The 72,089-nt window shown below is 42.1% G+C and overlaps 1 long non-coding RNA gene across 1 annotated transcript; it reads left to right on the forward strand.

The window, feature by feature from the left end:
- Positions 1-4,135: 4,135 nt before the first annotated feature.
- Positions 4,136-8,021, forward strand: LOC120397076. Its single transcript, XR_005593663.1, has 3 exons — positions 4,136-4,206; positions 5,838-6,013; positions 7,946-8,021. It is a non-coding gene; the product is annotated as an uncharacterized LOC120397076 (long non-coding RNA).
- The last annotated feature ends 64,068 nt before the right edge of the window (positions 8,022-72,089 follow it).

Consider the following 72,089-nt stretch of genomic DNA (forward strand, 5'->3'; position numbering starts at 1 on the left):
CTGCCAGTGAAGGGCATACGCTGCATCACACACCCTGCCACTTAAGACCTACCACCTGGTGGGGGGGGAGTATTTCCTTTCCTGCTTCCCATGCAGCTGAGCCCTCACTGTAGCCCTCTCTTGCCTCAGTTTCTCCATCAGAGGAGCCATCTGCCTCCCTCCTCCAGGGTCGGAGTCCCTATCATGGCATGTTCTGCTCCTGTGTGGGTTCTCTTGTCCATCAGGGCCTTCTTATCCACCAGTTTCCTTCTAGGTGTCAGAGATGGCTTCCCCACCAGGTCCATAGTCATCACTGTCCCATCCCTCTGGGCAGTTTCTGATCCAGGCTGGTTCTTGGGCATCCCTTTTTTATCCCACCTTTTCCAAAAGGGGTATATGGCCCTTTTCATGGCACCGAAAACAAGCCCTTTGCCTCCCATTTGCCATGGGCCTCCCATTCTCCTTTCCTTGCTCAGCCCCTTCCCATGGGCTAGCTTCAGCCCTGCAACTAAGAGGGCACTCCTTCCTCAGGTGCCCCTGTTGCCCAGAGGTCCAACATGCCCATATCCTCCCTATTCTCCTCACAGGAGGGACTCCCTTGGGTTCTCACCCCTTCCCAATCTCTGGGAGACGCTTTTGTCCCCCACCCTGGTAGGGGCACTCTCTCTTCCAGTGTCCATGTTGCTCACAGACATAACATTCACTTGGCCCAGCCACCAGCCCTGGTGCCTGGCTTTCTCTCTCACTCTCCACACCCTCTATGGACCTCCTCTCGCAGCGACTTGAATAGGTACAGCTTCTGCTCTGCTAGTTGGGTCATACAGGCCTGCAAGTACTCCTGGGCCTCCTGTTCTCTCTTTTCGTTTGCGAGCACCTGCAGCAGCAGGGCCTGAAACCACCTTTGCTGCTTGTCAGCCCTTTTTCGCAGGGGCACTGACTTTGGAGTTCTGTCTTGGAAGGCACAAGAACCCTCTGCAAAGAGGGCCTCTGCATACCCCAACTCCATTGTCTCCCTCTTCTGTGTTCCTCAGTCTCTCAGCTCTGGGACAGGCAATGGTTCCCATAGTCCTCTATCCTTCCCTTATATCAGGAGAGACCGTGTACCTGTGTTCTCCACCACATGTGATGGGGTGCGACCTGCTGGCTGTCTGGGGAATTAGTGCTGCACCTTCTTCTCATGGTGTCTCGCCCGCTGTCACTTCTGGGACCACAACATTTTCTTCTGTGACACTGCCCTCCAGCTGTGCCATACTCTATGCTCCTCTCCTTCCAGGGGGATCCACAGTCTACTGTCCAGCCACTCCCATCAGTGGAAAACTGCAGTTCACTCTCTAGCCACTTCCTTCAGTGGTTCCAGCACCTTCTTTGCCCTTGTATCAGTGCCTCAGACTGCAAATCCCTGCAGCCTGTCAGGAGCTGCTTTTAGCTCTCTGCCTGCAGCACTGCTCTGTTCAGGGTGCTTGCTGCCCTCTGCCTGCAAGGCAGCCAGTCTGCCTCCCTTTTTAAGCTCCAGTGAGTGACTAACCCTGCTCTGTTCTGCAGCCCTTCTTATATGGGCTAGCCCAGCCCAGATTTGCTGCTCCTATAAGCCCTTCTGTGATTGGCCACCTCCTGCACAGCCTCCCTAGGGCTGCTTTTAATCTCCTTTCTGCCAGTGTGGGGCAAATGCCCCATCACAGAGTGGCTGAGTTGTGTTTAGTGGCCTGTGATTACAGGAGGTCAGACTAGATGGTCTTGTGATAATTCTTGCCTTCAGCTTTATGACTCCACGATTTACATAAATATGGAGAATAGAATTAGAATCAATGTGCATACACTGTACTACTTGAGAAGTTATGATTAAACAGGCATTCCATGGATAGTGGTGTACCTTCAAAGACTTGCTGCCTGAGAAATATATCAAAGTTTGTCACAGCACTTTGTATATTATAGAAAGTCCTACCCATTAAAATCTAGCTGTTCAGCTTGCTAAAAGACATCTTGAACTAAAGTCCACAGAAATGGAAGATAAAATTAAATCAGCTTTGACCAACTATCTCTCAAAAACCCTAAACATTAAATGGAAGAAATCAAATGAGATAATATATTTCAGACAGTTATTCTTGCTACATCCCATTGTTGAATATGGCAAAGAAGAATTGTAGAGAATCATGTCAATATTACGTTTTTCCAAAGCTTATTAAAACCACTTTGCTGCTGCTATCACCACTGGAGCTAACTGAAACTTCAAACATGAAGTCAATATGTTGTTTGAAATCATGCTAATGGCATTCAAACAGCAACAAGAGTGTCCCAGAAAAGAACATACAATATTTTAGTCTGGTGGTTTTAAGTATACAAGACAGCCAGGCATGATCTATACAATGAAGTGTTTATATATAATACTTAACAGTTCAATTAAGTAACAATGTTCAGTCTCTATTACCTAGGACTAAATCCTGGCCATAATGCATACCTAGTACAGAATTTGCTTAGTGTGGAGAGACACAGTTATCATGATAACTTCTGCATATGAGGGAAGGAGAACCCTTCCCACGGCAGCTTTTTAGTGCCTACATGGACACCAACATACTTACTACAACATCTGTAATGCCACCCTCCCAGTTGTCATTATCCCTTATAGAAACATTCACTAGAGGTTTTCATGGAAACCTCCTGATAGATTTTTTCTTCCAAACAATCTAATTGAATTGAATAGAAAATTTCACAGGATGGTTCAGAAACATACAGAAAGCTAAATGCTGTCTAACTTCAGGAGAGACAGAGCTTCCCCTTGTTGTGTGTTTGTATTTAATAAAACATTATGTCAAATAACTAACTCAGTGGAAGTTTTATTTGAGTAAGAATTAAGCAATACTGAATATAGTGCTTTAAAGAATACAGAGAGGAAACATACATACTAGCTCTCTGTAACTGGAGAAGTGATGGCAGCTTTACTTCAGTTCACTTCTATCATCCCAAAATCCACACTTTGTATTCCAGTTTAGAACAGAGAAAATCCTCTCCCATGTTTTTTTCCAGGGTTGATTTTACTGACATTTTGCTTGCTTTGAATATTCTCAATGTAACCTAATCAATATGATAATCACATCTGTAACAATATTCAGCTCTTAATGACTTAAACATTGATCAACACATCACTTAATGGTCTGCTGTTACATTGATTACAGAACACAGATGCTATACTATGCTATTCCTTGTCCATTTTCTCAGTTACTAATTTTATCAGTTTTAATGTGTTTGTCAATTACATCATTTTGTCCATTACAACACACATTTATAGTAATAGACATCTCTTTATATATTATGGGGTGTTAACACAAGAGAAACCAAGAAAAAGATGACCTATTGACCATGAAGTTCTTTTCACATTATCTGGTTTACATAACTGATAAATTAAAGCATCTTTTGATCTTATTAATCACGAAAAACACCTGCTCCGGATGAGTTACATTTGGGAATTTGGGCTATGTCCGAGTAAAAGCACAATGGTTAAGTACAGTTCTATTGATTGATTACAGACATTTTCCTGATAATTGGTTTCACACGAAGCACTGGGGTCAGCTACATTTCAGCTTAGGTTCCATTTAAAAACAAAGGATTATAAACATAAGAACTTTGGTTCATCTGCAAAGAGTCAAAAGGATTATGGGTAGTTTATTTCATTTACTAACATCCTCCATCCTTAACAAACTTTGACCCACCTGGGAGAGATGAAGTGGAAGAGAATTGGGTGCCAGTTAGAAAATACAAAACAAAACAACAACAAAAAAAGAAAGAAAGAATAAAGTCAGTTTTATCTGAACATGTTATCCTTTGTCTATATAAATTATTAAAATTGTTATTGGGAAAACCACATTGGTGGCCATTAATCAGTTAAAGCAATTCAAATGTAGTCAGGAGCTGATGAAAGACCTATAACAATAATTCTCTGTTCTGCTTATTCTGAATATGAAACCGTATAATGTGCTATTTTTATTTCAATTTAATGTATATCTCCCTCTGTCATAAGTTGAATAAAATTTGTTTTGAATACAAAACTCTGAAGTAGACTCCGACACTTTTGACAATAAAGGTTGATTTTTTATAATTTTCACATTTATGCCAGAAGAATTAAGAGATGCTCTTTTACTGTTTTCTCGCCAGGAACAGCTGTCTCAGGAATAAGAAAAGGGGGCTGGGGGAATAGCCCAGCAGTTTGAGCATTGGCCTGCTAAATCCAGCATTGTGAGTTCAACCCTTGAAGGGGCCACCTAGGGATGTGGGGCAAAATCAGTACTTGGTCCTGCTAGTGAAGGCAGGGAGCTGGACTCAATGACCTTTCAGGGTCCTTTCCAGTTCCATGAGATAGGTATATCTCCATATATTTTTGTCCATAGTCAGGCAGAACTCCCATTGGGCTCAGTTCTGAGCTCAGACCATTTTAGTATCAGTAATTCCATTGATTTTAGTGGAGTCACATTAGATTTGCACAGGTGTGAATGATAGAACAATCAAACCTTCTGTATTTTCTTTGTAATGATGGATGTTTCAATGAAAAACACAATCTTGAAATTGGGACGGGAGGGGAGGTGTTAACAAATCTGAACCACTTCCAACATGAAAATGCAGATTCTAGAGGAAATGAGTCTGTTCCAATACCCTGAATCAGAATATCCCTGGACTTTAGTGAAATTCAGAATGGGTTTCAAACTTTGTTAACACAAATAGTGGGCAAAACCAGCATCCCAGAATAAAACATAAGACTGGATTCAAATCCAGCTCTGAACTTTATGGCTAAGGTCCATCTTTATCTTTAGAATGTGGACACACTACCTGAACCCCTCAGCTTTATACCTTGCACTATCCAGCTCCAAGCTACTTTTGTTTAAACCTAAGTGCTTACCATTTGAGAGAAAAAATGGCCACAATCATTATTCATGAATTGATAATTCAATTTCTGTGAAGGAATTTAAATAGTGAGCAAGGATAGTTATCGTTCTGATATTTGATAAATGGAAAAAAGATTTAGTTATCCTGAGGTAAGATTACTTTTCAGAGAGGATGACATTTATTACCCCAAGGACATATTTCAACATATCTCTATCCTTTATTTAGAAGTGAGAGTTCTGTTCATCTGAGAAGAAGGCAATTGCATTATATTCTTGTCTGCTCGGATGGGGGTGGGCAATTGATGTATTTCTGGAGGGAACATTTGTGGAATATGAGAGAGTGTATTCTATGGAGGGTAAGCAGTTTATCCAATGATCCTTTCCCCTTACATCTTTTCAATTCTACAGTAAACAATTCAAGCTATAATGTGCGTCTTCTGAGCCCTAAACACACAAACATTGCATCTAACAGAAAAAAAAAGTTGAGTGATATCAATACCCCTCCACCCCTCAAAACAAAAAGCAAGCCACTAAAAATTGACCATTGTAATCAATAGTGGAATTCCTCAATTTGTATGATGGATGAAACCAAAATGACACATTTTCAGGGTGCTAGGTGAGTACAATGTGGTTAACCCACTATCATTTCACTACTCTATTATTTTCTTAGATTCCCATATTTGTGTAGTGTGTTTTACACATAAATTCTTCAGGGGTGAGGATCTAATGAACTCATTGTGCCTTAAGGAAGGGGGAGCCAGCTTTAAACGTCCATCATGGAACCCCAGGAACCCTGTCAGCAGTTGCTGCAGTTCAATGTACTGATTTGGCACATCTTTTCCAAAACTGTACTGCTGTTTCTTCCTCCAGTGCTGCTCAGTTTTCAGGCTGTGTTGACTCCTATTTGTCTACTACTAACAGCTCTCACAACTTCCCCTGCTGGTTGACTTTCTGCTATCAGAATCCTAGTGCCTTTATTTCTGTTAGTGATAGGCAGTGGTGAGGCCATACCAGAAAGTAGGGCTGAATAGAAGCAGAAACAAAACCATCTCAGAGAAGAGTAATAGGCACATGCTGAGTGGACAGTTGCCTGTGAATGGAGAAGCTGAGCCAGGACACCTTTGAAAACACTGGAATAGGTCAGAAATTCTAGGGAAGCTGAGGTAAGTGAAGCAATCAAGTAGACTTAAGTGGGAATTTTCTGATGAACTTTTTTTTTGGTTTGTTTTTGTTTTTTTTTAACCTCCCAAAAGCCAATTAGCCAAAAACTGAAGCTGTTTGTGAAACTGGGTTGGATTCAACAAATCTCCTGACTCAAACACTTCTTGGATTTTTTTTAATTGTCAAAATGTCTTGTTACGACATTTTTGAACAAGGAAAATTGGGTTTTATGAGTTGAAACAAGTTTTTGTTTTGAAATTTTAGTAAATTTAGACTAAAAAAGGTTTTAAAAGGTCAAAATCAAAATAGTTTCAATTGACCCACATGGAATGTTGTCCCCCACCCTTCCCCAGTTTGGTGGGTCTCAAAATATTTTAGGATTTTGACTTTGTGTCCCAATCTGGGACATGAAAAGTTTTGAAATTTTCCTGTGGGATGGGAAAATCGTTTCCCACCCCACCCCAGTATCAAGGCTGGCACATATTTAAGCCAGGGCCTTTGTTTTCTCAATCAGCAGAGCCTTTTGGAATGGCCAGGACCCAAAACCTTCTCCTTCATGACAACATAATCCTGCAGTTAGTGAGGGGGAAATAAACTATTTCTTTTCACCTGTCTCATTTATGAAATTATTTTAAAGGGGTTATTAAAGCTATCATCTGTTTTTCCAAGTATATTTATAAATTATTTAGGAGTTTGAGATTGTTCTAGTATTTCATATTACCAAAGGCTATTTTTTTCTATGCAACCATTTCACCATTATACATTTTAGACAAGTTGGTTTTTACCACTTTTTAATTCCAAACTTTTGCCTAGTGAGCTTTTAATATTATGTAGGTTAATTGGGTGCTGCATATGTCTGTCTTATTCCAATATAAGTTTTAAATATATTTATTCAAGACTATTCCCACATTTTGGACAGTGATTAATTTAATAAAACATTATTATAGAACTGACTTCAATATTTTAATAAGCAAATTACAGTTCCAGTAAAATGATATTACTTTAAATTCAGTTGGCATTTCTGAATGTATTTTAAGAGCAAACATACCAACCCCTGTAATTTCTATAAAAAGAGAGGGAGGAGGACAACCTTACATTATTTTGGAGAGAGATCTCTCTTCTCCACTAAAACTGTAACTTACATGTATTATAAATCATATTTTGACCCCTTCCCTACAATTCCACAAACTAAATCTAATCTTAATGAAAATTTCTCACTTGAAGTTCCCTTGTGATGGGAATTTTTTTCCTTTTGCCAAAGTGAAGCACATCAGATAAGATGTTTTAGTTCTGTGAAAATTAACAAATGGAAGATTCTCTCTTTTCAAAAAAAAGTCTTGGGGTGAAATCCTGGCCCTATTGAAGTCCATGGGATTTTTGTCATTGAAATCAATAGGATCAAGGATTAGGTGGGTGGTGGGGAAGGCACCGGGCATAAGAATATTCCAAATTTTATTATACTCATCTGCAAAGGGTATAATTATTTCAAAACTCACAAGATTTTTGCTAGACTAATTTAACATTAATGTTTATATGTAATATGTGTTAAGGTTCTGAGAAGGAAGGCTCTATACACAGTGGGACAGCTTCATTCTTGCTGTTACCTCATGAAGTCAAAGTAACATCAGGCATGAGAACATCCTCAAAAGTGCAAATGAATTATTATAAATAATGCATTCCAACTTTTGAACCTATTATAAAAGGTAACATATACATCCTTTCCTCGTTCTTATCTATGGATGATAAATATAAATCCTAATAAATATTGTTTTTGAGTCTTGAATATTTGCCTTCTTTATTGATTTAACCTGAATTGTAAGCATTCATGAGATAATTACATCATACTGTGAAATATTTTACAGTTAAAGTGGGCTACCCAGTGACGAATGAATACTATATTTAATTAGTAGTATTATGTCTTCTTTGTAAATCAGTTTTCTTTCCCCTGGATCTTGCATGGGACTGCTACAGAAGAGAGTATCAGCAACTCAGATCAATATCAAACTGAATTAATGGAATTTATCAAGTTGTGTCCCCATGAAGGGAGTTTTGGAGCTACCATTGTCTCACAGGCAGCCATAGCAGCTCCATCACAAGGTTGGTTTGATATCCAGATCAGGGCAACTGTGCACAGTGATTCTGAGTGATAGCCCAGACATACAGTGATAAAGGAATGAATATGTTCAAGGACGATCCAAATCATACAGAGGCACAGATCAGAGTATTTATGTGGGGAAATAAACCAGCATTTTACACTGCAGTGGAGAAAGAGAAGTCTGCTGGATTTCTGAAAATGGACATTGGTGACATGGGCCAAGTTTAAAAAAGCAACTAGTGATTTTGAATACCCAACTTAAGAAGCTTTGAAGAGACCTGTTTTTCAGAAAGTGCTGATCACCAGCATGCTAAAATTTAAGAGGTCTTGAGTTGAGCTCTCAGAAAGTTGAAGAACCCTAAATCACGTGGCAATGAATCTTAAAAAGGCTAACTAATTTACAATAAATGAAGGAGGTACCATAATAGATCTGCCTACTTTGGCTTTCATTAAAGGATGTAGAAAAAAGGAAAACAATCAAATCTATGTAACTGAAGTAGAAAGGGGGTGGAGGTTGGTCTGAGCAAAATTGGTCAGAGCCAGTGTCAAATCCAGAATTTGAACCCTCCCCACAAATTTGTGGAAGGAAGTTTGATACAGGTCTGGATTTCTGGCTTATCTCTAATATCTGTCTCTCTCTGTGTGTGTATATATATATATACACACACACACACACACACACACACACACACAGAGATTAGATAGAAAGCTTTATGAAGACTAGTGAAACATGTCCCTAATCAAGGACGGGATAATTTTGAATAACAGTATCACTACTGATTAATCCTAGTTTATCTTGTGCCCTGAAAAATTATTGGATTGTTCTATGAGTGACAGTATTGCTGGAAATGAGTTTTCAAGATCAGACAGAAATAAAATGATCATCTGCTTAGAATTCTAATTTTTTGTTTAAAGTCTGCAACCAGCAGACTTATGACTTTGATGCCCCTTCAAGATTCAGCAAAGATGTAAAGGGCACATAAGGGCTAATGATAATACAAATTTAGAACTGTATTTTCATGGAAAGGACATAACTGCAGTTAACATTATTGCTACTGATCTAGCGGCTGATCTTAATTATCACAAAGTGCACTAAATTTCACTGGGATTTGAGGACATTCATTACCTCCCAGGGGGCATTCAGAACCTTGCAGAATCAACCCTTAAAAAGATCCAAAGGGACTGTCAGTCTAACCTTGATCACAGGTTACATGGCATTCTGGGGCACATAAGCTATAAAAAGCTGCCAAAAGCCAGTTGCCCATCAAATCAACCTTTTTAGGAAATGTTAGCCTGGTTTATGCGGTTTGGTGTGAAGGGGGAAATGCACTATGGACTCCATGCAGTAAGCATGTTTTTTGAAAGGGATAGCCTTGCAGAGCCACTTGAGGGTGAGAAACTCACGTTAAATGAATGGTCTGGCTCTGCACAGCCCCTACTTATATCCCGAAACCTCTGCTCCCCTGATCAGGATAGGCCTCCTTTTCATTACGGTGGGGCACTAAGGTTGTATCCGGGTTTTCTGTTGTCCAGGGCAATGATTTGTTACTATGTTCTAAAATCATTTGAAAATAACAACACAAATTGTATTCAAGTTAAAAAATAAGATCTACAGGGTATGATGAGCCAGGAAGTTGCAGGGCTTTTCCTTCTTTTCTTTAATACTGATTGCCCTGTTATTTCCCTGTTGTGTCTCCCTAGGTGAGTTCCAGAGCTCCATAAGTCCTTCATATGACAACTGAGCTGGGCTCTGGACTTCACCTCTGAGAAGAAGGAGATGAACAACACCATATAGTGTAGACTGTCTCCTCAGAAGAGAATGTTCACTCTTAGGTGTAAAGTGATTCTACAGCTACGGAGCCCATGAAGACTGCTAAGCAGCCAGCGCTAATGAAACATGGAAACTCTAGGGTGCAGTACTGAGCCTTGTAATCACTTCCAAAAGACTTAGCTCACTCTAAATACAAATGGTTCTGTCTATCCTTGTACCTCATCAGTGGAATACCTGGATATCATTTCAGATAGCTACTCTTGATGACCCTGTGTAATTTTTGTTATCATGGGTGTCCTTCAAATCCTTATTATTATCTTTCTGTGTATACACTATTCACTAAGTAATCTAATTATATTAATAAGGCAGGCAGCCTTGATGGGGGGATGGGGGGGGAGGAATAGTAGTGTCTGTATTAATGACAGATTCGTCTTAATAATCAAAAGTCTTCTTCTGGGTATACTTAGACGGAAAAAAACAAAAGCTATCCTTTTCCTATTTCATTTTCCAGTTCTTTAGCACATAGCATTTCAGATGGAAGGCTCTCAGTGAAGAGTCAAGAATGATTTAATGTCCTCAATAAACTCTATGGGAGAATTAAACTTGATGTGAGAATTTTTGCATGTCTTGTCTAATCCACTGGATTTAAGCAAGCATATCATACCAAAGTGACAAAAATTATATGGAATTTTTCATAGCATTGTGATCCCCAGTAAGAGTTATGAGCTATTAAAATTGAAGTTTGAAGTGCTTTGCAGCAGCAGTTCTGATGCAGCTCTGAACTCCTATATGGTCATTTTTAGTACATTTATACTCTTACAGAAATTCCTTCAACAAATTCTCCATCTCTTCATTGAGAAGCAGGGAGATATGTGCATACACATTTTATAAGTGAAAGAAAATCAGACGATTTGGTGAGCAGATGTTTGCAGATGGAGCAGGAGGAAGGGAGAACAGCTTCTAATCTCAGTGGTGATATCTTTTCATATCGCTACTGTTATTTTAATCCATGTTTTCTAGACTTTTAGATGCAAAAAAAAAAAAAAAAAGACTCACAGCCATCGTGGCCAGATGGTACCAATTCAGAGTCTTTTTCAGAAGTGTCTTAAATAAATCTCTTATATAGCAACAAATGTTTCTAAGGTTGGATATCTCAAACAACTCAAAATAAATTCAATAATTGAAGATTACTATGGCTATCTCCTAGATTTCTGCTGTCTTTATTGTGGTCTAGTCTAAGGCTGAAAACCAGAATTCTTAGGTTCTGTGCCTGGACCTGCCACTTGCATTTTGTGTACTGATGAAAACACAGTCTTCTCTATAGTAGTTAGTACTCTGCAGTCTCCTTTCATTTCCCTGTAGACATCTTTGCCACCTCTCACAGCTTGACCCTGTATGCTTCCTGTAGCCATACACTGTAAAGTGTCATTGAGGCACCAGGAATATGACTTGCACTATAGGAGAGGAGAAGTACTTTCAAAATGAAAGCATGAAGATTAAGAAATGGGATATTGGAATGAAAGTGTGGATAGAAGAAAACACAGGCACAGTTATTTGCTGTGAGCAATGCTGCCTCCAAAATAGGAGGCTGGTTTGGAACCTGGCTGAAACTGAGGCTTAATATATTGATATTTTCAGAGCATTAAGCAGGAAAATTATTTCATCTTGGGTTACAGTAGCTGGTGAGATACAGTAAGTTGTAACTGCAGTAGGTTGCAGGAGAATATTCTCAGAGCCTAGTGTATTACAGACACAGTATATACATTTAGAAAAAACGAGGCAGTGACATGCATTAACAACAGATGATTATGAACAAATGTATTCCCTGAAGCCACTAAAAAAATCAAGAATGAACACGAGCAATAATTCTCTCATTTGTTCCGGCTGGTTAAGAAAGAATCCCAAAAGCATTCTCTCTCTCTCTCTGTAACTTGTACAATAGTAACTGATATGATTTTGGCATAGCAGGGTTCTTTTTTATCTTTTAAATATCACAACATTCACATGATGAAGAGGGTCAAATTCATGGAAATATAGGGTTTTTTTGTTTTTATTTCCAAAAAAGCTACTCAGAAATCATGGGTATTGCACTGTGTGTCATTCCTAGTATAAACAACAAGAAGGTATTGTGATAACAGCCATTTTGAATGTAGGAGTTCTGCTATAGCATCCGTCGTATGTAAACTTCACCTAACTAACAAATTCCATGAATGGAACACTGTCCGTTTCTTTTGCATAATGTTTGAAGCTCAGGTTTTCAAAGGGGTCTAAGTGAGTTACACCAAAATCACACTGCTAGTCAATGGGAATTGAACACCTATCTACTTTTGGCCCCTTCGAAAATCCCATCCTGAACAAATGCAAGGAATGAGAGCTAGTGAGATATTCTCTTTTGAAGAATTAACGTTTGGAGTAGCAGGGATTGAGGATATGAAAAACAATGAGAATTACATTTTTCAAAGATCAACACAATCTTTGCCATTATAATTAGATAATGTATTCTCAATCTAATTAAAGTGTATGAGTAATAATAGGACTCATTATGAAGTTTGCATTTCCTCCATAAGTAAATATGTTATTTACTTATTACAAAAGCTGGTTATGTTATACTTAGGGCATTATGATTAAACAATTAGTTGGCATGCTGTGTTAGCTCTTCCCTATTTCATTTTTACTTATTACAATTCTTTTTTTTTTAAATGTACTGTTGTCAAAGGCTTACTGTAGTCTGTTTAAGGCACCTATCAGTGATATCCATGTGCCAGACAGTATTTTACAAAATGATTATTTCAGTGAGTTAATGTTATATAGCATTACAGCAATATAATAGGAAAGTGGCTAAGTTTGCAGCCATCCCCTTGGGCTTTCAAGTGAGTCTTGTCCTCTTTTTGGAGGCTTAGGCCACTTTTCCTGTGGCCATTGGTGGACACACAGGTCCACCCATTACTTTGGGTCCCAACCCATGGAACCTGTAAACAGCAGCCATGTACCACTGCATTTAGTTTGCTGCTGCTATTCCTTGGCTGTTTGCCCACGTAGCCCCTTTCCCTTCACCCCTTACCTCAGGGCTGCTGTTTTCAGGTCCTCTTCTTCCTCTCAATCTCCTGTAACCAACTAGGAGCACCCTTCCTTGCACCCCGGGTCCCTGCCAGGAACTGACCTGCTTAGGCTCAGCAGCAACTTTTATCTGATCCAGCTGGGCTCTGATTGGCTGCTTCTACGCATCATTTCTAGGCAGGCCTGGAGGACCCACTTTCACTGCTTTTTTCCTGGGGTGTTTTGGGGTAGGGTGGCAGGACTGCCACTAAAGGGCCTTCAAGGGCCAGGTATATCCCATCACAAAATTGGCATACGCTTACATAACCCATACATCATGCATGTGCCATCCTTGCTCTTGTAAGTGTTAACTAACTGATCACCCATCACCCTTAGCCATATTTGGTATATTCTGTGCTATATACATATTGCATTTCACACCACACACTCTTTTCCTGACTGGTTACATTTTTTTAAAGCAAGTTTTGGTCATGCAACCCTCCATTCATATTGTTATCTATACAGCTTAATGGTTCGGCCTAGCCATTTTCCTGTGTTTCCTAAATTTTATCTGTCTGCATGGCCTTATTCATTTGCTCCATCACCCTTACTCACTTGTTTTACCATACAGTTATCTATATGTAGCAGATTACTCACACAGCTCCTGTTTACCCAGTTTCTTTTATGTCCCTCCAATACTTTGATTCTTCAACATTGTGAACAAAATAATGAGACGACCAGCTATTCTGCCATCACTGCCATTTGGTGTCCTTTAAAAAAAGAGACTTTTGAGGGAAAAATTAGCAGAGACAGAGCTCGAGTGCAAAAATTGTTGATGGAAAGAAGAGGAAGGAATGAGTTTCACCATACTGGCTGCCATCCCCACCATCTCCTGGGATCAGCCATGACATGATTGAGTAGTCCTGATTCTAAGAGATGTCCTGACCAGACCGGGCCAAGAGAGGGATCCAGATGACATTGTCACCTCCACTGGCTTTGGTTTAATCCCAACCACCACCTAGAATATAAGACTTTGTCATCCTTCATCCTTGTGTGTCCTTTCTCTTCCCCACCTTATTTCTTTTCTTTCTTCCCTTGCTCTTCTGTTGCCTTCTGTTGAATAAGAGTCTGGCTATTATGGCCAGAACTGTACAGTAGAACCTCAGAGTTACGGACACCTTGGGAATGGAGGTTACCCATAACTCTGAAATGTTTGTAACTCTGAACAAAGCACAGTTCGGTCTCCAGATCCAGCAGCTGGCACTCAAAACCAGGCTTCAGCAGCAGCTGAGCTCCCTCCTCAGCTCTGACAGGGCAGCTTCTTTCCCTGGATTGGACTGAGTTTCAAGCTTGCCCCCCCCTTCTGGCCACGTGTGTGTGTGCGTGAAAACAGCATGTCCCCCTCCCGGTGGGGCACAGGGGAGGGGTGAAAGCAGCGCAGACCCCAGTGCTGCTCCTGCTGTGCTCTGCTGGCTTCAGCTGTCTTGGGCTGGCAGGCCCAACATTCACCTCTTAGCTGTAAGAAGCTGCCCCACGGGTGGGGGTCAGGGTGGGGATGGGGACAGGCAGCCCAGATATGTCTACCTTTAAGATGCAATGCAGGCACAGTACAGTATTTGGTTTTTTCTTTTCGTGTTTTTTGTCTCTGTTGCTGCCTGATTGGTTACTTCCGGTTTCACATGGTGTCCCATTGACTGGTCAGTCCGTAACTCTGGTGTTTGTATATTTGAGGTTCTACTGTATATTTTGCAACTCTGGTCTAAGCCTGTGATCAGAAAGGCAGTTAAAAGTAATGCCCTAAACAGCCCAATGCTGGTACAACTTTGCCAGGTCTTGCCAGGTGCTGGGCCTGTGTTTTTCCAGCAGTGAGGTTGCAGGTGAGAGTCAATACCAGAAACAGAAGCTGCATTTTCTATCTTGCTGTTCCGCCCCCCCCCCCCGCCATATGTTTGTCTTGTTTGGTCTTCTAGGAAAAGGGATCAGATTTTAACGACAGCAGCAACAAAAACAGCTTCAGCCCATTTCAAATAACTTCTTCTCTTTTCCCCAAAAAGGACAGTTAATACCATCTTTGATACCATCTAAAAGACTGTCAGACAAGGATTTTTCATTCTAAAGACTCTCTCCAGCTAAAGGGAACAAGACACACTGTTAAAATGAAAACCTTATTTAATACTGTATAGAAAAAGAAGGAAAAAATGGTTATAGAATTTGAAACTTATCTTTATAGCCCGTGTCAAAAGGGCTCACACATAAGCTTCTCTCTGCCTTCAGGTGCCAGGAGAGGATTTCCCATGTCAAAAGGGTTCAACCATTTTTTTTTATATTGTGTTTGCTGTAATGATAATTATACATGTTAGCTGCTTTGTTCCTTCTACCTCCTGTTTCAGTGGTACAGAACCATGGTCAGCTTTCAAATAATGGTAATTATTTTACTATTGGGTTCTTGAACTGGTGCACCTTCTTCCCCCAAGATACCAGAGCATCCACTGCAAGTCAAAAATTTACCAATCTTCAGCATTGCAAGTAGATTTTAATTCTTACTGGTACACATAGGCAAGTCATGGGAAGAACAAATGGGGGGGCACCAGCTAAAGGAGGGAGCACCAGCACGGGGCCTCTGTGCGCTCACCGTCCCTCCCCATCCCACATTACCTGGGGTGCGGGGGGAAAAAAGGAGGTCTGTCCTCCTGCTGCATTGGATACCGATTTCTGAACTGCAGGGCTCTCCCAAGAACCGCAGCGGTGAAAGGAGCGGAACATGGAGTGGCCCCACGCCAGCAGCTCCTCTGGCATGGCTGTACCACCCCAGCCCTTCTACACAGCTGCGTCTCCTCTCTGGGGTCTGTATCCGCTGGGGTGTGTATCCAAATTCAGTATCCACTGAACTGAACCACAGGGCTCTCCTGTGAACCACAGTGGCGAAAGGAGTAGAATGTTGGGCTGCAGGGTGGCCCTAAACCAGCAGCTCCTCTGGCGCAGCTGTACCGCCCCCAGTCCTGTCCTCCAGCAGGGCTGTACAGACCCCAACAGGAGTTGCAGCTGCATGGAAGGGTTTAGGGCGGGGGCTGGGGGCCATATGTTTTGTTCCTTTTTCCACTGCGGTTCCCAGGAGAGCCCTGCGGTTCTGAAAATATGTCTTTCCGGTATGATGTACCGGCAATAAATATCTTAATGGTACAGCATATCTGACCATACCTGCTTACTTGCGCCACTGCCAATCTTCCAAATGCTGCAGTGTTGTAATTTTACTAGCCCACCTTTTGTATCTTACCACTTAATTAGTCTATCGAATATTCTGCTATCTTTTAATGCAGAATTTAGTTTACAAATGTTTTCTGTGTTAATAGTCTTAGCACTACTAAACTGAAGATTAAAATACAGATGAGCTGAACTGCTTGAAGACAACATCTTCATTTAATGAACTGGCTTATCATTATTGTACCTTTATTGCATAATTTTTAAAATGTCCTTTCTGTGCTGCAAATATCCTGTAGCAATGCTAACTCTGGCTTTAAAATATTTTGGAAGATTATTCTGACTAAGCAGCAATGTCGTTTCAAGGTAAAGGTGATCTGGAGTCAGAAGTCCTTGGTTTTATGCCTACCTGCAATCACTACAGATTCCTTCATTGCATTTATCCTACTTGTGGATCTCATCATCATTAAATTGTTTTTGAATTCTACAGACTCTTGGACTGAGTGGTATCTTGTGGCAGTTAGTTTCTCTAACTATACCCTTTGGAAAAAAAAATTCCTTTAGTCAGTTTTAAATGCATTTGCCTCTTGATTTCCTTGATTATCTCCTTGTTCTTCCATTATTAGAAAGGATAAATACACCACCAAATCTATTTTTTTTAATAATTCATTATGTTATATAACTTGATCATATTTTATATTTTTCGACTCTCAGTGTAGCAATCCTAATATTGTCTGTATATCCTCATTTGGATTTGCATTCAAGCAGGGAATGCTCCACTCCCTTCTTCCAAAGGATGGCAACACCCTCATGGTGTTGTCCATCATCCCATCCAGAAAACAGCAAAGTTTCTCCTGAGGCTGTTGTTAATCTTCCTGATCCCGTCCATCTGTTCTCGCTGACACCCAGGATGTGTAAACTATAGTGTCTCATCTCTGCTGTGACCTGAGATAGTGTCCCTGTTTCGTACATTGTCCGTATGTTCCAAAAAACAAGTTTGGTTTTTGTCTTGGTGTTGAGCACTTCAGTCTTCATGCCAGTGGTTTCCTTTTGGCTTTCACCACTGGCAGTCATACGGGTCATTGACTCCTGAAAGCCATCCCACACAGTAATGGTCGATTTCTCTGCCACTGTTTCCGTAACATATTTTGTTTTTTATGGGACAGGGTGGTTATGAGAGCCAGACTGAAAGGGAAACACAGGAAACTGATTCCAACACCAGAGTAGCAATAAGATGACACCTGAAGGCAAGCAAAAATGAGGCCACCTGAAAACAACATGCCAAATTGCTGTGGAAGCTGAGCGGAAAATCCTGGGGCACAGCTGGGGAACTATTGAAAGACTTGCCAGGACAGGAGTGGAGGAGCTTCATCACTGCCCTAAACGCCAGAGCTGTAAAGGGAACATGATGATGATGATGATCCTCATTTGGAAAAAAAATAATTCCTCTAGTCTTTTTTTTTGGTTGTCATCCACATGTGGATTACATCTATTTCTGTTATATATTTTTGATATGGAGTGACAAGAAGTAAACACGATCACTCCAATTGAGCGTATAGCATTGTTTTACACAGTGTAATTAGAATATTTTTACTATTATTTTTATATCATTCATTTTACATATGTATTCCAGCAGCACTCAGTATGCTAGGCCCTGTGAAAAACACAAATTAAGATATGGTCCTACCAGGGCTTACAATGTAAGAGGGCAAGCAATGTATGAATGAGGTGGTAGATGAGGACACATTATACATATCTTCTTTTAAGCAATCCCCCTGTAGCTGCTCTGCTATGTCCTTTTTGTTGGCTAATTTCTCATATTGTATTTAGTTTATATAAAGACATCAGCATCCAAAAATTCAAAACAAAACTCCAAGTGAAACTTTGTACATTTTTTTGTCAAGAGAAAAAAATCCCTGGATCAGATCTTCTAAGTCCCTGACTTCCATTCTTCTAACTTGGGTGAGAGAAATGGAGTTTCAGCTGCTTTCCAGACCCATCATCTCCTGATGGCTTTGGAGGCAGTCAGCTTGAGCTTCCTCCTCCTAGATTTTCAGGCATGGTTAGATCATCCATTTTCCATATGGAGTCTGTAGGAATAGCAAAGACATAGTATGTGAACTTCACCATCCCTTTCTGCAGCGGCAGGATCCCAAAGGCTTAACTGGGTTCAATTCTTGCTTTTGTCATTCTGTGTTGCTGAGACAATGCTGAGCACAGTAGGTGGTAAAAGGGAATTGTGTAAGTTGTGCCCTGGTTGTGCTTTTTGGGGGAAGGACATTGTTAGGCAAATTTCACATAACAGTGGTCACATTATATGAATGTGTGTGTTTCAGAGGAACACTCTGGTGCTGGAGGGACAGGGTTCCTCTGTGGAGTTCAGATGACTGCATTCTCCATAATGATGGCATTACCTGGCTGTGACACTCTCTTTCACTGTTTTTTACGATATGCATCCAGTGAAATCAGTGCCACTTTTACTGGATGAGAAGGTTATGTTTTGCATATTACAGGTGTCTTTAGATCTTATAAAGACAAGCCCTAGAGACAGAAAGATTGCAAAAGTAAAAAGAACAGGAGTACTTGTGGCACCTTAGAGACTAACAAATTTATTTGAACATAAGCTTTCGTGAGCTTATGCTCCAATAAATTTGTTAGTCTCTAAGGTGCCACAAGTACTCCTGTTCTTTTTGCAGATACAGACTAACATGGCTGCTACTCTGAAAATAAATAAGTAAAATTCCCGACTGGGTATCCTATTGGTCAATAAATTCATTAAGAGGAATAGTTCACAACTCCAGGAAAATAACAGTCAGACAAGTTATATAATTAGAAACCTAGGACCAAATCTTGCCTTTAGATTTAGCACTTTTTCCCTTCAAAGGACTATACAAACATTAAATAGATCCTCACAACACTCTGTGAGATTGTAAATTGGGCTTGTATTTCATTACTAATGGGGAAAATGAGAAGGTATGTAACTTGCCCAAGGGCATACATAGAACTAGTATTGGAACAAGGATTGGAACTCAGGAGGTTTTAATTCCTAGTGCTACACTAATACCACTCATCAATAAAAGGCAGAATCTAGACCTTAACTGAAAATGTAACTGATCATGTAAGCACTTGTTTACTGTGTTGGGAATTTGAACGTGATCATCATGAGCAATATGATTTTTAAAAATGCTTGGTAACATTGTGAACTGTATATTTTTCTAACCATATTTTTTTGATGAAGTAGAAATAAATGGAGCGGTCATGTGAACACCACCTTGTTTTAAAAGTTCTATCTTGCAAAGGCATGTTTGCAAAAAAGGAAAACAGACAAGAAGATACTGTATATACTCATTCATAAGCTGAATTTTTTTAGTAAAAAAGGGAAGCACCAGAGACGGGGGGTCAGCTTATGAATGGGTATAGAGAGGGAGAGGTGGGAGACAGCCCCTTCCCGCAACAGAGGGAGCAAGGAGAGGCAGCAGAGCCAGAAGGGAAGAGGCTGGGCAAAACTCTCTCCACTTCTGGCCATGCTGCTCTCCCCCCAGCCTCCGAAGCAGCTGCAGCTCCAGGGGTGGTAGGCTGCAGCCCTGCCGCTTGGCCCCACCCCCCAGAGCAGGCTGTGGCCACTCGGCCCTGCCCCCCAGAGCAGGCTTTGGCCATGCCGCCAGGGCACTGGAGCATGCTGCGGCCACGCCGCCCAGCCCAGCCCGCTGGAACATGATGCGGCCGCGCCGGCCGGTCTGGCCCACCGGAGCAGGCTGCGGCCACACTGCCCAGCCTGCCGGAGCAGCTCCAGCCAGGCCAGAGACATCCTCCCCTGGTCTTCCCCAGATAAAGTGGGAAGGGATGGGATGGGGAGAGTGTGGGGGTCCCGGGTTAGGGGTGGGGTCATGTGGGGGGTGGTCACAGGGGTTACTCCCCTGACCCCCAGCTTCTCTCCCCCCCAAAAATTCTCCATCAGTTGCTGTCCCAGCCCATCAGGGTAAGCAGCTGGCACGCTGGGACCCTTTGTTTACTTAGGTTTACCTCCGTGCCTGCGGACGCTCGAGGTAAACAAACCATCTCAGACCACCAGCGGCCTATCCTGATGGCCCGGGAACTAAAGTTTGCTGACCCCTGAATTATACAGGCGGCTTATGAACAGGTTCTAAAAATTTTCCCTTTTTACTTATCCATCTTGCGGGGGGTCGGCTTATAAACGAACCGGCTTATGACGGTTCTATAGTTATGAATAGAGGTGGTTGGGAATTTTTTAATATTTTTTTTAATTTGATTTGTCAACATCAAAACCGTGAAACTGGGTCAGTTTTGATGAATGAAAAAATGTTTTGAATTTTTTTTTGAAATTTTCAAAATGTTTTGGTTTTGAAATTTTGTAGATGAAATGTTCCCATTTGAAAAGACTTTTCAGTTAGAATTTTAAGCTCATTAGAAAGAAAAAAGTGTTGAAATCTAAACATTTTTTTCAAAAATTATCAAAATGAAAAGTTTCACTTGACCCAAATCAAAAAAAAATTCAGTTTTTCAATTTATGATTTTTTTTGTGAGTTCAACTTTTTATCCCCATGGTAAAATTTGTTGAACTCTCAAAAACATTTGTAGGAGAGGCATTTCCCAACCCTAGTTATTACTCCTACCCATCTGAGCTGATAACATTTATATAAAACAAGGCTGTCAAATGTATGGTTTGTGGAAATCTGTATATTTAGTTGATGTTTTCTCCAGATGTATCTAACTGTGTGTTCCGTCATAAGCTGGTATTCTTATGATTGGAGCTAAAGAGATCAGTGGCCAACATAGAATATTAGTTTTGAGTTCTAGAGTAGATTTTTGGCATCAGAGATAGCAATAGGGATAGAATTTAAGTGGAGATTAAAGGACTGTATAAAGAATAGACAAAGGCCTAGTAGGGGAGGGTAGTGTCATCTACTTCACCTGTCATATCATTCCCAGGGGAACTCTGTCAAGCTTGGTGGAAGTATTTAGCACCAAGAGAATGACAGAAAAGAAAATGAGTTAAACTGCTTTTCATTATCAGAGGACTCAGTGACAAGTCCAGCTGAAGTATTTATCACTCACACGTGGATAGAAAAAAGTGAATTAAATAGCTTTTCATTATCCAAAGATGAATGAAAGGTGGGATGAGTGTAAAAAACATGTCAAATTGTTTTAAGAATTATCTCACTTATTTTCCATAATATCTTCTTTCCTTTGAACCAACCCCATCTCCTTATCCCGTACTCTCCCCAGCTGACTAGCTAATGGGCTGAAGTTCTTAAGAGACATAAAAATATAGAGTAGATATTCAGAGTTTTTAAAGATATTTCCAACTCAAGTAGCCTGAGACTTTGGCCCAGAATAGGACAATTCCCATTATATAGGCTGAGCCCCTTTACCCACAGCAGTTACACACAAGTAGTCCCATTGAGGTCAGTAGGATTACTCATGAATAATTGTTCAACAATGTGAATATTGAGTTCACAATTGGGTCCTGTCTGTTTGTATGGTATCTAGAGCCCTCATCTTCCTTGTGGCATGCAGATGCTACAAATAAATGAGATTATAGATGCCAGTAGAGAGAAGAAATTATACTGTATTACAGCAAATAGTGAAGGTGGGACTGACTTGTTCTCAGTTGCTCCAATTATGTCCAGTTTTTTCAAAGTGCACACAATCTTTTGCATGTGCTTTAGGGGTTATGTCTACATCACAGTTGGAAGATGTAATTTCCAGCTCAGCAAACAGACCTATGATAGCTTTGATTGACCTCGTGTGCTAAAGCCAGAAGTGCAACCTCCAAGTGGCAGGAGGAGCTAGCTACCATCTGAATATGTAGAGATGTACAGAGGCAGCTAGCCCCTCCTACAGTTGGTGTTGCACTTCTGTTTTTAGTGCATTACAGGTAACTTGAGTTGGAAATTATACTTTTCAGCTCCAGTGGAGATAGGCCCTAAACTGCATGAGGAATTTTTTTGGTTCATGCATGTATTTTGGGCTTGACTGTGTGCAAATCCTTGACTTTCATGCACACGTTGTGCAGCTGCAAATATAACACAGGGACACACATAAACAGGGCCAGCTCTAGGCACCAGCGCTCCAAGCATGTTGTTGGGGTGGCACTTTCTAAGAGGTAGCACTCCAGCCCTCCTCCTCCTTTTTTTTTTTTTTTTGCTTGGGGCACAAAAAGCTGGGAGCCCTCCCTGAACCAAGGTGTTCCCTGTCAGCTGAGGCTTTCAGGCTGAGCTGGAAATGACACTGCAGTTCTGGCTTCAGTGGCTAGATGGCGCTCATGGCAGCCTGAGTTGCACAGGCTGGACCGCAGTTCAGGCTGCCCTGCTGCTGGAGAGCTGAGCCCGGGCTGCGGTGGCGAGAGGGGCTCAGCTCCGGGGGTTGATGCTCTGGCTCTCCAGAGGCAAGGCAGCCTGAACTGCAGTCCAGCCTGCGTGTGAGGAGCCGGGGAGGGAGGGAAGTGGGGCCTGGGATGCAGGGAGGGGGGAGGGGTCCTGCTGCCACTGCTCCTTTGCTCTGAGTCTCCCCAGGGCGGCGCGGCATTTCCCCACTCAAGTTGGCTGTGCAGGGCACCACCAGGCTGGGCAGGGGGTGCGGATCCTGGCTCCTGCGCTGACAGGGCGAGTGGCTGGGCAGCCAGACTTGCTGCTGCCCCCACTTGCCCCCGGACCCAGCCCACCACGCACCTCCCCCGCCTCAACCCCGTGCTGCCTGCCCTGGGCGGGGAGAGGCAGAGCCCGGCTCCGAGCGGGGCAGTGGATACTGCCCCGCCAGGGGACCCCTGTGGCTCGGGCACCTGGGGGGTCAGAGTCTGTCCTCTCGGCTCTGCCTGCACGGGGCTGGGGAAGCAGCTGTCAGCGCCTGCTCCTCTCAGCCCTTGCACCCACCATCCCGCTCGCAGCCCCTCCACTTGTACTTCCCCCCCCATCGCTCCTTCGCCACACTCCTGCCCCTTGTACCCTCCCTTCACCTGCATCTCTCCCCTTGTACTCTCCCTTCACCTGCATCTCTCCCCTTGTACTCTCCCCCAGCCCTCTCCTCCCACACCTCCCCCCTTCCCCTACACCTTTTCTCCCACAACCCTCCTGATACCCTCCTCTCTTCCTCCATGAATACATCACAGCCCACTTCTCTGCCAGTGTAGAGCCCCCAAGCACCCCTACACCTGCTCCTCTGCCTGAACCCTCTTTACTAGATCCCCATCCCTTTCCAGGTACAAGGTTTGAGGGTTAGTCCCTATGCCTTCCATGTGCATTTGGAGCACTAAATATGGGGTTGCGGGGGATGTGTGTGTGTGTGTGAGATTTATACTAAAGTGAAATAAAAATAGGAGAAACGGTTTGATCCCCACTGCAAGTGTAAACGGGGATTGCTGTGGTGAACGAGGAGGTCACATTGGAGTGGGGGAAAGCCCAGGCTGGGGTGGCAGGAGGTGCAGGTGGGGTGGGGGGAAGAGAGAGACCAGGGCTGCGGTGGTAGGGGGTGGGGAAGGGCACTGGTGGGGATGGGGGGAGAGCCCAGGACTGGGGGCAGCAAAAAACCTAGAGACGGCCCTGCACATAAAAATGTGATTTTGCCCTAACTTTAATGGGAGCAGGATTGGACCCACAGTGGGGCAATTAGTAGGTTTCACTGTGATCATCCTGACTTTTTTGGCGGGGGGGGGCACTGCAAGTTCAGGAACTTTTGAGGGATAATTATTTAATTCATGTCACCACTATAACTGAGTGCTGCTAGTGCCCCAAAGCAAAAATGATTCGTCATACAAAGACATGACAATAACGTCTGGTTTATCCTGAAATGGATGGTGAGATGGTGCTAAATTCCATTTATAACTGGACTTTATTTACAGACCTAAGACACAGCTGAGGTACAGCCAACCTATAATTACATCAAGTGGAACAGAAACATTAACTTATTTACGCTTTGGTTCCTTGCTGTCCCTTACATATTTTTGCAGAAGATCAGAAATAGAAGTAGGGCTGGGGCTCAAGAAAAATGATTTTATTATCACAATACATCTTTTTGACACACACAAAGTAAAATGGTCAGCAGGCCATTACATTTCCTTTATTTTAGGAAACTACGTATAAATGACACGATGAAAAATGCTTGTAGGCAAACCCTGTAGGAGAGCACTAAAGGATGTTGGCTGATACTTTCAGGTCCATGTTAGCATGTCATTAACTAAAGACAGACATTTTAACGTCATTATATATAAAAAAACCAAATTCCATTAAATTCCAGTTGATTTGCAATTTTTCTCCCCCATTCAATGACAGAAAAGGGGTCAGGTAGGCAGGGTAAAGCTGGGTTGAACTGCCAGATAGATTACTATAGTAATCAACAATCCAAATTATTCTTTACTTTAGCAAATGTTTATTGAACCTTAGCAAAATTAGTGATATTACTCTAATCCTTGTGCAAAATGACTATTTTAATCAAAGAGCTAGCTTTAGCAATGTCCATGATCTTCTTGACTTACCCTCATACAGATTGGTAAAACAAAGACAAGTGCATATATAATTGTACTTTCCCGTGCTACCTGCATATAACAGTGGTGTACCCAAAATCTGTATGTATAATATTGATGTGGATATCATCCTTCCTATGTCTAGTTTACCCAGAGCATTCTTTGAATATTAATACAGGAGTTTTGACAATCCCAAGTGTTCAAGGATCATGAGATTTGCTTTAACAATAAATTAATTTTGTTTTTTTAATTTTCTGTCTGGTTACTAAGCCTTATGAGTCTAGGAGTTGGGGCTTTAAGGAAAATATCAGACTATAGACTCATGTGAGAATTATGAAACCTGGTAAGACTGATACAGGCATTTGCAAAGGCGCTCACATAGTATCATTTACATAACTTACATAGACACTTCACATTAGCAATAGGATACCTAGTCTTTGATTGCAGGGGCCTAAACCGGTCCCATTCTACCACTGCTTCCATTTTGCATGAATAAGGATCCCTGAAAAGTGTCTCCTTCAGTCCTGGCAACATGCACTGGGAAACTGCCCCAATGGAATCCTCTTTCACCCACAAGGTTTCATTTCTTAGTTCCCTGCTCATTCCCATAAGATCTCCCACTCCCTTGTTACCCCAGCTTCCAGGGGTTGAGTAGTAGCAGATGGCTGGGGCCTTACAGGTCAGCTTCCCAGGAGAGGAGAAATCAGTGTCAGGTGTCTAGGCATATTTTAAACCTCACTTGTTTTATTTACACTATAGCCAATAGTCACGGAACAGAGGTGGTCACAAAGAGCATGCAGACAAACTCTTCCTTCAGAAATGTGTGCCTTTTATGTTCATGGCAGACACACACAGTTGTTAAAATGAATAAAGGAAGGTTGTGACATAACACTACTTTGTTTCTTAGAATCCAGAACCCTAATACAAGAACCAAAAAACAAAGAGAGACATAGGAGAGAGGAACAGCTCAATCCACCTTGATCCAGGCTGACTGACTCTTTGCAGCCTCTACACAGAGGGCTCAAATACACAGCTTCCCTCCGAGATCCAGAGCTTGCAAGCAGCACCAAGGAACCCTTACAGTTAAAAGTGATAGTGTGTAATCTGAGTACAGTTTCCAGTGCACCTCACAGTCTTGCTTATTTCTACAGAGTAACTTTTCCTCAGGAATTTATTCTAATCAGAGACCAAGACAAAGATTAAATGCTCTTGCTGCTTGCACAGATCCCTCTCCAAGAACCACTGCCACTGCCTCTTGCATAACTAAAAGCAAACAGCAGTCTTCCCAAGAGTGAATATTTGTTTGCATGCTAAGAAAAGAACTTGGAAGATTTTATAACAGCCCAACTTGGTGACACCTGCCACAATAGTAAAAATATATTTTACAAAATTAAAGAACAAGCCTCATTCTGGGTATGAATGTAACCAACATCATGATAATAAATTGACACAGGCAAGTATTCAGCAGCATGTTGCTATTTAGCAAGACCTTTTACAGAGGGACAGAAAGGGAGTCACCTGCAGAACCTACACTGAGATGCTTGGTACCATCAAGCAGACCTACAGGCTTGGATCAGCCATATATTTAGCTATTTAAGTTTGCCTGAGTAACCTCCTGTAAATTTCTTTTAGCACAGAAATTAAGTCACAGAAATCTGCTACAGGTCCACTCAACACTAGGGGCAGCTACTCCTGGCCACTCTGAGAATTAGCTCCTTCCAGGTGCTGCACCCTCCTCTGGAGAACTCCCTACCTATACTCCTCTTTCACCCTGCAGCCCCTCTCACTCCAAGAGAGGAAGCTTCCTTTTTGTGACTTGGACTTCTGGCCAGGACAGCCATGATAGTTCTCCCCTTCTGGGGTATCAAAGTCCTTGGGGACAAACTGTCCCAGGCTCTCCCCTGGCTGGTCTGTACCATTTCTCTAGTGGCTGGTAGGAAAACCTGGCCCTACCCTGCACTCTGAGTTCAATCACAGGGGCCCTCTCTTCAGCAGTCAAGGTCCATGCTATCCAATCCTTGCTGCTTTCCCCCCTAAACCTTTCCTACCTCTCTACCCACTGCTTTGCCAGCTCAAGCTTCCTCCTCCCAGGAAGGAAGACTATATGCCATGGTCCCCAACCTACTTCCTTTGCCAAGGGAGTAGCTACACACTGCTTTCCTAGAGCTCTCAGCTATTGGGCTTTATAAACCCAGCCCAGCTCTGTCCCCAGCTGGACTTCATCAGCAGATTATGCCATAACACTCCTTAGCTTTCCTTCAGGTGCAGTCTATAGGTGAATTGGCCTAATTCACCCCTTCAAGACCAGTGTGGGGTGAACAACTCAGCACTAACCCTAAATAAAAGCTGGTTTTCATTACAAAGATGACCTTAACAATGTTGATTCCATTTTGGGCATATTCTATATGTTCTCATCTGCCCCCATTGTAGAGAATAAAGTGCACCAAAATAGGTCATAGTTCTCTTCTACATAAATGGGTTTTACATCAGATTAAGTATATTGATTTTGCCAGATTTACTTCTGAGTTATACCTATTATAAATAAGAATGCGGGTCAGAGAGGAAATAGACACTTGATTCATACGACACACATAAATGTTCACAGATGCTTTTTTCACTGCATGTACACAGAATTAACTCTAGAGCATAGCTTGTTGTACAATACCCATCTGTTTATAACTCTCACACATGATGTTGAAAACATTCAACCTTTTTTACTAGTCATAAGCAGGTTATGACCTAGGAATCTATTCCCTATTCATAATTGTTTGATACAGTTTGTGCCAACAAATTTTCATTGTATTTGGATCCTTTCTGCCAGGTGTTAGCAGCAACAAAATATACCACATTCAGTTTTCCAGGGGTTCCTTCTGAAACTTAAACATCAGAAACTTGGGAAACTATATATATATCACCCTGGGCCCCCTTGATAAGCAATACCTTCCCCCTCACAAGCACTGAGAGTAAGGGTTTAAAACAAAGAACTTTGGGGAATGGGGTGGCTAAGGAGACAACAGAGTAAATTTGTGAAAAATCAGTAATTAAAAAGTTAACAATATAAGGTAAGCCTCCCACCCCACCAGGGTTTCTGAATACCAGTCCCAACTCAGACTTCCTCATGCTGTTGTAAGTGGCTAATACATCCTCACCTCTTCCTCACAGTTTGCTGTCCAGGGTTAGCAGAGTCCATGAATTCTGGCAGGTCAGTCTCCAGAATCTAAAGGATGTTTTGCCTGAGGTGCTCCAGGAACTCTGTCACCTGACCCAGCTGAGCTTATTTCAGCTTTGATTGCTAGATAAGGAGACCCCCACACTGGAGTCCCTCTGTTAAGCTGCTGCTCTGGATGGCTTCAGCCTAACCTATTAATAGCACTTCTGTGCTGTCTCACAGCCTCTTCAGCTCACTACCACTGTGCCAAGTCTCTTAAGAGCAATACTGGTACCTGGGACCCTTAACAGAACGCTTATCATCAGAGAAGCATGACTAAATAGGATTAACAAAATATTTTGTACATATATGACTACTGTTCTCGTATGCCAAAAGGGCTTTCATGTAAATAGGTATTGTTCAAACATGTATGTTCATGAAAAGGGAATATAAAGGGGTATGACCATGGTTGAAGCAGGCAGTCATTTGGAATTTAGAAGACTTCTGTGGAATTGAAATTTCAGTTAAAAAAAGAAAACTTTTTTGCAAATATTTCTTTCTTAAACTTGCCTTCTTCCCCGCCAATTTTCTATCCTGCGCCTGTATCTGTAAGAACTGCAGGGGAGGAGGTTGCTTTTTTTGTTTTTGTATTTGGTCTCATGTCCCTATAACTAGATATTTTTATTCAGCTTTCCTCAGTTTATATGTTTAAAAATAGGATCTCTGTCTCATACCAATGTACTGAGGATGACAGCTGCCAGCCAACAGGATGCAGTTTAGAAGAAGAGGTGGAGGTGGGAAGCCTATAGTTAAGCAGTTTCTCTTTCCTTTTTCTTTTTTTGTTCTAATGATTGTTGCTTATAGAGGTAGATAGATATAGAGATATATAAAGTTTAGATTGCTGTAAATGAGCTGAGGATTGTTTCTTCTTGGAATCATCATCTCCGGTTTGTCATCTGAACTATATCATTTGCCAAACATTTACTCTGCCTTGCTACAAGTATTTCATTTTTACTGCATAAGGAGCGACTACAGTTATGGCTCAAAATGTTTTTCTGGTAAAGCTCCTTTCCATACCTCTAAAACCCTTCTGGGAAAATAATCAAAAGGGAACTTGAGTACGGTAGGGGGTACCCACCAAATAAACAAAAAACTGACCCAGAAACACTTTCTGTTGTAACAATCTGGTCCCTATTGACCCTCCTCAATGAATGCTAGTCCTATTATACGAACTTTTCCCCAACATGCTTGTGGAGGTTGGGAGGAGCGGCCCTTTAAATTTGGCATACACAGGCAGTTGCAGCCATGGATGTGTATTTACAATTATATAATAAAATAAAGGGAAAGAATGAATCATCCTGTATGACAGAAAAAGTTTATGAGTTTATATATACTAAATGGAGTCACCATAGCTGAATACGTACTGACAAATCTAAAAATAATTAGGTAGACTGGGAGTAACCTTTTGCATCCTTGAGAGTGCAGTTAAGAAATACAAAAGGATAGCTAATGTTATAGCCATTATGAATTAGTGGGAATAATCTTAGCATTAAACTGGACAAGGGACATACAGCGTACCACAGCTGTTATCTTTTCAGATAAATTATCAGGTATAGTGGCAATTAAGAGGGGTACCTGAGAAAGCAGGAGTGATATAATAAATGAAATATTTTTCACAGCAGAGTTAGTATTTGTGGATATGATCATAGCACTAGCATGGATTCCAGCACATGCTGGGAAACCGGGTAATGAATTGGCAGATAAAAAAGCAAACAATGCTTTAAAAATGCAGAAACCGATATAAAGATTCCTTTGGGTAATCAGGATTTTAAAAGTTTAGTTAAAAAGGGATTAAAAAGGAATGGCATGAATTATGGACCAAGGACAAAAGAGGAAGAAGATTCTATGAAGTATGCCCCAAAATAGAGGATAATGCACTAATCCAAAGTTTATGAAAGGATCAGTGAAATACTCATATTTAGACTGTTAATTGGTCACTGGAGTTTAAATAATAATTTATATTTATTGAAGAGACACAAAGCTGGATTATGTAACACACATAAGGTTAAAGAAACAGTTGATTACCTGATATGGGAATGCAGGGAGTGTTCCCAGGAAAGATAGATTCTTTAATGAAGACTATAGATGCTTTAAGGCACCAGAATATACTATGAGGGGTTTAGTGAAAGTATTGGAAAAGTGGAGTAATATTAAAAAAAACCTCTTCTATGCTTATTTAAGGATGCGGGGTAAGAGTGTAGTGGCATGATGTACTAGGAATATAGAGGGTGGCAGTTATAGACTCAGCAGATGAGCCTGCTTTGACATAGAGCACCAGAAGAAGACGCTGAAGCCCTATAACGGCTGTGTGTAGTAGATTTTTTGCTCAAAGCTTCTCTTTCAAATGGTGAGTATTCTTAGTTTCTATCATGATTTCTTTTCTTCATGGCTGAGGGGATGATGCACTCTCACAATGTGGTTGTACATTCATAATCTTTCAATGATCCAGATCAAGTGTAAACTCAGCTGAGAGGTAATTTTCATCTTAGCTTTGCCAAGATAATCAGGGCTCAGAGAATCAAGATGGATTCCTCCATCTTGCTCATAATCACCAGTAATGAAGAGTGTGATCCACGCAGGTACTTAGGTGCCTAAGTCTAGTTTTTAGGCACCACAAAACTCCCACGTGGCTGCTGCTTAACCCTGTAGGTACCTAAACGCACTCAACACCTACATTTTTCCCATGGGCCTGTGGAATGCTTCCTCAGGATAGGAGTCCAGGCCCCTGTCTCCTGCCTAAGCCCCAGAGCCATTCACAAGCTGGAGAAGGTAGGTGTTCAGCTGCCTAAGTTGTGTGTGTGGCTCATCTGGTAAATGTGCTCAAAGACCACCTACTGGATCAGACTTCTCAGGTGAGCTCACATAAAACAGCTGAGGGAGGGGGGAGAAAGGAGGAGTCTTCCTAACAGCCTTGACTACTCAGGTGTGTACCCTACTAGTCTGTGGAATAGTCAGATCCCTCAATCTCTCCTACTTAAATTGTTCCACTTTAATAAAATAATTGAATAATTAAATATTAGTTGGATCCGAGAGACTCTGTTGTCTAGTGGCTGGGGCACTCACCTCAGAGGTGAGAGATCCCTGTTCAAATCACTTCTCCCCCACAGATGGAGGATGGATTTGAACTGGGTCTCCCACATCCCAAGTGAGTACCCTAACTACTGGACTAAAGATTATTAGGAAATACCGCCTGTTTCCTGCTCCCCCATTTTGTTTTGGGCCCTGCATGTGACTTAGGTTGTCACTTATCTTTCCCTCTTTTGTGGATGGCAAACAGAGGTAGATAGGGTTGCCAGGTGTTGATTTTCAAACAGAACACCCCCGTTAAAAGTCTGGTCAGTGGCACACCCAGGCTAAGACAGGCTCCCTGCCTGCCATGGCGCCACACAGCTCCCAGAAGCAGCAATATGTGCCCCCTCTGGCTCCTACACCTAGAGGAAGTCAAGGGGCTCTGTGCACTACCCCACCCCAAGTGCCAGCTCTGCTGCTCCCACTGGCTGGGAACCATAGCCAATGGGAGCTGTGAGGGCAGCGCGCAGAGCTGCCTGGCCATGCCTCCACATAGGAGCTGTAGAGAGAAGAAGCCACTGCTTCCGGAAGCTGCTTAAGGTAAGCGCCGGCCAGAGCCTGCACCCCTGACCCCCTCCCATGCCCCAATCCTCTGCCCCAGCACTGATCCCCCTCCCAGCTTCCAAACCCCTTGGTCCCATCCTGGAGCACCCTCCTGCACCCCAAACCCCTCATCCCCAATCCCACTCCAGAGCCTGCTGTACAACCCAGGTGCCTTGTCGTTTTTCAGCTTCTGCAATACTTTTTTATATCTTTGATTTTTACCTCAGATACATCTATATCTAGGTATAATGGTTTATCATTGTTAAATTCCAGTCTTGTAATTGGTTCTGGTTGGTTTAGCACTTCTATGAAGTGTTCGACCCATCTATTTTCTTATGTTTTTCTAGGTGCCTAAAAGTAGGGCACTGCAATGCTCAGCCTTGCAATGCCTAAGCCTCTTTGTGGATCTGGGCTGAAGAAACTGAAGGCCAAATTAGGACCTCAGTGATATCTGTGCAATAACCTTTGTCTTCAAAGTAGTAGCACAGGTATAGCTGTTCAAAACTTAGTAAACTTTCTATTTTCTTTTTTTTAAAGAATGGACTCTAGCTCAGTCTTTCCTTGCTGTGTTGGCTCAAAAATAATAGGAGTTAAAAACAAGAAAGGGCACTGAAGGCAGCAGGTGAGACTAAATACATCCAGAGAGATCTGCAGGGGAAAAAAAGAAGCCATTTTTAGATATTCATTTTCAGGCTACAACTGTACTTTACCAGCTTTACTGGAGTTCTGTGAGAACCCCTTTAAACTATTCTTGCCTGTTCAGAGACCATTCTAGGTCTTTAGCATGCTCCTCTAGTTAAATTAATCGTAAGTTTTTTCCCTCGCTTGTTTTTGTAGTCTTTATTACATTCATCTACAAATTACAGAACTCAACATTGCATAAGAATACAAGAACGGCCATACTGGGTCAGACCAAAGATCCATCTAGCCCAGTAACCTGTCTTCCAACAGTGGCCAATGCCAGGTGCCCCAGAGGGAATGAACAGAGCAGGTAATCATCAAGTGATCCATTCCCTGTCGCCCATTCCCTGCTTCTGGAAAACAGAGGCGACGGACACCATCCCTGTTCATCCTGGCTAATAGCCATTGATGAACCTATCCTCCATGAATTTATATACGTCTTTTTTGAATCCTGTTATAGTCTTGGCCTTCACAACAGGCTCTGGCGAGGAGTTCCACAGGTTGACTGTGCATTGTGTGAAAAAATATTTCGTTTGTCTTAAACCTGCTGCCTATTAATTTCATTGGGTGGCCCCCAGTTCTTGTGTTATGAGAAGGAGTAAATAACACTTCCTTTTTTACTTTCGCCACACCAGTCATTTTATAAACTTCTATCATATCCCCCCTTAGTTGTCTCTTTTCCAAGATGAAAAGTCCAGGTCTTATTAATTTCTTCTCATATAACAGCCATTTCATAACCCTAATCATTTTTGTTGCCCTTTTCTGAACTTTTTAAAGTCCAATATATCTTTTTTGAGATGGAGTGACCACATCTGAACACAGTATTCAAGATGTGGGCGTACCATGGATTTATATAGAGGAAATATGATATTTTCTATCTTTTTATCTATCCCTTTCTTAATGATTCCCAATGTTCTGTTTGCTTTTTTGAGTGCCACTGCACATTGAGTGGATTTTTCTGAGAACTATCCACAATGACTCCAAGATCTTTCTTGAGTGGTAACAGCTAATTTAGAACCCATCATTTTATATGTATAGCTGGGATTATGTTTTCCAATGTGCACTATTTTGCATTTATCAGCATTGAATTTCATCTGCCATTTTGTTGCCCAGTCATCCAGTTTTGAGAAATCCTTTTGTAGCTCTTCACAGTCTGCCTGGGACTTAACATTAACTAAACACTTCAGAAAATCAAAAAGAGTTAGTTTATCTCAGTGCTGGGTATAGAAGAAGGTTCAGAGGGTTCTTATTCTGAACTTGATCTTCCATCCCTTGTGGAAATAACTGGAATGATTAACTGTGAAGTCCCCTTTGGGCTAACAATTCAGTTCCTTAAATTTTAATTGATAAGAGAAAATATTTTTATAGAGCTTGTTCAGTCTGATCAAATCTCTTTTTTTCTGGGAAGCTTATTTGATATATAAAAAATCATATCAATTTCACAACCTAAATTAGAGCATAACTGTTCCTGAGCTTTCTGTAGAAATAGTTAGATTAGGGCAACTTCATTCTTTTCAAGAAATAATATTTCCCTTTTACCCCACTAAACAAAGAGGAAAAGAGAATTTGCTTTAAACAGAAATGAGCTGTGAATCTCTGCAAATCGGGATTCGTTGCTTGAATAAAGCATGAATGGAAAGATTTGTAATTTCTGAAAGCAATCAGTTTATTCCATAACTGAGAACAACACATTTTCATGGCAGTACACATCCTCTTAAACAGGGATTGTTGCTTTTCTATTTTTAAAGATAATTGACTGTGCTGCTTTGTGACAGAAAATTAAAACTAGGCACTTTTTAAGAAAACCCTGGACCAAAAAACAGAAATTTGAGGTCAGCTCTTCCCTGCGAAATATTTGCTTATATCCTACATCGGAAGTATAGATGTAAACAACACCTCTTTGTGTGACCCAAGTTTTTTTACAGGGTGCACTTCAGGTTTTTTTTTTTAGACTCGTTTTCCTATTCTTCATGCAATCGCTCCATCTTCTCCACATATCCGTTCTCTTCTCTTTTCTCTGTCCTCGCCACCCTACCTCCCTTGCTGAATGGTTTCCCCTCTGCTTCTGAATTGAATGATTCACTTCCTCTCAGTGGTTTTTCAAAAGTTTCTGAGTTTCAATATTTCTGATAATTGAATGCCCTGTTACTTTTGGAATCTTCTTTTAAAAAATAAATAACTCTTTCCCCCTAATAGTATTTGATCTCAGCAAGTAACAAAACAGCACAAGGTTTGGTTAATTTGTCCTGTGCACATTTTTGTACTAGAGTCGGGGTGTGAGCTGTGGGGAAACTCTCATAAATGAGAAAAGCAACAAAGGTTTAAACCAGTGGTTCTCAAACTTTTGTACTGGTGACCTCTTTCACATAGCAAACCTCTGAGTGCAACCCTCCCCCCCTTATAAATTAAAAACATGTTTTTATATATTTAACACCATTATAAATGCTGGAGGTAAAGCAGGGTTTGGGGTGGAGGCTGACAGCTTGTGACCCGCCATGTAATAACCTCCCACCCCCCAGTTTGAGAACCCCTGGTTTAAACTGATAAAATAAATTAAGCATTTACATGTGTGAACCAATGGGCTAGGGGCCATTGTGAGGCAGATTTTTCTCAGTCTTTCTTGTTGAAGCTGTTCCACTGTGTATAAATAAATATATATTGGATCAGAGAGACAGTTAGAAAGGGCACTCACCAGGGAGGCTGGATACCCAAGTTCAAAACTGTTCCACATCAGGCAGACTGGGGACTTGAATCTGGATCTCCCACATTCTGAGTGAATGTCTTAACCACTGGGCTAAAAGTTATAAAAGGGTGGGGTAAGGGGTACTAGAATAGGGAGGAGCCATGGCCCTATCACTTTTTACTGGCCCTAAGGGCAAGTGATGGAGGGGGACAAAGAGGAGTGAGCAGGTGGCAGGGCCTTGGGAGAAGAGGTGGCATGGGGTGGGGACTTGGGGGGAGGGGTGGCATGGGGGGTGGGGACATTGTTCGGGCACTGATGCCCCCCACACTTTTAGAGAATTTCTGCCACCATTGGCTGGGGTAGCAGCATTGCCATCTCCTCTTTCTCTGGACATTTTGTGTGGGTTTAGATGAACTCTGAGCCCACTTTCCAGTTGTGATCCCAAATGCAAAATGGATCGAGAATGCCTGGTTTGTGATTCCCACTGGGGCTTAGGTGTGCTGCTGGGTGGTGTCAGGATGGTGGTTGCTGTGTACATGTCCAGCTGCTGAAATTTAGGCAAAATAGGGACTTTAATGAGAGATACTTAGGCACCGAGGGACTTTAAGCACTACAGCAATGGTCTCCAACCTTTTCGTCTGCTGGGCGCCACACGAAGGACTCTGGCAGTGGTCGAGCATCTGCCGAAATGCTGCCAAATTTTGGCGGCGAGGTCTCTCGATGACGTCACTTGTCAGCGGCAAGCAACATCATCGAGAGGCGTTGCCGCCGAAGTGCCGCTGAAATTCAGCGGCATTTTGGCGGATGCTTGACCGCTGGCTAGGATGCGGGCACATTTAGATGCCATGGCGCCCGCGGGCACCGGGTTGGGGACCCCTGACCTACAGTGTCAAATGCCAGCTGAACAGGGGATTTGTGAATACCAGTGGTGCCTAAATGTTGGATTTAGGTACATACGTGCCAGTTAGGCACTAAATCCCTCTTGCAAATCTCACCCTAATTGAATTCACCATGACTGTTCATGCCTCTGTCAGATCTGCTCTATGAAAATATTCTAATGAATAAATTTACTAGTAGGAATGTTTATCAAAACAGTGAATCTCTGCAGGTAAACTATGCTTAACAAACGTAAGTGGTAGGGGATAGTGAGCCTCATTGCCTGAGGGAGAGCATCAGTGAGATTGTGCCTCTGAGAGTTAGAGTCCCTTCCTGGTGAGGTAGCATAGCAGGCAGCATGCTCCACTTACAGCACTAGGCCTACTCTCTCAATGGGCACTGAGGAGGAGAAACTTCATAGCCAACCATCTTTCCTACCTTCTTTGCAGTACTGTGTACCACATGGGACATGTTGAGTGTGCATTCTCAGTGCTCTCTCTCTCACAGTGACTCCAATTGTGCCTAAATCTTGAATATGGAAGTAGAGAGATGGAAAGCTACTGCTACCCCTTCCTACTTCTCCATGTGGGCACCAATTATACTGCCTAGAATGACTTTGAGCGAATCACTTCAGACTATGTGGCTTTGGGAAGAAATATAAAGGAGTTTGAGGTGCAAGTCGTGTTCTCGTCCATCCTCCCTGTTGAAGGAAAGGGCCCCAGGTAGGGACCATCGAATTGTGGAGGTGAATGTGTGGTTATGCAGGTGGTGTTGGAGAGAGGGCTTTGGATTCTTCAACTATGGTGATGTTGTTCCGGGAAGAAGGATTGATAGGAAGAGATGGGATCAACCTAACAAAGAGAGGGAAGAGCATCTTCGCAGACAGCCTTGCTAACCTAGTGAGGAGGGCTTTAAACTAGGTTCACCAGGGTATGGTGACTAAGCCCAGAGGTAAGTGGGGAAGTGGGATACCGGGAGGAAACACAAGGAGGAGGGTACAAGACAGGAAGCCTCCTGATTCATACTGAGAAAGTAGGGCAATCGGCTAGTTATCTTAAGTTCATGTACACGAACACAAGAAGCCTGGGAAACAAGCAGGAAGAATTGGAAGTCCTGGCACAATCAAGGAACTATGATGATTGGAATAACAGGAACTTGGTGGGACAGTTCACATAACTGGAGCACTGTCATGGCAGCTAGCAAGGGATGTGAAGGGTAACAAAAAGGGTTTCTACAGGTATGTTAGCAAAAAGAAGGTCAGGGAAAAAGTGTGGAACCCTTACTGAATGGGGGAGGCAACATAATGAAAGATGATGTGGAAAAAAGCTGAAGTACTCAATGCTTTTTTTGCCTCGGTCTTCACAGACAAGGTCAGCTCCCAGACTGCTACACTGGGAAACACAGTATGGGGAGGAGGGGAGCAGATCTCAGTGGTGAAAGAACAGGTTATGGACTATTTAGAAAAGCTGGACATGCACAAGTCCCTGGGTCCACATCTAAAGCATCCAAGGGTGCTGAGGGAGTTGGATGATGTGATTGCAGAGCCATTGGCCACTATCTTCAAAAATTCGTGGCAATCGTGGGAGTTCATGGACGATTGGAAAAAGGCAAATGTTAGAAGAAAAAAAGGAGCAGGCTGACCCAGATGGGAATATGAGTAGAAGGGCTTCTTTATTGCAATATTTGTTCCCCAGGACCCAATTGTACAGTATGCACTGAATTAGTTACAACACATTCTTTCTGTTTAGGTTAGTATGTACACGCCTACATCTGTTACAACACCCCCAAAACCCTTATTAAGTAATAAAAACACCCATTTTGTTAGTAAACCCACCCTATCTATTGTGCACAGCATTACACATATTACACAGGCATTTTACCTTGAAAATATATTTCTTTGCAACAATGTGTTGCCACAAATCTCCTGGTTAGCAATTCTCAGGGGAGGCAGGAAGGGGCCATAAGCCAGGGCTTGTTTATGTAGCTGGGAAAGGAAGGGAGGAGGAGATAACACTGCTTTACCCAAAAGGTATCCTTTAGATCCCCACATTCCTTATGAAGCTGCAACACTTCTCAATTCTTACAAGCAACAGGGAAGGGCAAAATATGGCAACTTGATTATTAAACAAATAACTACAGCCTTCTTATGCCTTTGTCCCCTAATGCCATGGCAGCACATTAGCAGCTTCCCAGGTCTCTACTTAACCCATACATATCCCAACAGCAAATAGAGTGCCCATACTATAAAAAGGGAAGAAGAAGAACCTGGGGAAGTACAGACCAGTCAGCCTCACTTCAGTCCCTGGCAAAATCATGAAGCAGGTCCTCAAGGAATCCATTTTGAAGCACTTGGAGAAGAGGGAGGTCATCAGGAACAGTCAACATGGATTCACCAAAGGTATGTCATGCCTGACCAACCTGGTTGCCTTCTTTGATGAGATAACCAGCTCTGTGGATATGGGGAAAGCGGTGGATGTGATATATCTTGACTTTATCAAAGCTTTTGATACGGTCTCCGACAGTATTCTTGCCAGCAAGTTAAAGTATGGATTGGATGAATGGACTATAAGGTGGATAGAAAACTGGCTAGATTGTCGGGCTCAAGGGGTAGTGATCAACGGCTTGATGTCTAGTTGGCAGTCGGTATTAAGTGGAGTGCCCCGGGGGTTTTGTTCAACATCTTTATTAGTGATCTGGATGATGCAATGAATTGCACCCTCAGCAAGTTCACAGATGACACTAAGCTGTGGGGAGAGATAGATATGCTGGAGGGTAGGGATAGGGTCCATAGTGACCTACACAAATTGGAGGATTGGGCCAAAAGAAATCTGATGAGGTTCAGCAAGGACAAGTGCAGAGGAAGGAAGGATCCCATGCACTGCTACAGGCTGGGGACCGACTGGCTAAGCAGCAGTTCTGCAGAAAAGGACCTGGGGATTACAGTGGATGAGAAGCTGGATATGAATCAGCAGTGTGCCCTTGTTGCCCAGAAGGCCAATGGCATATTGGGCTGTATTAGTAGGAGCATTGCTAGCAGATCAAGGAAAGTGATTACTCACCTCTATTCAGCATGGGTGAGGCCATACTTGGAGTATTGTGTCCAGTTTTGGTCCCCACACTATAGAAGGGATGTGGACAAATTGGAGAGTCCAGTGGAGTAAATTTTGGTGACGAAAATTATTATGGGGCTGGGACACATGACTTACGAGGAGAGGTTGAGGGAACTGGGGTTATTTAGTCTGCAGAAGAGAAGACTGAGGTGGAATTTGATAGCAGCCTTCAACTACCTGAAGGGGGGTTCCAAAGAGGATGGATCTAGACTGTTCTCAGTGGGGGCAGATGACAGAACAAGGAGCAATGGTCTCAAGTTACAGTGTGGGAGGTCTCGGTTGGCTATTAAGAAAAACTATTTCACTACAACGGTGGTGAAGCACCTAAGGAGGTGGTGGAATCTCCATCCTTAGAGGTTTTTAAGGCTTGGCTTGACAAAGCCCTGGCTGGGATGATTTAGTTGGGGATTGGTTCTGCTTTGAGCAGGGGATTGGACTAGATGACCTCCTAACATCTCTTCCAACCCTAATCTTCTTTGATTCTATGAAAACTCCTAGTACCTGGCCCAATCTGGCCTTATCTGAATAGTAGTGAATATAGGTGGAAGGCAAATTTTAAAATGCACTTTCTATGAATATTTGTGGTGGATACCTGTTTCTAATGGCTATAATCATCCAGTCCAGAAGCAGAAACTTACCATGCGACTGAAGACCTTGGTGCCTTGGTTCCGCTGACTGAGAGTTGTTGCACCAATTATTTTAAATTAGGCTTCAGATAGCCTAATTAAGCCCTAATGGCTGCTAGTATCCATGAGATGTTTGTGGTGGATCCATTCTTTCTCTGCTAGTGACCAGATAGCAAGTGTGAAAAATCGGGACAGAGTGTGGGGGGTAATAGGAGCCTATATAAGAAAAATCTCCAGATATCGGGACTGTCCTTATAAAATCGAGACATCTGGTCACCCTACTCTCTACTCAAAGCCATGGTTGTTATTGTTCCGCTTCAGATAAGGGGAAGAAAAGTCAAGCTTAACTTAAATCAGTTCTTTTTTATGGGGAAATTCTATTATTTCCTCAAATTTTTGATGAGCTGCAGCCATGTTACGCCACTCTGTTAATCTCTTAAAAAGGGAAATGCAAATAGCTTTCTTTCAACCTCTAGGAAAGGTGAAGATCATTATTTACTATTTGTATTTGGAAAGTTGCAGTGGTTCAGAGACAGAGGAAGAAGGTTCATGAACTACCTTTCACATTCCATACATAGCATATTAAATTGCATGCATATGCCAGATTAAAAAAAACATTCCCGTTCTCCCTTACACAAGACATAGTGAGGGTTTTGGATGGAGTGGGAAGAGAATGGCTGTCTCCTGCTTCCCCTTTAGGAGCTCCACAGTTTGGCATCCCTAAACTGCAAACAGGGAATGTTCAAAACTGTGATCAGGGCCCCAGTGTGCTAGTCACTGACAAACACCGTCTCTGCCCTGAGGAGATTCCTATCTAAATAGGCAAGACAGAGTGAAAAGAGGTGAAGTTACTTGCCCAAACCATAGGAAGAACCAGGAACAGGACCCACATCTGCTTACTCAGTTCAGTGATCTAGCCACTAGACCTTGTAGCCATCCTTTGAACCCCCTTTCACCTGCCAATTCAAAATTAAAGGAAGCAAAAAGACATACCTAAAATGTATTACAATGTGTTCAGCTAGCACTGTGTAAAGCACATTGTGGGTTTCCACTATGATATACTATTCGGTTCTTTACGTGGAATTGTTCAAAGTGGAATAGGATTTTAGAGTGGTAACATAGTTGTATACAAATGACATGCTTAGGCTTTTAGGTTAGATAATTACAATCCATCAATGGACATATCTAATAAGGTATTTGGCAAAGAAAATTATTCAGCCACATTTCAATTTTTAAAGGTGTTAATGAGCACATCTGGTATGTAAAGAACCTGTCTTAGTGCTCTGGAAATTAAGAATTGATCACTGGAAACTTTTTAGCTGCTTATTCTTATGAGATTTCGACAGCATAGATTTCTAAAAAAAGGAATATTTAGATAATAAGTCCTTGTGGATTCTATACCTGCTCCCATCAGATGCAGAAAATTCCATTTGCCTCTGGGGCATAGCAGTTTTTCCTAGGAGTTTACCACCGGGAATCTTGAGAATCTAGAGGTCTGTATTTAAAAAAAATAAAATCTAGCCCTTATGGTTGTGAAAATAACATTCTAAAGATGAGCCAGGTGTAAAGCAATGTAATATGCAGTTTGCTGAAGTCTGAAGATGGCTCCGGTGCCTTTGCTGCTCTTCACAGCTATCGCAAACTGCAGCAGTAAGAAACTTCATGTGCCCTATCAATTGTGAATTGTAGAAGCTGATGTGTGTGTGGGAGGGTGATGGGGGATAGAGAGGAGGGGGAGAGAATGTCTGGGCCCTTCAGGAAATGAAATGTTGAGGGTGCAAGAGCCAGGGCCGCCCAGAGGGGGGCGCAAAGGGGGCAATTTGCCCCGGGCCCTGGGCTCCGCAGGGGCCCCCAAGAGAAGAGCGGAAGCTCCCGCCTCCGTTCCTCTCCTGGAGCCTCAGCGCATCAAGCGCCGAGTCTCCGGCCGAGCCCCTGAGCCCCGCCCCGCTCCGAGCCGCGTGGTGAGGGGGCGGGGCTGGGAGCTCCAACGGGGCCGGGGCCTGAGCCCTGCCCCGCTCAGAGCGGCGTAGGGAGGGGGAGGGGCTGCGAGCTCCAACGGGGCCGGGGCCTGAGCCCTGCCCCGCTCAGAGCGGCGTAGGGAGGGGGCGGGGCTGCGAGCTCCAGGCTGAGTTCCCAGCCCCGCCCCCTCACCACGCGGCTCTGAGCGGGACGGAGCTCAGGCCCCGCCGGAGATGCGCTCGGGTAAGGGAGCGGGGCGGGAAGCGGGACCCGCCGCCGAAGCGCAGCCCGGTCTTCGGCGGCGGGGGGCCCCTTCTGTTCCGGGACCCGCCGCCGAAGTGCCCCGAAGACCCGCGGCGGGTCCCGCTTCGGCGGTAATTCGGCGGCGGGGGGCTCCCGCTGCGGGTCTTCGGGCCACTTCGGCGGCGGGTCCCGGAACGGAAGGGCCCCCCGCCGCCGAAGACCCCGGGCCCCCGGAATCCTCTGGGCGGCCCTGGCAAGAGCCACATGAAACAAGGTATTATTCATGAAAAGGACAGCAAGTTTGACCATCTCTACTTAAAACTTTTAATATTTAAAATAAATAGCCTCACAAATAGTGAAAAAATTGTTATATGGTACACCAATACAGATGAGTTCTTTGTATCCTGAACAGCATAGGCATGTACTACACATTGTGCACACTCAAAGGGTTCTTGAAATAGAATCTAAACAGAAAATTAAACAAAAAATGGACAGCAAGAAAGAGAAGAATCAAAAACAGAAACACATTTTTACAAAAGGAAATGGTAAACCCTATGGGCTATTGTGCTCAAGCTGCTCTGCCGGGTGCTGAGCTTTTTGGAAAAGTATGCATACAGGGCCAATCCTGCACACACCCCCATGTGGAACACACATGGAGGTCAATTAGCTTGAGTTAATTGACATAATTTTCAATGCCAGCCTAGGCCCTTGGCAAATAGTTGTTCCTGGTTTTGGCTAGACTAGCATTTGCAATTGTGAAAGTTAAAAATGGAGTTAATTAGCAACCCACTTACCCAATTTCAAACACAACAAAACACTAATCTAAACAGGGCCAATGAGAATTCTGTTTGCAGGACTGGGCCATGTATTTCTCAGCTGATTTGCATCCAAACTGGTATTTCCCACTCTACTGATGGAAGAATAGTTGGAACTGTATACAGCATATTAAATGTGTTGGCAGAGGCTGTAAATTGGATGAGATTGTGTTTGATGGGTTAAGTGCAGGAAGGGTTGCCAGATCTGGTTATAAATATGTATCTTTCTGAATTCTTCTACAGATAATAAGAAACATGTCAATGAGTGATGAAATTTAGATTTCCAATTATTGTAACAACAATAAACTGGATTTTCGGGGTATATTTCTTACAAATGCTTCACCATTTGTAGTTAAAGAATAGGTGGAGAGGAGTTAGTTGAAGGGGATTCCTGGCTAAATAGAAAACTAGCCTGCTCAAAATTCCAGTCAGAACAGGAAGACTTACGTTCAAGTCTCTTTCATTAGAAATCAATTCACTCTCATTTTGCTTTTCTCTGGCTGTTGTTTGTTTTTTATCGGGAGAAAGCTATTGTGTGAGATTCTGACTGAAGGAATTTGCAAATCTTGTTTACCTGTGACACTGCAATAAAAACACATTGCAAACTGTCTCTGATTTTTAATGCATTTAAGGACTAGATGCAGGTAACCATCAGTTCCTGGCATGACATTAGACGGGGAGCGATCAATCACTATGAGGGGGTAGAAAGTGACTGTTCTCCCACGAGACTGTCAAGCTTAAACTTCTCATGCATTCCAAAGGAAATCTGAAGAGTTCAGGTGCTGGAGAAGGCACACTAATCCACAAGATTGAGGAGGATTTTTGTAAAATATAGATTTGCTCATTTTAAGATTAATTGCAATGTAGTAGGCCAAATGCAAAATAATTCTGACTTCTTACACTAGAGAATTAGGGCTTGATTGTACAGCTGTGAATTAAGAGGTGGTACAGCAGTGCAGTGCATCAGAAGGAGCTCCAGGAAGCATTGTGCCTGCTTCATGCACATTTCCTCCTGGACTTCTCCTTGAAGAAAGAGCTACCCTCTGTGTCTGGCCCAGTGCTTAATTGCAATGAAAGAGGTGCCAGGGCTCAAGGTATTTTTTTCACTTTTATAACCAACAAAGCAAGCCCAGAAGTCCCGGGGCTATGAACTGCCAAGCCTAGAGGTACCGGGGCTCAGTCCTGGCAAGCTCTGGCACAAATTAAGCACTGGTCTGACCATTGTCATGAACCCTCTCTCCCCTGGATCACAAGAATTGCCACTTACTCATATCTCTTAAATGGAAGAGCAGACTGCCTCCAGGGAGAGAAGCTTCACTCAGTGACTTGGCTGACCTGGCACCTAAAGAATTGGTAATGTTTCAGAGATGAGCGATGCCAGACACATCTGAAAAGATTTGTTTTAATTTTTAAGAAACCTTTGATTAATTCCTAGTGAATGGAAATTGACAGACTGCTCTTCTTTCCGCTCCGTGCTTCCTTTCCCTCCTCCCCATTCCTTTACTATTTTTGTTCTATTTTTTTGTTCTTCACTTATTTTTGTAATTTTTTTTTCAATTATATATGTAACTAGAACTGGCTCTGTGCAGAGAGGTGAAATAACCCAGGAACAAGAGACTAGAAAGAAGATCCTTGAACCCTTTCATTTTCTTGCATGCTCATTCAGAGGCCAGGCACAATCTGACCTTTTGTAGACTGCACTGAGAACCCAAGTCCTTGCCAGAAGTATTCCGTCTCGCTGTTTGGTTTAGAGTTATGATGAGCAAAAAGCCAAGCAGATAGTAGAGAGGTTTATCAAGAATGTGACTAGAAAGGAGAGCTCTTCCATTAAGAGAGATGCTGAATAGAAACACCTTTCCTTCATGTTTTGTTGATACAATATTATGGAGCAACTCGTTGAGACTGAGGGAAACCTGGGTGAAAAAAGTCAAAGGCCTGATCCTGCTTCCACTGAAGTAAATTGCAGATTAGCCACTAACTTCAAGGGAAGAAGACTAGGCCCTCAGAGAAAGATTCCCATCCAGTATGGTATTTGCTCCCTGGCTTTATTTCTGATAAAGATGGCAGAATAAGGTGCATCATCTGAGGAACTTTTAATCTCTACCTCTCAAACACTGGATACCTTAACTTCAGGAGCCGTGCTATTGCACACAAAACAAGGATCTTTGCGGTACTGCCAGGACAAAGAGACTATGCTATTCTTAGAAAAAGTTTTAGTGCTGTTTGGGCTAGCAACTCTCTAAGTGAAAAGATTGATGTTGAAACAATTGAACAATTATCTTTTACTGACACCTTGTAGGAGGTCCCAGCACTCAGCATGCACAAAGTGACGGGGAGGAGGAGGTATGGGTTGGAGTGGATACAAATCACGAGAATTATACAGAGTGCAGAAACATTCTAACTAATTTGAGATCCAAACACCAGAGATGCTTGTTTAGCACAGTGTCATGCTTTTTCTAATTGTGCTGTGACAGAATGACTTGGATCAGTACACGGTGATCCCGTTATTTTGGGTGACCAGCTAATCAGTCTGTTTGACTTACGCAGATATTAGGTTTAGGTAAATGTGTTTTGAAATGATGCCAAAAGCGTGTTTAAAATTATATATGTTTAGAAAACTCCATAGCGGGTTTAATATCTAGTTCTGTTTGATTTGTAATTCCACATAAATGGATTATACAGTCCCATATATGTTGTTCAACTGATTTTTTTAAAAATATATCAGAAATGGTGTGCTTTCTAGGGTTGATATTTTGTAGAATGTCTACTTTTTAAATACGTGCATTGAAAAGTGCTGCATTCATTTGTGCTGGTCTGGGATTCCTGCAAAGTCTTTAGGATCCGATCTGGACAATGGACTGAATCGATGTACCAAAGAGGACACAAACAATTGCAAGTCAGACATAGCTGGGACTAGAACCCTGGCACTTAAATTCCAAAAATATAGATTTCTGCCACTTGTGCTAAAAGAATAATGGGTAAATAGCACCACCTTATTTATCCTCTTTGTGGGCCAGGCCATAGATGTGACTCTCTAAGGGTATGTCTACACTACAAGAGTAGTTCGATTCAACTTAATTCGAAGTTGTGGAATCGACCTTACGAAGTCGAATTTGTGTATCCACACTAAGGACACTAATTCAACTTTGTGATTCCACACTAACGGGGCCAGCGTCGACTTTGGAAGCGGTGCACTGTGGGAAGCTATCCCACAGTTCCCGCACTCCCTGCTGCCCATTGGAATTCTGGGATTTCCCCCCAATGCATGCTGGGGGGAAAACTGTGTCGAGGGTGGTCTTGGGTAACTGTCAGCATTCAACCGTCACTCCCGCCGGCGGGAAATCAGTTCGCGCACTTTTCCTGTTAGTGACAGCGTGGACGCCACAGCACTCCACTGAGATCATGGAGCTCGCTCCGATCATCGCTGCACTTATGGCCGTTGTCAACTCCTCACACCTTATCGTCCACCTCTTCAACAGTCAGATGCTGAGAAATCGGGCGAGGAGGCTCCGGCAGCGTGGCGAGGACATGAAGTCTCAGAGTGGCACAGACCTCTCAGAAAGCACGGTACGCCGCGCCATGGAGATCATGGTGGCAATGGGTCATGTTCATGCTATGGGATGGCGATTCTGGGCCCGGGAAACAAGCACAGACTGGTGGGACCGCATAGTGCTGCAGGTCTGGGATGAATCACGGTGGCTGCGAAACTTCAGGATGCGTAAGGGCACTTTCCTTGAACTGTGTGACTTGCTGTCCCCTGCCCTGAAGCGCAAGGACATCCGGATGCGAGCAGCCCTGACTGTGCAGAAGCGAGTGGCCATAGCCCTCTGGAAACTTGCCACGCCAGACAGCTACCGGTCAGTAGCGAACCACTTTGGCGTGGGCAAATCTACCGTGGGGGTTGCTGTGATGCAAGTAGCCAATGCAATCGTTGAGCTACTGCTCTCAAAGGTAGTGACCCTGGGAAACGTCCAGGTCATCATAGATGGCTTCGCCGCGATGGGATTCCCAAACTGTGGTGGGGCTATAGATGGGACTCACATCCCAATCCTGGGACCGGCCCACCAGGCCAGCCAGTATATTAACCGAAAGGGCTACTTTTCAATGGTGCTGCAAGCAGTGGAGGACCATAGGGGACGTTTTACTAACATCAACGTCGGGTGGCCGGGCAAGGTTCATGACGCGCGTGTTTTCAGGAACTCTGGTCTGTTTAGACGCCTGCAGGAAGGTAGTTTCTTCCCGGACCACAAAATAAGTGTTGGGGATGTGGAGATGCCTATGGTGATCCTCGGGGACCCAGCCTACCCGCTAATGCCCTGGCTCATGAAGCCCTATACAGGCGCCTTGGACAGTGACAAGGAGCTCTTCAACTACCGGCTGAGCAAGTGCAGAATGGTGGTGGAGTGTGCTTTCGGACATCTCAAGGGGAGATGGCGAAGCTTACTGACTTGCTCGGATCTCAGCAAAAGCAATATCCCCATTGTTATTGCTGCTTGCTGTGTGCTCCACAATCTCTGTGAGAGCAAGGGGGAGACCTTTATGGCGGGATGGGAGGTTGAGGCAAATCGCCTGGCTGCTGATTACGCTCAGCCAGACACCCGTGCAATTAGAAGAGCCCAGCGGGAAGCGCTGTGCATCCGGGAGGCTTTGAAAGCTAGGTTCCTCAGGGAGCGGGGTAACCTGTGACTGTTCAGTTTCTTTACAGAGAAGCTGAACCTGCCCCTGCTTCAGTTACTGTTGACTTTCTTCTGCGGTGACATACCCTTCTTCTGCGGTGACATACCCTTCCACATTTCCCCCCTTCCAACACACGTTTAAAAATAAAGTTAATGGAATATTTTTAATTAACAACGTTTTCTTTACTAATGAATTCGCATTAAAGCGTTGAAACAGGGACGCAGACTGTGGTGGGTAGGGTACAGACCACTTCTACACTCGAGGAATGACAGGCTTCTGCCCCTAGAGCGGTCTGCACTGCCGGACTGGTTGTTTCAACAGAGACTGCCATCCCTCCTTTTCGGGACTCTGTGTTCAGGGGCTATGTGGCCTTGTGGCGGGGGAGGACTGGGGGCAGGATGTTTACAGGTGGATGTGAAGGAAGGGGTGAGGGGTGCAGGCTCTGGGCTGGGGGTGGGGGCGTAGGAAGGGGTGACGGGTGTGTGGGAAGGGGGAGGAGGTGTAGGGGGATGAGGGCTCTGGCTGGGGCTGAGGGTTTGGGGCATTGGAGAGGCTCAGGGCTATGGTGGAAGGGCAGGGTAAGGGCAGCCTGCCTTGCCATTTTTGTATGGCAGGCGCTAGGACCCTGGGGCACCAGACAGCATTTCTGCGGGGAGCCGCTCTACTGTCAGGCAGGTACGGAGCGCGGCGGGGCGGGGGGGAGACCCGTGGGGGCCAGGGCCCGATCCAGGCAGGAGCGGGGGAGAGACCCAGCTCCAAATATAGCTGGAGCAGGGCACCTTCCGCCTATGCACAGAACATGAAAAACACCTCCCAGACTGACCAGGGTGCCTAGTGACTGCACTACGTGTGTTTGACCTGCTGTAGATCCTGCCCCCGTGTATGTATCCAGGTAATGGTGACCGTCCTATGCAATTACCAAACCCCTCCCCCCCCCTTCTCACAAAGTCTTCTGTAAAGAAACATGACGGAAACAGTAATGAACAGCAAACTATTTTTAATAATCAACTACACAGTGAGGGAACGAAACTGGGATTTGGGCTTGGGTGATCCAGGAAGGGAAGGACTTCTCAAAATTTCGCGAATGAGAGCTTTTTGGTACTTGAGCACTCTGCTGCGGTGGAGTGACAGTTTTCATGGCCCCTGGCGCACCTCCTTCTTGTTATTTTGGGTGAGGGGGGTATGGGACTTTGTGGCGGGGGAGGGCGGTTGCAGATACACTGCAGGGGGGCTCTGTCGTCCTGCCTGCGGTCCTGCAGAACATCCACAAGGCGCCTGAGCATGTCCGTTTGCTCCCTCATTAGTCCAAGCAGCGTTTGAGTCGCCTGCTGGTCCTCCAGATGCCATCTGTCCTCCCGTTCGCTGTGTGAGCGCTGCTACTGCGAGAGGTTCTCCCTCCGCTGGCTCTGCTGGGCCGCCTCAGCTCGGGAACAGCCCATAAGTTCTGCGAACATCTCGTCCCGTGTCTTTTTCTTGCGCCACCTAATCTGCGCCAGCCTCTCTGAGGGGCATGCTGGAGCAGGTCGGGATACAGGTGCAGCTGTGTGATGGGAAAAAGGGATTGACTTCCTTATAAAGATACATTTCCGCAAAGAGGAAACATAGTCTAGTCAGTCTCTGTGAACAAGACCATGCACAGCACTCACTCAGGGAAAGTTCGAATTTTCGGAATTCTCTTTCATTGCCTGGGGGATTGCACTGCAGACCAGACAAGCGGGACGGGACAGCAGAATCCGTGGAGCAGCCAGGCATGGTAAGCCAAAAACTTTTGGCTGCTTAAAAGTCAATATATACCACTGTCCTCTTGCTACAGGCAATCCTGAAAGCATAAACTCTGCCCCTGTTGCACCCTCTCACGTCTGTTCACTGTGAAAGATCCCTGTATAATGCCACTCTGCAGCCTCCACCACGTGGCTGTAAAGTGATGCTCATTGTTATGCAAAGGAACAGTGAAGCACTCCCAATACTAATAGTACACAAATTACTGTAATTAAATGCAGGAGTCTCTGAGCGAGATCACCCTGAGGAGGGTCACTGAGGCAGATAGAGAGCGCATGCTGCGTGAAAGGCAGCACAAACCAGGGGCCTATGCGGCCATGCTCGTGGTGGCAATGCTCCCGGAGTACCTGATGTTAGCCTGGCGCGGAAAAGTGTACTACCACGGAGCACCCAATAAGGCAGCTCTCCCCAGGAACCTCATGCGGAGGCTTTTCGATTACCTGCAGGAGAGCTTCTCGGAAATCTCCCAAGAGGATTTCTGTTTCATCCCCATATATATTGACCTTCTTTTCGCATAGTTAATATTCCTGTTCTGTTAGAAAAAATGTTTGCATGTTTAAAGCACTTACCAACTGATCCTTCCCCTGATTCAGGGTCCGGGGTAACGGCTGGGGAGGGTTGGTAGGGGATCTCAGCCAGGATCTCTTCATCACCCTCACTGTCGGGGACATCAGCGTTGTAAGCGCTGTCGACTGCCTCATCCTCCTCATCTTCCCCGTCCGCGAACATCTCCGAGGAACAGTCCGTTGACAGTATCCCATCCTCAGAGTCCACGCACACTGGTGGGGCAGTGGTGGCAGACCCACCGAGAATGGCACGCAGTGCCTCGTAGAACCGGCATGTCTGGGGCTGGGCTCCGGAGCATCCGTTTGCCGCTCTGATTTTTTGGTAGCCTTGTCTCAGCTCCTTGACTTTCACGCGGCGCTGCATTGTATCCCGGCTGTATCCTCTGAGTGCCATGGCTTTGGAGACCTTCTTGTAGGTCTTTGCATTCCGTTTGTTGGAGCGCAGCTCTGAAAGCACAGACTCATTGCCCTACACAGCAATGAGATCCAAGACTTCCTGGTCAGTCCATGCTGGGGCCCTCTTTCTAGTCTGAGATTGCATGGACACCTCTGCTGCAGAGCTCTGCATCGCTGCCAGTGCTGCTGAGCTCGCCACGACGTCCACACAGGAAATGAGATTCAAACTGGCCAGACAGGAAAAGGAATTCAAATTTCCACGGGGCTTTTCCTGTGTGGCTGGTCAGAGCATCCAAGCTCAGACTGCTGTCAAGAGCGTCAACAGAGTGGTGCACTGTGGGATAGCTCCCAGAGCTACTAAGGTCGATTTGCATCCACACCTAGCCTAATTCGACATGGCCATGTCGAATTTAGCGCTACTCCCCTCGTCGGGGAGGAGTACAGAATTCGAACTAAAGAGCCCTCTATGTCGAATTAAATGGCTTCCTGGTGTGGACGGGTGCACGGTTAATTCGAATTAATGCTGCTAAATTCGAATTAAAGTCCTAGTGTGGGCCAGGCCTAATTGTCATACACTCCACAGACAAGTATAATAATGGAAAGTCCCAGCAAGAAGATGCAGGCCCTGAGAAATTTTAAGAATGGCAAAACCCTCTTCCATGATAGCCACTATTCAGAGTACAGAAGGGCCATGCATTCCATTTCCATCACTGGTCACTATTTCTCCTCTAAAACCGATACCTGACACCTTTCTTCTTTAACATTTAAATTATATATTTAAAATATTACTATAAGCATTGACTTGCAGGTCAGCTCCTCAGATGCTTAAGCTCACCTCCAGAAAACAACTCCATTGGTTACCTTTCTCTTGGCTAGTAATTATATTCCAAACATCCAGAAGTCTGCCTCCAGCTGCCTAAAAAGAAAGGTGAAATCCTTCCTCTAAATAGTGTTTGGCTAATAAAATGTTACATAATATGAAAAAAGCTACAATATTCACAACAGTAATAGTGATGTAAACCATGAACCAATCAGTGTAATACTCGTCCCCCTTTAAGGGTGGTCACACGGAGATAGAAGTTCCTGCTTCAGCCTCAGCTAAGTATGCATATTAATATGGAGAGGTTCAATCTCCACTGTCAACAACTCACCCAGTGGTTTCAGCATTACAGTGCAGTTTCCAAAGCTAATTACTAGGGCTGTCAATTAATCACAGTTAATGCATGTGATTGATACAAAACAAATAGATAAAATAGTTGTGATTAATCACACTATTTTACAACAATAGAATACCAATTTAAATTTATTATACATATTTTTGATGCTTTTCTACATTTTCAAATATATTAATTTGATTTACAACACAGAATACAAAGCATGCAATGTTCACTTTATATTATTATTTATTATTACAAATATTTGCACTGTAAAAAAGATAAACAAAAGAAATAGTATTTTTCAATTCACCTCATACAAGTCGACTCAGTCCTTCTTCTTGTTCAGAGAATCACTAAGACAAACAAGTTTGTTTACACTTACGGGAGATAATGCTGCCCGCTTCTTATTTACAATGTTACCTGAAAGTGAGAATAGGCAGTCATGTGGCGCTGTTCTACCCAGCGTTGCAAGGTATTTATGTGCCAGATATGCTTAAAGATTTGTATGACCCGTCATGATTTGACTTGTAGGCTCTAAAGTTTTACATTGCTCTGTTTTGAGAGTAGATTTTTTTTAAAAAAATCTATATTTGTTAGTTGCACTTTCACAATAAAGAGATCACACTACAGTACTTGTATGTGGTGAATTGAAAAATACTATTTCTTTGTTTATCTTTTTACAGTGCAAATATTTGTAATAAAATAATAAACTGAGTACTATACACTTTGCCTTCTGTGTTGTAGTCAATATATTTGATATTTTTAAAAATCTTGTGATTAATTGTGATTATTTTTTAAAATTGTTTCACAGTCCTAATTACCTAACATGCAAGTTAGGTATGGTAAATTTGCCAAAATAGCCCTGCACCCAACTCTCCCAACTCACCCAACTCTCCCACAAACTCTGATTAATTAAGGGACAGGCAAGGAAGATGAACTGGGCCACTTTACCCCTAGTTCCTTGGTTGATGAGACAGCTGGCCAGGAAAGTTCAGTGTGGACGTCTTGCTGCCAACTCCTCTCCCCTAGAGGGGCAGGAATGTCACTTCAGAGTGGGAGCTCAGCCTTATTCATGGAGGGACAGGAGATTGGTTACAGGGTTCCTGATTGGCTTTGGAATAACTGACTAGGTGGAAGAAGAGAGTGCGTGATCTGGAGTGAAGCAAGGAGTATGTGTAGGATGACCAGATAGCAATTGTGTGAACATGGGATGGGGGTGGGGGGGATAATAGGTGCCTATATAAGAAAAAGTCCCAAAAATGGTACTCTCCCTTTAAAAACGGGACATCTGGTCACCCTAAGTATGTGCTATTGCTGCAGGGTAAGCAGGGCCCAAACTCAATGCTGAGCTCAGGGCTTGGTGAGCCCAGGCAGCACTCTGATTGCACAGCTACAGGCAACAAAGCAGAGAGATCTTTTACCGGTGGAGGAAGTCTAGACTAGCACACCAACTACAAAGATGGATGCAGTGGTGACCTGGACTAAGGGACTGAGGTGGCAGAGTAAATTTGTCTATAGAGTAGATTAGAGTTCCTTTGTTAAGCACCTGGGATTTATTACATTGCACACTGAGTGTGTGATTTCTGAGCTGAATTAACCAGCTGTGTGAGCTATTTATTGTTCCCTTTTAAGGGTAATAAAATTTTTATCCATGCCACTAAGGTGGCTGATAAAATTATTAGAATATATGTCTCTTGTAGTGATTCTGGAGTAAATTTGTGGCTTCTCAAAGGCCAGAGAAAGCTCCTTCATCTCCAGGCAAGGGCTCAGGAATGTGGAGAAACCATTCTCTGCGGGGAGCCCCCTATCATGGACATGCTTATAAACAGCAGGGCTTGTCTTCATGAACAAATGGCATGGATTTAACTTAAATCCGTTTTTTAACTGGATTCGTTAAGTGTTGCAAAGCTTTTTAGTTTAAGCATGACTTGCTTGATTTAAATAGATTCTTCAGCATGTAAGCTAAAGTGAAATAAGCCACTCTCAAACTGAAATAAGTGCCCATAGAGCCTTTTTCAAAGGTTTAAATAAATCAGTTTAAAATCACAGTTTAAGTTAAACCACTGCAACTTTCTCACATTCACAAGTCCTTAAAAATGAACAGCTTTGCCTCCTCGTATATATTCCCTCACTCAACAATATTACACTGCAGCAGAATACAATGAAGGAAGAAATCAGCTTAAAATGGAGCTGATTTCTATTTTCCATGCTGGCATTCAGAAGCAGGATGTAAGCATAGAGTACAGACAAAGGCAGGCTGGAATGTTTCAGTAACATGCTGTATGCTTCTCTAGCCTTTCACTTAAACTCTCTGGCCAAAATGTTAAAACTTGGATTCCTGAAATTAGGCACCTAAATCCATATGTAGACACTTAAAGGACAGGCCTGATTGTTCTGAGTTGGTGAGAACTTGCAACTTCTATTGAAGTGAATGGGAAAGCTACAAGTGTTCAGTGCCTTTTGAAAAACGGGTGACTAAAAACTGAATATTTCTTCCTCCAATTGGCTCCTCTTATACAGCACCTATTGTGTGAGGGGAGGAAAGCTGCTAAGATAACCCTTAGCTCATCCGGAATTATGGGATGCTTTGCGTCCTATCATATCGTAGCTTCCAACAATGATTATGTTAAAAGAAAAAGAGGGTTTTTTTCTAGCTATAGTGAGTATGTTGTATGTATTAAGGGCAGAAAAACCACACAAAAGCTAGGTTGGGTCAAATAGGTGAGTTATGTATGATATATGTGCATATACAACCCACTGGTGAATGTATAATACAGGTATCTTCCTCTTTGACCGCGGAGCCCAATCCTCAGAGGATATAAGCGTTATAGCCACATCTTGAAAACTTTAGCTCAAGTTATAGCAGCTTGTGATTTTTAGTTCTGGAAGACCCAGTTCAGTTCCCGGTGTGTTGTCCAAAATTGCAGCTTTCACATATGTGTGTTTGTGTATATATAGATAGATATAGAAGTGTGCATTATACACACACACATTTTTTTCATTTATGTTTCTTTTTCCTGTATGGTCCTTTATTCACATTTTGTCCCAATATTTTCTCAACCCTTTCCATGGCCCATGGATGAGGCTAAAATATTGCTGCCCACTTATTTCACCCAAGGGCAAGAAGTAAAATCTTGCTGCTCCCATCTCTTGTAAGCTGTGTAAGATTGGTGCTGAATTTGACAAGCAGGCAAAACTTCAAGAAAATGCATTGGATGCAGTACCCAAGTTCTCAGAGTCATAAAACCACATAGGGCCCAAGTTTACATACACATGGAAAAACTTGAACTATAATGACCCTTTTCTTTTTCTTAGCAACTGGATATATACCTAATATATTCTTGCCCTGGACTCATTGGCTTATACATGAATGTCACTGGTCTTTCCTAAGCAGAAGGTGAACCCAATCATGTATTGTTTGCATAACAAACTTGAATCCAACAGTGTTGGAGTGGGCTCAGAAAGAGGCACAACAAATCTGCCCATCACCCTTTTTATTTTAGCTACAGAATAGTCCATTCATGATAAATTATCCCAATCACTCATTTTGTGACCTGTAATTCTTACTGTTCAGGGATTCTGTACCATGCTGTCATAAAGGGTTTAGAATGAGCTTTCTTATTAACTCTGACAACATGCAGTCTGAGATTGAGATTTTTCCCTGGTAACAATGATTAAAGGGTGTCAGTAATTATGGCAGCAGCAATAGCACTGGCTAAATATGCTCTCAGAGGAAACTTTCAATGGCAGCCATATACAGAGCAAGCTAATGTAGTTGAACTTTGCTTGCCTCTTCCAATTCATCAGAAATTCAAAAGTCTGACTTTACACCAATCAATTTTTTCAAAAATGTTCTTCTGTGTTTCTCCGGTCTGTGCAGTCCCTGGCTAAAACACAGTAATAGTCATAAAGGATGGACCAAGGCTGATCTCCTACAAATTTCAGTTAAGAAGAGTGTTCTGGGCTTGTAATGCCTCTGGTTTTTGTTCATTATTAGATCCAAAATCATAAGAGTCTATTTTTCCAGTATGGACCGGCCTATCGTGGCTCCCACTGGCCGCGGTTTGCTGCTCCAGGCCAATGGGGGCTGCTGGAAGTGGCATGGGCTGAGGGACATACTGGTCACCACTTCCAGCAGCTCCCATTGGCCTGGAGCGGTGAACTGCGGCCAGCGGGAGCTGCGATCGGCCAGACCTGTGGACATGGCAGGTACATAAACTGGCTCGGCCCGGCAGGGGCTTTCCCTACACAAGCGGCATCCCAAGTTTGGGAAACACTGGCCAAGAGATATTGTACAAAATGGGAGAACAACTAATCTTTTGAGGCTTCTACCATTTTATAGTGAAGAACTGCTTGGAATGTTCTCCTGGGGTGCCATCTGGAACTGAGGTACAGTTGAGCCCTCTGTCTCAACCTCCGGGTTTCCTCTGTTTTTACAGGAGATTTGGGATGAGGCCTAGGGGAATAGTTCTGGGAAGGTAAGTGCCCAGTTTCCCAGCCACTCTCTTAGGGGTAAAATGGGGACCCTGCTTTCAACCAGGTTTAAGCTTCTCCTTCTGTGGTTTATTTGCAATAGATGCTTGTGTTTGCTCAAAATCATCAGCTAGAGTAGCCATTTCATCCACAGTCTTCACCTTTTTTGTCCCATAAACACTATTTCACATCATCTCTACATATATCCAGGAAATGTTCCTGAGCAACAAGATCACGCATATCTTCAAAGCTTGTAACACCTTTTTCCTTTACCCACTTTTCCATCCAATCTTTCATTTGGTTTACACAGGCCATGTTACTCATCCCAACACCCTTCTAAAGGCTTCTGAATTTTACTTCATATGTTCCAGGTGTAATCTGAAACTGTTTTAAAACCATTTCCTTGAATTTATCATAATCTGAAGCATCTCTAATTGGCATCTTCTTGAATATATCAGGATTTTTCTCAGACAACTTTGCAACCAAAGTGGGTATCTTCTAGTCCTCAGGAATCTTATGACATACACACAGCCTCTCAAAAGTGATAAAATATTCAGCAAGGTCTCCTGTCTCACTGTATGCAGGACACAACTGTACCCATTTGTGGATTTTTGGAGATGTGGGAGTCCCTGGAGCATGAGGGTTCTGGTTCTGCTTCTCGAGCAAGTCCAGTTGGTACTTCCTCTCTCTTTCTCTCTCCTCCATTTCTTTGGCTTGCAGTTCCATGTCTCTTCAGCTTCTTGCCTTGCATTCTGTTTCAATTTCTAGCCGTTTTAATTCCATAAATCTCATGTGGTCTTTTTCTCTCTCTTTTGCATGCAATATGCACAGCCCCAACTTTGTAATAGTTTCACTTTCGCTCATTTTACTGCTTTTCTGTTCCTACTTCCCTTTCTGTTAAGCAAACAGAAAATAACAAACTGGCAACCTCTTTGACTGATCTCTAGCTACCACACTTAAATCACTTAAAATCTTTGCAAATCTCACTCAGAACCAGAAGATGAGCATTTGACCCTGCTCGCTTTGTCACATATGGTCCCCTCCCTTCCTGGGCTGCCACCTGGAACTGAGGTAAAGCTGAGCCCTCTGTCTCACCAATTTGGGTTTCCTCTTGCACTGGGATGTTGACACAGGCTGCAAAGCCCTCCAAGCTTGAACCCACATCAATATCCACAGGCAGGGTCCACACCCAGTTGTGTTCATGAATGCGCTGGCCAGACACTCATGAACCCACAATATAGAAGCTACAGCCAAAATACTCCCAGCTCCCCAGCCTAAGCCCCCAGAGCTGTACTATCCTGCCCTGGTCAAAACCCGACCAGTGTGGATTTATTACCCAGTCCACCACTTCTACAAAGGCAAGTGGACGTGCACTAACTCTTGTTCATGAGGTTGAGATTTATCCCCTTTGCACTTCAAACGACACACAGTGTTTTAGGTAAAATATAAAATAGATTTATTAACTACAGAAAGATAGCAAACAGATCAAAGTAGATTACCATAACGAATAAAACAAAAAGCAAACTAAACCTACAATACCAGATAGGGTCTGAATCAAGTATCAGAGGGGTAGCCGTGTTAGTCTGGATCTGTAAATCCAGTAATCTCTCACTCTGACTGATGATACAAGCAGTCCACCAAGTTTCCATCACAGGCTAGAAATCCCTTTAGTCTGGGACCAACACTTCCCCACCCAGTTCAGTCTTTTTTCCTCTGGTACTTTCAGGTTTGTTGTTGTAGGGAGAGTAAGGTGCAGTATTGATTTCATTTTCCCCTTTTATATCTTCCAACTTACTGGAAAGCTCTTTTGCTGTGACCTGGGTCAAACAGTCCCCGTTGTGCAGTGCTATTTCTGATGGGTTTCTATTGTACACAGTTCCTGGGGTAATCCACCACTATGTTTCTACAATTCAATGGAGCTTTATCCTGGTTCAAACACAAGCCAAACCTTATCCTGATTCAAGCCCATCTCTAGCAGTCATATATTTGGTACAGAAACTCTAGCTACTATACGTAAATGTTATTGATTTGTTTTTGTGCTGCACTTTTACATTTCTGAGAGTTTGCTGTTGTCAGCTACCATTTTGTGTGCCGTTTAAATATTAGCTTTTAAAGAGGAGATACAAACCCTCAGCTCTCTTGTGAAGGCTTTGTTCTTTCTTTTGTTGCTTTTGGTAATATAACATAAGTAATTTGGACTGAATGTATATGGTAGCTCTTTGTGTTTGGAAAACATACCAATTTATGTCCTTTGTTTTATTGCTTGCCAAAGGGGCAGATTAGATATGTTGTGCCTCTTGGCTATTTTGCTGTTTGCCTTTCAGATTCCAAGTTGAGTTTGATAGGCTTGTTTTTAGGGTGGGGAAAAGAATGATTATGCTCAAACTGAGCACACTTGATATGGAAAATCAGGAGAGACAATAAACATGAAATGCAGAGGTGCGTGTCTTCAGAGCAGAACCACCTTTAAATGTCAGCTTTAAGTATTTTCACTGACCATTTTGGTAGAATGGTCTTGCTAATGTGGCTTGTTGAGCCTGGTTGGATTTAATTGATAGGATATTCCAAAGAAATAACTACAGTATATCAATATTTTAAGCTGAAAACAATTGAATGTATCAAGTATTTGAGGGGCTTTATACTCAATATCAAATTTCTTCTAGGAGGGAGAAGAGGAAATCATGTTAGGGTGAATGGAAGATCTTTCTGAGATGAGATGGAAAACATCTGAGGGGCAACATGGTCTTCTTGCTAGTCTGCTCTGTTAACTTCCTGGCTTTTTTGTTGTTTTTTCTTTCTTTAATTCTAAACTTACTTGATTGCTGGCCTGGCACAGTACCCTGTCCTTGGCTAATTTGATTTTATCATATTAACCTGATTGAACATTTTACTTTAGTATTGAGAAGTGCAGTGTTGGAGTTAAGGCTCCGGGCTGGCACTCAGGAGCTCTGAGGTCAATTTTTAGTTTCGCCACAGACTTTTTGTGTGACTTGACAAATGTCTTAATCTCTATATGCCGCAGTTTGACCCCTTTAAAGCAAGGACAATATAACTTCCTTTGTCTATCTTGTCTATATAAGTTGTAAGTGCTTTGGTGCAAATAATGTCTCTCAGGGCTTGTCTTCACATGGGTTTAGTCCAGAATAGTTATTCTGGTGGAACTCCATGTGTGGACAGTCTTATTCCAAAATAAGCCTGCCTTTTCTTGGTTTAACTAAATCCTCTTTCACATTGGATTAAGAGCCTAACTTTAGGTACTTGTTTTTGAAAATCATGGCCATGTATATAAAATCCACTTTGAAAGTGAATTAAGCTAAATAGAATTAGTGTCCACACATGGATAGATTCAGGAATAGCTATTGAACTTTAAATTCACATCCTACCTTAATCCAAATTAACTTGCAGGTGTAGAAAAAGCTCTTTACCCAATCTTGATTGGTGCCTCCAGGTGCTCCCGTAATACAAATAATAGAATGATGTTAATATACTGGTCATTATTTTTTTGTGATGAAGCCTTTTTGGTTCGTGACACCAAAAAATGGAAAAGCTTTTTAGTAAGCTTTGCCAGCGCTCACTTCTCACCCAACTTTTGCCATATTTGAAAATTGACTTAAATGGTTTATTATGGTGTGATTGCCATTGCTTTTTATGAGTGTGTATTGATTGTACATTGCTTTGTATGAGTGTTTATTGATTGTACATTGCTTTGTAATCATCCCAATGAAAGACACTATAAAAACAAATGGTGACTAGACTGAATTATGCTTCTTTTTTCTTCAGAGGGGCATTTAATTGCAGTATTGGTTGGTAGCCTTTTATAGATGTGAAATCATTGCAATGCATTAAGGCCTTATTTATGCAATGTCTCTTGTCTTCTAGGAAATTCTACTGCTTTTCTTGGCATTTTTATTAACATTCAGTTCCAAAGAGGAAATGATGTCTTAACATTCACAGACAGGGATAAGAGAGAGGAAATAAAAATACCACAAGCACATCTAAAAATTACATATGGCCAAGGTTTTGAAAAATAAGTGTATAAAGATAGCTCTTCAATTCAAAATTAAGTATCTAAATATATGGGCTGACTTTTTTCAAAATTGCTGAGCCCCCAGCAGCTCCCATTGAAGTCAGAAATCAAGTTCTCAGAAACTCTGAAAAATCAGCCCACTTATTTAGATACCTAAATCTTGACTGAAGAGCCTCACTTTAGACACTTTTGAAAATCTTTACCATATGTGCAGTGTATATATATATATAATATGAGTAGAAATTCTTCACGTTCTGGGGAATAAGAAATTCTCCTCAAGATTAGCTTCAGTATCTCTTAAACCAGCAGTTCCTTGCCATTTTGTGGTAATTATTCCTATTTTTCAAACCTCTCGTGTACCAGACACTTCCTTCCTTCTCCAATTCAACTTGTGCATTCTTTAAGTCTGCAACAGACCAAACTCCATTCCCAGAATATTTGAATGGGAAGTGAGTAATATTGACTCTCTATGGTACCTGTAAGGCCCACATTAATGTAATGTCTGAGCACCTCACAAGCTTTCTTTTAATGTACTACTTATCCTCAGAACACCCCTCTGAGCTACAGAAATACTGTTATACCAATTATCCAGAGGTGAGTAGAGGCAATGTTGACTAAGGCTTTGAGAAAAAAGGTGATTTACCCAAAGTCACAGAGGAAGTCAGGGATCAATGGAAGTGAACCCAGGTTTCCCAAATCCCAGCCTGCACCATAATCACTGGACTATCTTTTCTTTTAGGGGATTATAATAAGAGATTCAGGAACTCAATGACTCTCAGGATTTGGGCTTGCTTTCTAACCTACTGTGGTTTTTTTTGTTTGTTTTTTTTAACGGCAAGGAGCTTAATTCAGCAAACTTGTTTACTGAAATTGTAAATTATGCAAATATATTCTGTGCTTGACTGCTGTTTTTGAATTTTTTTGCAAGTAATTATGGAAAACTGGCAGCAATAGCTTTTCTCCTAGCACTCAGTGTTTCTAGTAGATGCTCATGTCTAGTGATGTCGCACCTAAGAATAAAATCATTCACGTTCCCCAGAAATGCTCATTAAACAAACTTTTAAAATGGTTATATTGTCTGAAATTTGACTGTCCCTGTTGGACTTTGATGAATGTTGCTCATTACTTAGATTAAGCTTTCAGCTTTGTGACACTACTACATTGCCTAATAATGTGAAACATTTTACAATGAAAGGGAGTCATGTAGACAAATGATAGTATTTTAATCAATTAACTTAGCAGTGCTATCAAAACCCACATGAAAGGTCTAGACACATTAGATAATGTCACATTTTTAATAGTTTATAATTAACACTGGGGAAAGAATTGGTTGCATACCAGCTGAGAAGAACATGCCATGAATTACATTCCTTGCCATCTGAAAAAGGTCTTGAAATTACATGGTGCACTTCCTGTTCTCTGCATATATTTTCTCTTTTTTTTCAAAAGCAGAACAACAGTTTTAAGTCATGCAGTTGCTCAACTGGTATTTCCAACACTGAATATAATCAGCAACATTCTGTTCTTCATTGCAAATCAGGTAGAACTGAGCCAGCCTGTGAGCTCTTAATTGGATCATTAATATGAGGAATGAAGACTATCATTTTAAATTTTATGGCATAGGATAAAGCAGCATACAAGTTATCAGCTGTGTTGTGTAAATAAATGAATAAATAAAAAAACCTCTTATAATTTCACACACTGTACTATTAATGAATGATAGCTCCATAACAATGTCCTTCTTTGTACAAACCTTCATTCATTATGCATTAATTGTTAGCAGAGACTGGAGAAATAGTTCCAACAAGTGTATGTTAGTCGTAGGCAGAGAAAAATATTTAAGACACCACAAAACAAAGGCAGTGATTATAAATGTGAAAAAAAGTTGGGTCTGCATCTTTTAAAATATTAGGCCCACAGAAAAAGAAACAAATGAAGTGGCTTACACAGTTAAACAACATTCTTGACAAGGATAGTACTCAAAATGTTTGGAGTTTGCATATATGAGGTTTGGAAAAGCATCCAAAAGTTTGGATTTTTTTGAAGCTGTTAGCTAATTTTTGCTACAAAACAGGGGTAGTAATCTAGAAAAAAACATGCTTTCTTGCATATTTTCTGGTGTTCCAGTTCTGATATTAATTGGAAATTAAAACAAAAAAAAAGTTATCTAAAGACTTCAAACCCCATCCCCCAAAAAACCTTGGGGAAGGAGGAATGTTCTTATTGAATCCAAGATTGTTTATACATCTTCAGTAAAAACAAGACTGCAGTTATTATCAGCCAAAGAAATGGTTAGAAGTCACACATCTGATGCAATTATTGCAGCTGCCATGAAGATTCTGTTACACTCTATGGATATTTGAATCTTTACTTTTTAATCAAAGGCATGTTGCACAAGTGTAATGTCTTACACTCTTGATTTATTGCCTTATCAATATTCATTCTGGGCAAGAGTCTTGCCTCCTTTGCAACTCTCATTGCCTGATAATTAATCATAATTTGGTTTGAAGTTGCTGTAGGCATAATGGACCAAATTAATCTCTGCCATAACTCCATTGGTTTCAGTGGAGTTATGCAAGGGGTAGATCTGGCCCAGGGATATTAGCATGGTCTCTGAAAATACAACCAAGACTTACTCCCTTAGTAAACAGCAAGAGTCTTGGAATAGAATCTATTATTTTCATTGCAATCAAATGAATGAAGTTTAGTTGGAAAGATTTTGGGGTATAGATAATTCTTCTGAGTAAATGCCAGTATTTTGAAAGAAATGTAAATATTTCTCATGAGTAATAGCTGCTTAGCACTAGGAGAAATTTCATCCCTTTTTGTACCTTGTAGACAACAGTCCCCTTTAAAATGACAGTTTGAAAGTTTGCCTTAATTTATAAAGTGTTCAGAACTGGAAGCTGAAGTAGTAAATATATTTGTATGTTATGCACATCTAGGTATTTGTAGGTATACTTTTATAAAGCACAAATCTTTGTCCTATCTAGGTACAATCATTGTAGCTAGCTGTAGCTTCCTCTTAAATAGTGGAGTCATCATCCACACATATTTTGTCCTGATATAGTGTATGGCAGTTGGTGGTTGATCTCAGCATGTGATAAAGATACATGGATACAGAGAACAATACTTTCTATGATTAGTCACTGTTCTCCTAAGAAATGTCTGGTATTAGACCACCAGTACGGGTTTGTTAAATAAGCACTAAAAGCAATATGAATTTTATTAGTGCATTTTTTTAATGAACTCACTTTTAATTGTGCAATAAGAAGGATCATCCAGTGTGATGAGGACTACATATAGACTTCTCTTATGATTAATTTATGATAACAGCCTGGAATGCATCACAATATATACTGCAAAGCTTGAAAAGGGAGAGTTATCTACAGGTTGCTCAGTGGAATCTAAGATTTTGTTTCAAGAACGACCCAAAGAAATATGAACGAGTTTTAAGGCAAAAGTCTGGTTAGAAGTGCTAGCCAAAGCATTAGGTCATATATACACAAACCACATTGACACTAATTAATTTGTGCATGGTATTAATGTAGAGTGTGTGTGTGTGTTGAGTAATCATACTAAATTGTATTATGCCTATTCTTCCTCTGTATGCTAAGGTATATATCCCATAATGCCTCGGGACAAGAATAGCTCATCACTTGGCTTCGGTAAATATGGAATCTGTCAAAAACTAGATGGACGAGTGTTATGAAAAAAGGTACAATGTGGTATAAGAAAATATGAAAGACTTATATTAGGGAGTATCTTCATATATCTTAATGTCTGGAATTTAATGTTCAAAACAAAAAATGAGAAAGCACAGCAAGGCACCAAAGACTAAAGCTGGCCCAAGCTGGCCATTTGAACTTTAAGTGACTTGAAAAGCGCTATGTATCTTGTATCAACCATACTATAAAAATGACTAGTTTAGGGAGCATTTGGGAAGCACATCTTCTGTTTAAGGTGAACTGAACATGCTGTAAGAATTTGCTTCCTGGAAGGAGTTGTGATGTATGAACTCTTTGTTTCCAGTACTGTATTGCTTTGTCTTTAGACAATAAATTTGGCTGGTGTTGGTTATTTGGTCTCTTGAACATTCTTAATATCAAATTGTAAGTATAGGCAATAGAAGTGTGTAGATGCAAACACCCTAGAAAAAGGACAATAATTCACCGTGCAGATGTTTTACATATTCCTATCTTTCTGAAAAGCTACTCCACAGATCATCTGTAACATAAATGGGAGCCGTAACAGATGGATGGGATAGGGCAGCAAAAGCTGTAGTCTGAAAACACTGTGTACAGATAATACGTTTGGCTGCATAGAACAAGCCTTTGTCCCTATGCAGAGACCCCCTCCCCACACAGGAAGATATTTTGTGACCACAAGACATGGAAGTTAAGGCACTTTCACCAGAGTTTTACTCCTCAAACTGATTGACTGATTAAAAATAAATAAATAATAGAGCAAAAAACGCATCGCATTTTAAGCATCCTGAAAGTTACCCAGTTCTGTAATAGCATTAGGTGTGAAAAAATATTTATGAGAGCATTCATTCACTGACTGTGCCTTAGGATACATTTTCACCATTAAGAACATATTAATAAGGGAATGCTACCAACTACTGGCAGAATCCAAAGGCAATCCTAGAGATTCCTTCAGTCACTAGAATGCTGCCATTAAGAAGTCAGTGTCCTCAGCTAATTGACCCAACCACTAGGGCTGGTCAAAAAATTGTCTTCCCCCCCTCAAGGAAAATGTTGACTTTTCAGCAAATATCAAAAAGTTTTTGATTTTTGGAAATGCTACTGTGGTGTTTCATGTCCACATTCTCCTCTGTGAATTGATGAAATAAGCTCGTAGGCCAAACTACATCTCTCATGTGGAATCAGTTTTCCCTCTCGCTGAGCCACTGTGGTGCATCCTGGGGGATTCAGTCCAGATTGGGGGTACAAGGCATCATAGTGGCATTTTCAAATTGACTTTTTTTATATTGAGTGTTCGGTTTTTTGACAGTCAAATTTTTCCATGGAAAGCAGATGTCAACAACTTGTTCAGCTGAAAACCCAATTAATTTTCTATTTGAAAACTATTTTGTAGGAATCTTTTTTTACCAGTTTTTTCCATTAAAGATTGTCAACACACAGGCTAAATTAGACAGAAGCCTGATTAAGTGGATGCACCCTACACTGTACCCAAGAAACTTGGATATTGGTTTACTGACAAGAAAAGTGATTTCCCATTGAAAAAAATAGTTTTTCCCCATCTGTAGGGAACAGCATAGGAGAAAGCATAAAGGCGCTTGAGGGAGAAGTGACCAGTCAAGGATGCCCATTGTCAAAGCAAACACGGAGGTGAACACCTTGATAAAATAATAGATCTTATGGATTGGGTCGGGCTAAAGGGTGAAGGGAATTAAAGGCAAAGACAAGGAGCTTATGTTTGATGTGGTGAAGCATGGGGAGTCAATGGAAGGATTCAAAGATGGGGGTGATGTGGTCAGAGCAATCTCAGAACAGTCTCAGAGAACCTTAACCTTCATTTCTTTTAATATTTTATTACTAGGTTAGAGCGGTGGCTAGTGGTTAGATCAAGGCCCTTGATGAGTCAGCTATCCTGGACTATATTCTTCATTCTGGCACTGATTCACAGTATTTTCAAGCAAGTCAACCTCTATGCCTTAGTTTACCTATCTATACAAAGGATATATTAGAGTTCTGTCACATCACATATTTGCTTTGAGGTTCAATCAATGTTAATCAAGTGGCTTGGGGTCCATGAATGAAAAGTGCCATTGAAGAGCAAAGTATTTTTGGCATACATGAGAATCACTTTAGAAATGACAAACTGCCCACCATAAACAGCATCTAAGAATCATATCAGATTACCTATTGTTATGAAAAATTCTTAGGCCACATGGGATAAACTTTCTGGTCATGACATAAAAGAAATCAGTGTTAACTGCTATGCAATTTCCACATACTATACATATGTGACAGGATTGCTTTTAAACTAACAGAAAACATATCCACTTGAAGAGGAAGTGTGGGCTGTGCATAAACTCCAATTCTGTCTAATTTCAGTTGAAAAACATCTGCTGAGGACCAATTCTTAGTCAGTGGCGCACAGACTGAGTACAGAGACTCTGTAGATTCAAGGGAAAAGAATATAAAGCTTCAGATCAGCTTCCTAGTTTGGACCATGGGCTCTAGCACTTTCTATTGACAGGGCGTGCATCCTATTTGCTTCCCCTTAGGTCCATAATAGCCTGAGTTTGTTAGTCTTCAGGGTACTCTATAATGCTTATAATTTCTCCTTAGCTCAGGAAGAGATGGGTAGGTCTAGGTGGCAGTGGTGTTGGATTCAGCTGAAAGGCTAGCTTGCTGTATTTTTTTTGCTTTGGGGTTAGTTTAGTTGATCTTGGGGTAACTAACAATTCAATTTGTTTATACGTTTACTTTTAAAAGATCCTGAAGAGCGCCCACAAGGCTGAATGGGTGGTCTTGTATTGTAGAATAGTAAAAAGCCTAAATAAATATATCACTGTGTCTAATACAGGGACTGCCTAAAGGAAAGTTAGTTGCTAGTTATGAATCCATTGGTTATGAATGAAAGTTGCTAGTTATGAATCCATTGGCCACACCTGGGACCTACCTCTTCCCTCTGTAAACTACTCCACTTTGCTGCAGGGAGAAGAAAAGCCAAGGTGTATACTTCAGTGCACAAGTGGTCTTCCCATGTGGAACAGTCACAATTCTGCTGTTTTCAGTGTCTTTTGCGCATAAAATTCCTCAGGACCCAAAGAATTACAATACTCTACAAAGAAGCCCAGTGCCTACTAACTTAAAATAATTACAAAGAGGCAAACAGCAGAAATAACCACAAACGCAGAATAACTGAGATCAACAACCCAATTCAGCCATACTGAGAAACCATTCAAATGATGTCTGAGGAAAGAAAAAGCAACAGAACAAAACAAACAAACAAAACATGACTGTCACTGTGCTTTGCATTAAGTCCAGATCTTTGCAAAAAACAGTTAATACATTTGAGCAGGTTAGTAATGTTGATTAGCTGCCTTTATTATGTTGAGAGATTACCTTCACAGAGCATTGAACAAAAGAATGGCAAAATGAACAAAAGAAACATCCACAGCAAAGACATATTGTGACAGGGCACTATTTGTAGCACCCTGGTCACTAAAGTAGCTGCAGCATGAATAAGGCTGCAGGCTCAGCTATGAGCAATTAAACCCTTTCTGCTGGAGGATTATGAGCATCTGGGTGGTAATCACTGGGCCAAGGATGTAATTGGGATGATATAAGTGGAAAGAACAGGAATCAAGAGATCTGAAGGGAACTCAAAGGATAAGCAGAGGACTGAGGACAGAAGGGAAGCCTCCCCTTGCTGTAAGATGGCATTACACTATGATAATTTGTAAAAATATATAAATAAATAAATACCCACCTGGATGAAAGGATAACAACCTGGTGTGTGTTCATGACCATGAGACCACACATTAATGATCTGGATGATGGGATGGATTGCACCCTCAGCAAATTCATGGATGACACTAAACTGGGGGGAGACATAGGTAAGCTGGAAGTTAGGGATAACATAATTAATCCAATTATTGCAAACACAGCTTCTCTGAGTAAGGTTAAGATACTGCATTTGTAGTGTTTCCATTGTGCTTTTCCTTCAGCGTGACCTAGACAAATAGGAAGATTGGGCCAAAAGAAATCTGATGAGGTTCAGCAAGGATAAGTGCAGAGTCCTACACTTAGGACAGAAGAATCCCATGAACTGCTACAGGCTGGGGACCGACTGGCTAAGTGGCAGTTGTGCAGAAAAGGACCTGGGGATTACAGTGGATGAGAGGCTGGATATGAGTCAACAGTGTGCCCTTGTTGCCAAAAAGGTTATTGGGCTGCATAAGTAGAAGCACTGCCAGCAGATCAAGAGAAGTGATTATTCCCCTCTACTCAGCATTGGTGATGTCACCTCTAGAGTATTGCGTCCAGTTTTGGGCCCCCCACTACAGTAAGGATGTGGACAAATTGGAAAGAGTCCAGCAGAAGGCAACAATAATGATCAGGGGGCTGGGGCACATGATTTATGAGGCGAGGCTGATGGAACTGGGCTGCAGAAGAGAAAAGCGAGGAGGGATTTGATAGAAGCCTTCCACTACTTGAAGGGGTGTTCCAAAGAGGATGGAGCTTGGCTGGTCTCAGTGGTGGCAGATGACAGAACAAGGAGCAATGGTCTCAAGTTTCAGTGGGAGAGGTCTAAGTTGGATATTAGGACACACTGTTTCACTAGGAGCGTGGTGAAATGCTGGAATGGGTTACCTAGTGGGGTGGTAGAATCTCCATTCTTACAGGTTTTTAAGGCCTGGCTTTAGTTAGAGTTGGTCCTGCTTTGAGCAGGGAGTTGGACTAGATGACCTCTTGAGGTCTCTTCCAATCCCAGTCTTCTATGATTCTATGAAACTGGCCAGCCAGTGAAGTACATTGGGTAATGGTGGAAGCATCCTGTGACACACATACATAAATGAAATTAACAAGAAAGACTGAACATAAAGGAAAAGAATAAGTAACAGAGTAATAAGAGTACTCCCATTCTTAAGCAAGTCCTAACCAAGCAAATGTATACTGTACATAGTACCTTTTAAGGTGAATTTGGTGTATGTGAGGCATTACCACAACTCAGGCAATATTAAATCATCCTTACAGGCTAATACGTCACTGAAATCCTTCAAAGTTTCTTTGTATTTATGAAGAGCCATTCATTTTTAATATCTTTATAAAAGAAGTATTGTCCCTATACATGTAAATCACCTTCCAAAACAGTCATTTGCAATTTTGGTGTCTGATCCATCAATATATGAACATGTTTTGCACAGAAGAGTGATCGCTGCTATCCATTTTCTCAGGAGACCTCTCTTTTACCATGTGAGAGAAGTAATATAGCAAAATAACTAAACCTAAAGGATCCTGAGAACATTACATTCCCAATTCAGTGGGAGCAGAGAATGGTCAGTCCCTTTTTAGGAGGAATGTCAAATATGGATGGCCTTCAGTGACCATTGAGAAGTATGTGGGGGAGCTGTTTTTTTTTAAATGTATATAATGCATATCCCTGTTTCATTGCTATTGTGCTGTGAGCTACATTAATGAAAAGAGTTAACTTATTCATGGAGGGTTTAAACATCTGCAGGAAGACAGACAATGTAGATAGCCTAGTCACTGATACTTAATCAAACAATACCAGTGTCAAAGTCTTGTCCTTGTTTTATCCAAACGGGAGGGGGGGAAGGACCCCAATTTAAGATAGAGTCAGGGACCCCAGCAGGACAATGGATTTGCTAATGACTCATCTGCACTAATACACACAGAGGATTGGAGAATGGAAAAAACCCAGGGGAAGGTCAGGAACAGACACGATATTAGAATGTGTTATTAAAGTTGACTCTTTGGGGAGGAGAGAGGAAACCAGAGGAGAAGGCTGGACAAGAGGAGAGAGGGTTCTGAAGGGTCCTGGACTCTCTGACCCAAAGGACTCTTGGGGGTAGGAGCAGGGATGAGGAAACTGAGGCAGGGTCTTGTGTATGGGCGGGTGCTTTTCCATAAATATGTACACCTCTTCTGCTTTGTCTATGAGTAATGTGTTTGGTTTTGAAATTCCTTTGAAAAGTCTGTGTCCCTTGCTTTATCTATAGTCCTTGAAGAGTTAAAACTTAAACCAGGGTACCCATGAAGGTGAAGCTCTGGAGGGGACATGTGAGAGCTAATAGGGAGACTTTCAGGATCAACACTGGTCTCAGGGCCTAGGGTAGCTAGATTGCGGGATCCCACATCTCAAGAAAGGGGTACAAAACAGGGGGTCTGTACTCCGGGAGTGTGCTGGAAAGGCTGGACTATGGGATAGTGCTTGGCTGCTGCTCAGACCCAGTAAGCTGAAAAGCATGGGGATCCAAAGTTTGAGTTCAGAACTCAGACTGGTGAGCATTGGGGAATCTGTCAGGGCTGTAAAAGACATAATTAAAACTCAACTGGTAATACACGGTGGTACTGTATCATATCACAGGTAGTAGTAGTAACTGTTGGCATATAGGTACAGTTTACTGATGACATCTTTTAGTACTCCACCTCACGTATATTCTGTTGTGTCAATTATATTATTTATATTCCTCCAGTAACTATTATTCTCCTTTTAACTCACACTTTTGTAGTCTGACCAAGGTACTAGGTAAATAATTTTGCATTGTATGTGTTTTAATTTAGCATCTCTAGCACGCTAGCAATAGCTCTTAAATGTAATGTTGAAACCAGCATATAAGGAACATCCCCGATAGACAACCTCTTGCTTAATCAAACACTTCAAAGTATTCCCAGCTTGTATTCTTGTACAGTTTCATTACTTAAAAACAACTTTTATCAGAGGCCACTGACTTCAGCTTTTCCTGGTGGTTTAAGGCAGATTTTTCATGTGTATTGTCTATCTGGATCTTTTCAGCACAGTTTTTATTTTAAAATGTAACTGCTTGTTCACATAATTTGTAGTACCCTCATACATCCCAAGAGAGATGAGCTCTCCCTTGTCCCATGCTATACCTCTCAATTAGCATGTACGGTGAAGAGTCTCAGTCCCCTAATGGATATGCCTGGGAGGAATTAGGGCTGTTGCAAGCTACTGACAATGTTAGTAAATGTCCCATATTCTATGTCCATCATCATCATGTCTTTTTTCTATAAAGTGCACGTGGATGTAACACAGAGGTTGAAAGTTCTAACTGCCTATTATGGGACATTGCATGCTACCTTTCTAATCCCTGCCTTTCTTGATATGAAAATCACTAATCACCAACTGTCCCAACAACCCATAATTAAGTTAACTCTGAAAGTTAAGAGCTCGAAAACATTTTTACCTTAAATTAAACCTGTTGTGCTTTTGCTCCAGAGGCTGGCAGATAACCAAGTCTGGGAATGTTGCATTTTTATTCCTTCTAGTTCTAAACCAAAGGTGATAAATATGTAGGTACTTACACTGAATAGTTTTTTGGTTTATTTTAATTTTATGCTGCTTTATCTGACATGAGATAATTGAGAAATAAGCATTTACCCAAATTTAAATCTGATTTTGATAATCCCCTTGGATTCTGAATACCTGATTTGAAACTGAAATATTTTTAATGGGAACAGGTACCCAAGGAAGGAGGATAATTTTGAACAATTTATGGATGGTTTGAAACCATGAATAATTCAGTGCCCATATATCTTTAAATGACATGGTATGACCTAGATTGGTACAAATTACTAGCGATGTAATATCACATAAAATTGATATTCATCTACAAAGGTTGGTTGTTTGTCAAGCTGTTTGTGGGTTTGAAGCTGACCTTTAAAAACTTGTGGATGAATCAAACTAATAGCCTGAACAATGAAAGTCTCTCAACAAGTGAGCATAATAAATCTCTTCACTTTGAGAGGGAGGCAAGTGTAATATATAAAATTAAAGACAAGCTTTAATAGACACTCTGAATTTAAGGAGTGCTGAATATAGAAAGAGACTAATTATAGTTATAGACACATTGAATATGGAAGCTAGTGATGGTGTGTGGATATGTAGGAGGACTTACAGTTAAAAGTGGAGAAAAATTATCTTTGAAAGAAGTCATTACAAATATGTCAATTTTGTAAAGGGGTATTTCAGCACCTAAACCTTTCAAAGATGTGTCTTCATCATTGTAATTATATTGGAAAGTAGTGAACTACTCAGTCAGTTAGAGACGGTTGGATCATGAGAAAACAAGAATAACTTTTGGATGGAAATATTGCAAATAATTTTCATTGTGCATCTTGGTAACACATTATTTGGCCAGCTTTAAATTTGATGTTAAAGCTAAACTCTTTTCAATATGTTGAAATGCAGATTGTGACCTCTTTGGGGAAGGGACTGTCTTTTTGTTCTGTGTTTGGGCAGCACCTGGCACAATTATGGAGGCTGGGGCTTCTAAATGCTACTGCAAATATAGCTAAATGATTAAACCTTAAACCAGAGACAGATTTGGTCCCTTTTGTATTTTCGAGGTGGAGGTGTAATATTTACCCTCTCCTTTCAACATCAAAGGATTTTGGTATTTGGAGTATTCTGGGATTTGGGAATATGTTACTACAATGCTTTGGGACTTCATGGATTTATTTTACAGGTCAAGTATGTCCATGATGGGGGCAACAATTGTATGTGTTTATACAATGTTTCTAGCCCAATGGAGCAATAAATAAATAATATGGTTACTCTTCCTGGTGGCACTGAAAGTGAACATTTGAAAAAAAAACCAAAAACAAAAAACACTTCCAGAAAAACTCCAAGTGTGACTGTCGAAGGACTGGAAGATGTTGACATTTTGGAACAAGAGTTATCATAAGACTGAGGGAGACACAGGATTTATCCTCTTTTCAGCTAACGATGTTGGACTCTCCATGCTATTTATAAATGGGCATCTCTTTTTCAGCTAAGCAATTTGTTTTTCAAAATGGAGAAGTGCAAAGCCCAAAGGGTGACAGTCTGTGTGGTCTTGTCTACTCGGGGAAATTACATTGTGTTCG

The sequence above is a fragment of the Mauremys reevesii genome, linkage group 2 (genome assembly GCF_016161935.1).
Source record: "Mauremys reevesii isolate NIE-2019 linkage group 2, ASM1616193v1, whole genome shotgun sequence".
NCBI lineage: Eukaryota > Metazoa > Chordata > Testudines > Geoemydidae > Mauremys > Mauremys reevesii.